Consider the following 72,089-nt stretch of genomic DNA (forward strand, 5'->3'; position numbering starts at 1 on the left):
CTCAGCGGTGTGTGTTGTCAGCCATGGTGTTCTGAAGGAGTGAATCCAGCCCCACTTGGAATCATTGCTCCTCTGTAGAGTAGATGGATGTAGAGAGCTGTCCGTGTCGTATATATTTAACAACCTCCTTTCCTAGAGGAGAAGCCAGAAAGTGAGAGACGATGCTTCCGTGGGGATCTTTGGAGTAGTTAAGAGCTTCAAACCTCCTTTTCCAGAGAGTGTTTTCCAAACCAAGTGGGAAATAAAACTTTCTTGAATCTCACTTTCTCTCCTTACCTCGTATATCCAGCCTTGGTGGAAATTCCAAAAGATAATGAAGTAAATAAAGCACAAAGAGACAGAAACAGATTTTGTGCCATGAATTCCTACATTAGTGAGAAGTGGGCAAACACTGTGCCTCATTCATTTGTAAAGACTTCACAGCCTGTTATGGGCTGAATGCTTTTGCTTCCTCTCCTCAATTCATAAGTTGAAGCCCTAACCCCCAGCGTGACTATATTTGGAGTGAGGAAGTAATTAAGGTTAAATGAGGTCATAAGTGTGGGCCGTGATCAAATAGAATTAGTGTCTTCATAAGAAGAGACATCAGAGAGCTCCCCCCGCCCACTTGCACAGAGGAAAGCCCACGTGAACACAAAGAGAGAGGGTAGCCATTTGCAAGCCAGAAAGAGGGGTCTCACCAGACACCAGATTGACTGGACTTGTAGCCTACAGAACTGTGAGAAACTAAATTCCTGTTGTTTAAGCCACCTAGTCTATGATATTTTGTTATGACAGCCCAAGCAGACTAAGACACAGCCCTTGGAATATGCTTTCTCCACAGTGAGTATTCAATAAGTATTTATCAAATGTGCACGTATATAATGATATACCTATAAAAAAGTTTAAAAATAGCTATCTGTGGGAATTCCCTGGCGGTCCAGTGGTTAGGACTTGTCACTTTCAATGCCAGGGCCCAGGTTCGATCCCTGGTCGGGGAACTAAGATCTTGCAAGCCGTGTGGTACGGCAAAAAAAAAAAAAAAAAAAGGTATCTGTGAAGATTGTGACTATGGGTGATTTTCATTTTTGTTATTTATATTTGTATAATTTGAACTCTTTATGGGGTAGGTATATTACACTGTAAAATTTCTTAAAAGCAATTTAAAAGTCATAGCTAGCTGGTTTGATATGCAGAACAGACTGGGATGTAATCATGGGTCTTGGAGACAATGTTCTGGACCTTGGAGCAGCAGACACTTCCTGTGTGGGCTGCACATGATGTCTCCCATCAAGGCAAAAGCATCTGCGGGGGTGAATTTCCCGAGAGTCTGCTTAGAGGTACTAGGAAGGAGAGGACAGGTGTGAGCTCTGCAAGGCTGGGGTCAGTGTATATTCCCAGCACCTAGGATAGTGGCACGTGGTAGCGAATATTTATTTGCTGAGTTAAAAAAAATGTCCATCGTTCTTCTGGTTAAATATGAAAAGAGTAATAAATATTTGCAGGACGATCAAATGAATGACTCAAAGGCATCTTAGGCTTAAAGTGATTATATTTCTTTTGAAATTTGAGAGTGACTATATCTAACGAAAAGAGTCAAGTTATAGGAGATCTTGATAGGGAAACGAAGGAGAGTGGGGTGTGGAGTGCACCGTTCAACCTAGCTTTCTGAATTACTGAGCTGCTGTCTCTTGTTCTCTTCAATAAGTTTTGTCAATGTCCAAAGGCCTGTTCTTATGAGGCCAGGACAATTGTTTGGAGGCTCTAAGACTGGAATTAATGAACCTGTTCACTCCAGAAGATGCTGACTTGTTGAAACTTGAGCCCAATAGACTTCAGATTTTGTTATAATATGTGTGCTAGGAGCCTCTTGTGGTAACTCTGTGTACTTCATCTCTCAACACCTAGAAAACACACACACACACACACACACTCAGAAGTGAAATGATTATTGTTATTTGGGGAATAAGCACAATTTTTTTTAAACATCTTTATTGGAGTATAATTGTTTTACAACGGTGCGTTAGTTTCTGCTTTATAACAAAGTGAATCAGCTATACATATACATATATCCCCATATCTCTTCCCTCTTGCATCTCCCTCCCTCCCACCCTCCTTATCCCACCCCTCTAGGTGGTCACAAAGCACGGAGCTGATCTCCCTGTAAGCGCAAATGTTACATGTTAAAACTGTAGAAGTACAGATGGTCAGTAAACATCTAAATTTTTTTCAATATCTTTATTAATTAAAGAAATGTAAAGGGTGTGTACATGGGCATGGGCATGTGCATGTGTGGGTGTGGGTGGGTGTGTATTTAGTACTGAGTTTTCAAGAGAGTTATACCCAGTACTGGGATGAGGAAAATGGGCATTAGGCGTTCCTATAGGCTTGGTGGGAGTGTACACTGACATAACAATTAGTAAATTAGGTCTTAAAATTGCTTTAAAATGTTCACATTCCTAACCCAGTAGGTCTACTTCTAGAAAATTTTCCAGTGGAAATGATTGAGGGAGTCCCCTGGCAGTCCAGTGCTTAGGGCTCCGAGCTTTCACCATGGCCCTGGATTCAATCCCTGGTCAGGGAACTAAGTTCCTGCAAGCCAAGCAGTGCAGCCAAAAAAAAAAAAAAAATGTTGAAGACACAAGTAAGTTTTTCATATTTTCACACTGTATGGCAGAAAGAGGGAAATGTGCAAAAATAGGAATATGGTTAAATAAATGATATTTCCACATAAAGGAATATTACTTAACATTTAAAATTGTGTTTCCAAGTAATATTTATTGACATGGAAGCATATAATATAATGCTTATAATGCTAAGAGAAAATTCTAATTCGAAAAGATACATGCACTCCAATGTTCAAAGCAGCACGATTCACACTAGCCAAGACATGGAAGCAGTCTAAATGTCCATCAACAGATGAATGGATAAAGAAGATGTAATATATATATATATATATATATATATATATATATATATACACACACATACACACACAATAGAATATTAGTCATGAAAAGAATGAAATTATGCCACTTGCAGCATGGATGTACCTAGAGATAAGTGGAGTAAGTCAGACAGAGAAAGACAAATATTATATGATATCACTTATACGTGGAATCTAAAAAATGATACAAATGAAGTTATTTACAAACAGAAACAGACACACAGACATAGAAAACAAACTTATGGTTACCAAAGGGGAAAGGGGTGGGGGGAGGGATGAATTAGGAGTTTGGGATTAGCAGATACAAACTACTATATGTAAAAGAGATAAATAACAAGGTCCTACTGTATAGCACAGGGAGCTATACTCAATATCTTGCATTAAACTATAATTGAAGAGAATATGAAAAAGAACACACACATATATAACTGAATCACCTTGCTGTACACCAGAAACTAACACAACACTATAAATTTTTTTACTTCAATAAAAAATACAATGCTATAAGTGTAAAGCAGAATTACAACTGTAATACATATATCTCTATACATACACACATATGATGCAGACAGATGAAAGAGAGAAAGAGAGACAGAAATAGAGAGACAGAGAAGCTGGAAGGAAATCCACCAATATGTTAATAGGAATTATTTCTGTTGGGAAGTGTTATGATTCATTTTCAATTTCCCTTCCTAAACCTTTCTGTATTTACCAAAATCTAGACAGTGAACATTATATTAAAGGATTATGCAAGTCATACACATACATTCTTATTACAAAACATTAGTTTGGACTTTAATTTTTTTTTTAACTTATAGCGGTACTATATATATTGTTCTAAAACCAGTTTTTTCATTGTATGCTTTGGAGCTATTTCTATGCTAGTACTAATAGTTCAAACTCACTTTAATGAATATAAATTTTTATTTATAGAAAAAGATATAATTTAAAACTGCAACTGTATTCATTGCTATCAGTTCAGTTTCAGATACATCCTTGGGGGTGGAATATCTAGTTCCACCAAAGAGGATGTGAGAGGTTTGATGAGGTCATCCATTTCCTCTCTAATGAGAATCTAAGATTCTATCTTAGAAAGAGCTGCACTGCCTAGTGAGTAGATAAAGTACTTAAAAGCAGGCATCTCTGCTGTGACTTGGATAAGCCCTCAGCACGTTGTTTAGGCTCCTTTGTGAAGCTGGAAGGTTAGAGTTTGCAGTTACATGAGTTCCTTAAAGGAGAAGGTTGTATGAACCTAAAGCAGTTTGGTTGCAACTTGCAACAAAAGGTATATTATTTAATGTAGCGGAAACTAGAAGTAAGAGCCCCTCTCAAAAAACATAGGTAGATTTTTAAAATTAAACACACACACACAGAGTAAAATATTCAAGCAATATAAAAACATCCTCCTACCTCAGATCCCCAGTCCACTGTTCTCTTTCTCCAAGAGGAACTGTTAGCAGTTATCAGTGTATTATTCTAGAAGTCTTTTATTTTATATCAAAGTAGTGAATACAAACATATATCTCTCCCTCTTTACTAAAACACAAGTGGAAGCATACTGTATAAATACTCTTTGGCATCATGCAATTTAAAAAAAATCTAACAGTATATCTGGTAAATATTTTATACGTGTGTGTGTGTGTGTGTGTGTGTGTGTGTGTGTGTGTGTGTGTTTTAAAAACATAATGGGACTTCAGTAGAATTTTAAAAGATAAGTTGGGGAAATTTACCTTTCTGGCAATACAATAGATATCCTGGAAAATGCTTCTGCTATGGAATACCTATGAATGCTAAATAAAATGCAATATATATATATATATATATATGGATCCAGAGAGATGAGTGAGTGCTGAAGGGTGCTGTCCTAAGGCATCTGTTCACCCTGTATGCCACCTAACCCCTGTTTTGTTTGGTTTGGCTTTTAATTGTGGTAAAATATACATCATATGAAGTTTACCACTTTACCATTTTACCTTTTTTTTTTGCTGCACCACACGGCTTGTGGGATCTTAGTTTCCCTACCAGGGATCAAACCCAGGCCCTCAGCAGTGAAAGCTCAGAGTTCTAACCACTGGACTGCCAGGGGATTCCCTCATTTCACCCGTTTTAAGTGTACAATTCAGTGGCATTAAGTACATTCACAATGTTGTGTAACTATCAACACTACCACCCAAACTTTATCACCTAAAATATAAACTTTAACACGCAAACATAAACTCTAATCATAAGCAATAGATGCTCATTCCTCTTTCCCCCCAGACCCTGGTAACCACCATTCTACTTTCTGTCCCTATGGATTTGCCCATTCTAGATACCTCATATAAGTGGAATCATATAACCTTTGTCCTTTTGTGTCCAGCTTTTTAACTTAGCATGGATGTTTACCCTTATCGTAGCATATATAATTCACGTATTCATCCATGATGAAGCAAGTAAGGTTCATCCGTGTTGTAGCATGTATCAGAACTTCAATCCTTTCTATGGCTAAGTAAAATTCCATTGTTTGTATATACCACATTTTGTTTATCCATTCATCTGTTGACGGACACTTCAGTTGTTTCCATATTTTGGCTATTGTGAATGATGCTGCTATAAACACTGACATACAAGTATCTGTTTGAATCCCCGTTTTCAGATCTTTCGGGTATGTACCTGGGAGTGAAATTGCTGAGTCATATGAAAATTCTGTTTAACTTTTTGAGGAACCGCTAAACTTTGTGAGTGACTGCACCATTTTACATTCCAACCAGCAATGCACAAGGGTTTTAATTCCTCCACATCTGCCAATATTTGCTGTGTTCTGTTTTATTTTTCTTTTTGTTAAGTAATAGCCATCCTAGTGGGTGTTAAGTGATATAGTGGTTTTGATTTGCATTTCCCCAATGATTAATGATGCTAAGTATCTTATTGGCCATTTGTATTATATTTTCTTCAGAGAAATTCAAATCCTTTGACCATCTTTTGGTTTTTGTTTGTTTGTTGTTTGGCTGTACCACATGGCTTGCAGGATTTTAGCTCCCTGACCAGGGATCGAACTTGTGACCCCTGCAGTGGAAACGTGGAGTTCTAACCACTGGACCACCAGGGAATTCCTTCCTTTGATGATTTTTTAATTAGGTTGTTTTTTGTTGTTGTTGAGTTTTAGGAGGTCTTTATATGTTCTAGATATTAACCTCTTACCAGATATATGATTTGCAAATATCTTTCTCCCATTCTATGGGTTGTTTTTTCACTCTCTTGATAGTGTCCTTTGATGCACAAAAGTTTAAAATTTTGATATAGTCTAAATTATCTATTTTTTCTTTTGTTGCCTGTGCTTTTTGTGTCATATCCAAGAAACCATTGCCAAATCCAATGTCACAAAGGTTTTCCCCTGTGTTTTCTTCTAAGAGTTTTATAGTTTTATGTCTTATGTCTTTGATTTATTTTCAGTTAATTTTTTGTATGTAGTATAAAGGTCCAACTTCATTCCTTTTTTTTTTTTTAATTTAAAAATTTTTTGGCTGCGTTGGGTCTTCATTGCTGCGTGCAGGCTTTCTCTAGTTGAGGCAAGCGGGGACTACTCTTCGTTGTAGTGTGTGGGCTTCTCATTGTGGTGACTTCTCTTGTTGTGGAGCATGGGCCCTAGGCTCATGGGCTTCAGCAGTTGCAGCATGCAGGCTCAGCAGTTGTAGCACGTGGGCCCTAGAGCACATGGGCTTCAGTAGTTGTGGCACTCGGGCTTAGTTGCTCTGCAGCATGTGGGATCTTCCCAGACCAGGGATCGAACCTGTGTTCCTTGCATTGGCAGGTGGATTCTTAACCACTGCACCACCAGGCAAGTCCCAACTTCATTCTTTTGCATGTCAATATCCAGTTTTCCCAGCACCATTTGTTGAAAAGACTGTCCATTCCTCATTGAATGCTTTTGGCATCCTTGTTGAAAATCAATTGCCCATACAGGTGAGTGTTTATTTCTGGGCTCTCGATTCTAGTCCATTGGTCTATGCATCTGTCTATATGCCGGTACCACACTGTTTTGATTACTGTAGCTTTGTAGTAAGTTTTGCAATCAAGAAGTGTGAGCCCTCCAACTTTGTTCTTGAGCTCCTGTTTTAATCACTGTGTAGGTGACAGGACACAAAGTCTAGTATCCTCAGGGCATATATGATTCAGGGAACAGGAGGCAGCATTCTTAGTGAAAGGGCAAACTAGGACAACACCTGTCCCCCCCCCAACACACATGCACACACAACAGTAAGAAAACTCATATTTGTGGAGGAGGAAAGTCCCCCATGAAACTGGTCATAACCATTTTTAAAGAATCATTGCCATAAATAATGTTCCTGTCAACTTAAATGCAAAAGCCTCCACCCTCTCTTCATCATATTCAGTCTTTCCCAAACAACCATCACAACTAGACCTGAGTACATGCCCTTCAGATGGTCTGTCTTTTGGGTCAATGTAAAGATGTTTTGAAGGTTCCTTAGATGCTTTAAGAAAACTCATTGACATAAAGCAGAATCTCTGGCTCAAAACACTTGAAGATCTCTCCTGCCAGGCAGTGCTAGATGCCACCAGGTTTGACGTAAATGAAAAGTGTGCTTATTGTCGGCCATGATCCAAGAAAGCTGAGATGAGGAACAGAACTAGTGCTGTGGGTGTGGGTGTTGGTGAACCTAACAACATGATTCTGGATTCGTATACACCTAGTAATATGACTTAAAATATACATAAAGCTAAAATTAACATCAGTACACGGATCAATTGAAAAACTCATAGTGGAAGGTTTTTCTTTTTTAAAGAAAAATATTGAACTTTATTTTGCACTTGAGGTTCCATTGTGTCTTTAATGAATTTCTAAAGTTATAATACCTAAATAGAATTCCATGAGGCACTGGGATATTTAATATAAAACTAAATTTACTTTCTTCTTTCTTACAGTGGAGAATTTTAATATACCTCTCAATAATTCTATTTTTAAAAAATAAATCTATTTATTTATTTATGGCTGTGTTGGGTCTTTGTTGCTGCACGCAGGCTTTCTCTAGTTGCAGTGAGCGGGGGCTACTCTTTGTTGTGGTGCATGGGCTTCTCATTGCAGTGGTTTCTCCTGTTGTGGAGCATGGGCTCTAGGTGCACGGGCTTCAGTAGTTGTGGCACGTGGGCTCCATAGTTGCGGCTCACAGACTCTAGAGCGCAGGCTCAGTAGTTGTGGCACACGGGCTTAGTTGCTCCACGGCATGGGATCTTCCCAGACCAGGGCTCGAACCCCTGTCGCCTGCATTGGCAGGCGGATTCTTAACCACTGTGCCACCAGGGAAGTCCCTCTCAATAATTCTTAAATCAAGTAGACAAAAAATATCAATGAATGTATAGAAGAAGATCTGAAGAACACAAATAAGGAAGTCAATATAAATATAAACTCAGTGCCCGTGATTTGGAGAATATGCTTTTTTTATTTTAAACGTCTTTATTGGAGTATAATTGCTTTACAATGGTGTGTTAGTTTCTGCTTTATAACAAAGTGAATCAGTTATACGTATACATATGTCCCCATATTTCTTCCCTCTTGCGTCTCCCTCCCTCTCACCCTCCCTATCCCACCCCTCTACGTGGTCACAAAGCACCGAGCTGATCTCCCTGTGCTATGCAGCTGCTTCCCACTAGCTATCTATTTTACGTTTGGTAGTGTATATATGTCCATGCCACTCTCTCACTTTGTCCCAGCTTACCCTTCCCCCTCCCCGTATCCTCAATTCCAGAGAATATGCATTTTTAACACAAATGAAGCAGTTATGTTCTAGACCAGGGTTTGGTAAACCTTTTCTGTAAAGAGACAGATAATAAATATTTTGGCTTGGAATACCATATGGTCCCTCTCTCAACTACTCAATTCTTGCTTTTGTGGACATGTACAATATGTAAACAAATGAGTGTGGCTGTATACCAATAAAACTTTATTTATGAAAACAAGCAGCAGGACTACCCTGGTGGCTCAGTGGTTAAGAATCCACCTGCCAATGCAGGGGACATGGGTTTGATCCCTGGTCTGGGAAGATCCCACATGCCACAGAACAACTAAACCCGTGTGCCACAACTACTGAAGCCCATGTGCTGCAACTACTGAGACCTGTGCTGCAACCACTGAAGCCCTTGTCCCTAGAGCCCGTGCTCTGCAACAAGAGAAGCCACTGCAATGAGAAGCCCACACACCGCAACAAAGAGTAGCCCCCGCTTGCTGCAACTAGAGAAAGCCCACACACAGCAACGAAGACCCAATGCCGCCAAAAACAGAAAAAAAAAAGCAGAAACAAAAAAACAAGCAGCAAGGGACTTCCCCAGCAGTCCAGTGGTTAGGACTTCTACTGCAGGGGCACAGGTTCAATCCCTGGTCCGGGGACTAAGATCCTGCAAGACGAGCAGTGCAGTCAAAACAAACAAACAAACAAAAAACAAGCAGCAAGCCACATTTGGCCCATAAGTTGCAGTTTGACAACTCCCATTCTAGAACATAAAGCAAGTGTCAATCTATTCCAAAGACTCAGTCTCATGAAAACTATGTTATTTGACTATAATAAAATCAAAATTTAAATCAATAACAGGGACTTCCCTGGTGGTCCAGTGGTTAAGAATCTGCCTTCCAGTACAGGGGATGTGGGTTCGATCCCTGGTCAGGGAACTAAGATCCCACATGCTGTGGAGCAACTAAGCCCGTGTGCCACAACTACTGAGCCTGCGCTCTAGAGCTTGCGAGCCACAACTACTGAGCCCATGTGCCACAACTACTGAAGCCTGCGCACCTAGAGCCCATGCTCCGCAACAAGAGAAGCCACCGCAATGAGAAGCCCGTGCACCGCAACGAAGAGCAGCCCCCGCTCGCCACAACTAGAGAAAGCCCACGCACAGCAACGAAGACCCAATGCAGCCAAAAATAAATAAATTAAATAAATAAAGTTTTTAAAAAAGTAATTCTTCACTATATCTTAAGAAGAATAGGTGAAAACGACAATAGTGGGCTTTTAATGAAGCCTCTTTGAAACTCTTAGGATAGTTCAGTGAAATGTAAGCATTTTCAAGAGTTCAAATATTTTCCTAGACTTTCCCGGGGCTGTCACTGGAGCTGACTTTTAAAAAAAGGCCAATACCACCCCTAGAGAAGAGGGGTAAATTGGTTATGGTTAAAGAGGGGGAGGTGGGAGGGAGGGTATCAAAAGAGTTAAGTGTTGGCTAGAATTGGGTCATAAATAGAATAAGACAACTCTTATGACATCTATTTTTGGATCAACAGTATTAAAAAAACTTTGCTTTTCAGTTGTACAACATAAGGAAATCAGCCTAAAACAATAAAATTATGTTAGACGTTTTCAAAATTCTCTTTCTGTAGCCAAAAAAAAAACCTTACAAAGGGATTATAGCTAGTCCATACAAATGGGTGATCTATTTCATTGTATCAATACAAATGATCATCTTGTTTGTGCAGAAATATATATTTTTAATAGTAGGATTCAAGTACAAAATAACTTGGAGAATGCACATATGGGTTTTTATAAAAATCGTACAAAGTCTTTACCTACAATGAAGGTACTTGTTCAGATTAGACAAAGATGTTCAAACACACATACACAAGGATGTCCAAAACTTACACCCTTCAGTTCTTTCAGGATGAGCCAAAAGGAGGCTTTCAGGTTTAAAAGAAAAAAAAAAAAAAAAAGTTTATTTTGACTGAATGTCACATATGAAAGTAAGTGACTAATAATAACAGAAGCATGAAAATCTAAGCACCATGAAGACCACTGTTAGAAAAATCCTTCTATTCAGAAGTTCCTTTTGATGATGTGCTAGCCATTGTTGTTGCCAGTGAGCACCAATCTCCCCCCACCTCTCCCTAATAGACATAAAACAGACCTCAAACGACCAAGGCAGGGTACTACTGTCTTTCTACTCTGGTAAGGTACGTGTGCAATTACATTTTTCATCTCTAGATGGTGCAAGCTGAAAGTAATTTCTCTTTTTCAGGGTTTAGCTACATGAGATGATTTGTAATATCTTCAGGTTTACTTTTTCTGCATAACCATGGAAAAGGCATTTCTGACCTTATTTATTACAGTTTGCTTAGTCTATTTCTTATATATATATGTTTTCATATTCTTTTTTCATTATGGTTTATTACAGGATATTGAATAGAGTTCCCTCTGCTATACAATAGGACCTTGTTGTTTATCTGCTTAGTCTATTTCTTAACACACTTATCTATGATCTACAGAGGTCAATAAATACAGAAAAGAAACTTTACTAAATGTGTCCTAACAGCCATTTCCTATCAGATTCTATTGAGTTAAATTTCCAATGTACAATAATTACAATAATTATTTTAAATGGTCTAAAATATTCTGGGGAAAAAAATTTTTTTTTTACTCAAAATAATTTGACATTAAAATCTAGTAGAATCTTCTTAGAACATAATTCAACACAACAGATTCAGATCTGCTAAAGGTCAAAATATTACCACAGCTGGCAAACTTTTTCTGTAAAGGGCAAGATAGTAAATATTCGAAGCTCCGTTGTAGCCTAAAAGCAGCACTGACAAGATGCAAACAAGTGGGTGTGGCTGTGTCCTGGGATTCCTCTGGGCTGTAGTTTGCTGATTCCTGTTATTTACAGCAAAAGCCTGATTTCTTATGATAAGTCACCGTCGTTTTTAAGCCCCCCCCCAAAACTGGATGCCTGTGCTCTCTTCAGCAGCACATATAATAAAATTGGAACGATACAGAGAAATTAGCATGGCCCCTGTGCAAGGATGACACGCAAATTCGTGAAGCATTCCATATTTTTGTAAAGCAATTATACTCCAATAAAGATGAAACAAATTAATTAATTAATCAATTTTAAAAAAGCAACTGGATGCCTGAGTCTGTTACAGATTATAGACATATTTAGTTTGGGTCATGATATGAAAAATAGTTGAGTTCACATAAAAATCCAGATTTCCATCTCTTGGGAAAAAAAACCCTGAGGATCTAGAAACACTGAGCCCAGAAAATGAGCTGAGGTTAAATATTCTGTCCTCTCCTTGGAGGGATCAGGTGCTCTCCAGCTGCTGCTGTTCCCACAGGCTGGCTTGTTCACTCACCTCTCCACAGCGCTGGGCACTGGGACTGAGACCTCTTAGAACTGGAAAACCTCCACCAACTCTGTCCCCTAACGCTCTTCCTTATGCCCTTTCACTGACTACCCATTTATCTCCTCCTATTCTGGCCTACATTCTTCTATATTCCAGCTCTCATTGTTTTCATTTAAATACATCAAAACACCTAGTAATAATAACATGATAGCAATGAACGATTATTTACGACACACTTTTGCTGCAAATATGAAAACAAGAGTTCGTATTAGTAAAAAATCTTCATTTTGATTAACTCTCCTCATATACATCATAAGAATGAAATAATATTACTATGTCTCAGATACAAACCAGGAAACATTCCAATTTTTTAAAATCTTTATATAAAAAAAATAATCATTTTTCAATTTAAAAAGTAATCTTTTTATAGTAGTCTACATTTTTTTCAAAAAAAGCTTTTCTACACATTAATTAACTTTAACATCCATGGATTTCAGGAATTGGAATTGAATAATAAGTCTGAATAACTTATTGAATTACTCAGATTGTATTATTACCCCATTCACAGATTTTTGCTTTATATTCATCAAGACATGTCTGAATCAATGTGAGAAACGATTTCCAGATCAGTGCCCTCATGAGAAAGACACTCAGCCCTGCAATGTGTGGACTTCTCATATTTTTACCATATTTATTCCTGTATTTCCCTCTTTCTGTATTTCTTTCCTCTTTCAATGTTGAGGAGAAAATGCATATATTTTCCTTTCTTCACAGCATTTTCCTAGGTTTATGCTTAGGTTTAAGGTTCCCGTGTGCCTGACATCATTTGTCCTTCTTTACTTTCAAAATGAGATGCAGTTTAAAAAGTCCTTTGATTTTTAAACCCTTTGGTTTTGTTGTAGGTGGATTATTCCTGAGCCTTTGTTAGACACAGCTAACATGGCTTGGTCTCACTGGTGCCCAGTTCCCATCCTGAAGCTAGCCAGGAACCCAACAAGAGTCGCCTTATTAGAACAAAAGACACTCCTATCACCCAGGAAATTGCAAGGGATTTAGGAGCTCTGTATCAGGGACCAGAGTCAAAGACCAAATATTAGAACAAAAGATGCTCCTAGCACGTTTATCACATAGGAAATTACAAAGGCTTTAGGAGCTCTGGCCAGGAGCCAGGGACAAAGACCAAAATATGTATTAATATTTCTTATTACATCAAAATATCATACTACCTTAACAATTTTATCATATGTATGTACCATCTGAACCACTATTTAAATTTTAATTGATTTATCTTTTATATACATTATTTTAAAAAGAAAAATTGCTATTTAAAAAGGAAACATTTGATAGGAAACAAAAACCAGGATTGCTGACTATGACTAGAAAATAACCATAGGAATAAGTATGAGACTATAAAAATTAAGCTATTCTTTAAATATACCACCTATATATTTCATCAAATATACCACTAATATATTTGAGAAATGCTCTTAGGGTTCACCAGCTTCTAGACCTAGTGTGAGAAGACTTCCAAGTGCTACTTGGGCACAGGTAGTTTGATGGAACTGTTTCCATTAACCCTTTGCTACAATGCATCTGCCTGAGAATGTGCCCCTGAGAGGGTCAGGGTCTCCTTTCCCTCCTCCTTGTTCAAAATCTCACTTCTCCTAATTCATAAAAGACAGAGAATTGTTCTATGGTTCTTCACCTGGGAGACACGGGTGTTATTGGGCTAGAAAACAAAATGGCAGTTTGAAATATTTGTGTCAGTTTTTTAAAAAAAAATTTATTTGGCTGTATAGGGTCTTAGTTGCAGCATGAGGGATCCTCGTTGCAGCACACAGGATCTTTCATTGACGCATGTGGGCTTCTCTCTAGTTGCGGCGCATGGGCTCCAGAGCACGCAGGCTCAGTAATTGTGGCATGCAGGCTCTCTAGTTGTATGCGTGGGCTTAGTTGCCCCACGGCATGTGGGATCTTAGTTCCCTGACCAGGGATAGAACCTGAGTCCCCTGCATTGGAAGGCAGACTCTTAACCACTGGACCCCCAGGGAAGTCCCTTGTGTCAGTTCTGAAAAAAATAAATGAGTCCAAGACCAGATTTTAAAATCCTTTTGTCAGTCCGGTGGTTTCTCGTTTTTTACTTTCAACAAAATAGATGGATATAATTTACAACAACTTTCAATGATAGCTTACTATATACATTTTGGCATAAAACTCAGGAGTTCACAGAGTTGAGTGATATTGTTCTAAAATAAATCTCTTCATCATTTTAAACACATTTGTGTGAATAAGGTTTCTCCTTGCTTACATCTATAAAAACAAAATATAGGAATAGAATTGAACACTATCTTATTCTAGTAATAAGTAACATTCCTCCACAAAATCATGAATTGGGGGAATAAAAAGTAACCACATCCATTTCTTCAAGAGATGCACTTCCAATATCATTTTACTCTTTATCAAAATTTTATTAAAACTTGTAATATATTTGTTTTAGTCAATTGTCAATTAATAAAATCCAACTGATATCCATATTTTCATTGCAGAGTAAAATAAAATGACCAATAAAAGATTTTCAAGCACTAGATTTTTTTAGGATCAAATTCTGTGTGAGAATGGAAGTATGAATTCAAAGACAAAAAGAGCGATATAAAGTTTCTGATTGTCAAAGAGTTTGCTCATATATTTTTAAAATGGATAATGGTGGATATCATTTTGCTATGATATTCAGATTCCATTGGCTACTTTAAAAACTGTAAAGGGATAGTTTTATTTTAAAAACTCAGTATATACCATGTTGGAAAATACATCTTTTGTAGCTACTTAAACTTAAGATATAAACTTTCATATGTCAATTTAAAAATGTGTGACAGGGACAGTGTTTTACAAAATTCTTTTTGAGATTATGGAAGCAAAATAATTTGAAAACCAGGAAATCTTAAATATGTCAGAGATTTTTAAATCTACTAATTGTGAAATAAAGAATGTTGCCCACCATCCAGTTCTACAAGAATCAAGTCACTAGCCACTACAGTTGCTGACCTACAATTCACCCTGAAAGGAATTCAGGGTGAAGATCAGGATGAGGTACTCTGTGCTCTGGGGAAACAGGCAAAACAGGCCCTTAGTTAGAAATGTTTCAGGAGGAATTTTTTATGAACCTGGATTCTTGCATCTTCCACACTTAGAAAAGCACTGAAATCATTAACTGAAATGTCTGTTCCTTGTGACTAGAAGCAACCTTCTACCAAGATGTGTGCTTGAGCGCATGTACCCCTTTGCCCAAATCACATATATACTGACCTACCTCTTCAGAGCAGTTCCTCAGAGCTGAGAGGCTGTCTCCCAGGCTATAGTCCTTAGTAAGCCCCCAAATTAAACTGAAACTCATAGCTCTCACGTTGTGTATTTTTATTTCAGTCCACATATTCATGAATCTTTACTGAAAACATTACTCAAATACAAATTCCAACCGCCAGAGTAATACTCAAAATCAAGAACTCAAGACTGGAAAAGTCAGAGTAAGAAGAAAGAAGTGGAACATCGAAAACAATTCACCTCGCAAAATTGAGTATAGATATAATTATATATTTTTATATATATATAATTATATATATATATATAATTATATATAATTTGTTTTCAAATTTTTAAATTTGAAAACAAATTATAATATATATAATTTGTTATATATATATTTATATTTATATATATATATAATTATATATATTATAATTTGTTTTCAAATTTTAAAATTTTCAAAAGTGAGCTCCAAATGAATGCAAACGTTAAAGCCATTCTTGGCAGGCAGGACCAGGAGAAGCCTGATGGATGGCAGGTACGGGAGGTGGGCCAGAAGCCGGTTGGAGCCTGAGACATTTTGTAGTTGTCTGAAGAGTCTTCAATCACTGTGTCAAGCGATACAGATGTTTCTCCTTCTTCATATGATGAAGATCAGGGACCTAAACTTATTAGAAAACCTAGAGAGGCACCATTTGTCCCCCTTGGAATGGCACGTTTTGCAGCAATCATTGTGTAGGGATTATATATTTAAATTGAAGAGCAGGGGAAATACTAAAATGTCTGTTCACCTGATCCACATGCACATGGCAGCCTAAGGCTTTGCTGCGGGAACAATGATTCTTGGTATGGGCTATTCCATGTATCAAGAATTCTGGGTAAAACCTAAACCTTAGAAGAGGAGATGCTGTCTTGGTCTTGTTAGTGGTGCTTGCTTTAGTTAGACATCTCATATTGAGGTTATATGTTTATGTTGAAAATAAATTGTTTGGTCAGACAATAACATGGTAATTTGAATACTGGCTTCCTTTCTGGCAGGCTTGATTTGCCTGGTGACCAAGTTACTGGTGACTAGTTCACTAGCTAGGTCATTCAGGGGAGTCAAATTAGCACAAAAGGAACATGTCACTTTTAAATGCACTTGATAGTGGTACAATGTCCACCTGCTTAAACTCTTCTGATGAAATTACTTCTAAAGAGGACAACATGCCAATCCTGAAATGCTCCCAGTTGCTGCAGAATATCCTATACTTTTGATGTAATGTAGGAATCCTATTTACCCCAGTTAATTTAACTCTTTCTGACTGCCTTGTGGAATGAGTACTGTTTTAAGGGCTGGTTAGCTCTTGAGGAACCCTTTCAGAACAGCACATGGAATACAACATTATAAACCTCCTGGCAAGTATGTGTGTGTGTTTTAAACCAAACCTAAAAAGCTGATAACAGAGCTGCTTAGACGTAAATTTATTTCAGAATCATAGTTGTAAACGTGAGAATAACTCAATTGTAGATCCCCTTTTAGCTCTTTTGAAATTGCAGAATTATATTTTGCTGCTGTTATACTAGAAAAATTTGTCAATGCCATTTTGAAGTAGAAATGTGTATTTTAAGTGCTAATGCAAAGGGAAATGAAAAACAATTTTTATTTATTTTTAAAAATTTATTCTACTTATTCATTTTTGGCTGCGTTGGGTCTTTGTTGCAGTGCGCGGGCTTCTCATTGCGGTGGCTTCTCTTGTTGCGTGCAGAGCACAGGCTCTAGGTGCGCAGCCTTCAGTAGCTGTGGCACATGGGCTCAGTAGTTGTGGCGCACGGGCTTAGTTGCTCCGGCATGTGGGATCTTCCCGGACCAGGGATCGAACCCGTGTCCCCTGCACTGGCAGGCGGATTCTCAACCACTGCGTCACCAGAGAAGCCCCAAAAAACACTTTTTAAATGTCTGCCGTATGTTTATTATCTCTATAAGAATCATAAATGTTAAACTAAGTAAATTACCTATAATGGAAGTGGTTTATGAGCAAGCTGGATTGGTCAGACTTTATACAAACTTTGGTATGCTACAGAATGCTTTATTGTACTTGTGAAATTTGCTTGTCTAACTTGAATTTACATTCCATGGTGATAACATGGTAACGTAGTGATATTAAAGAAAGTGAACACACACACACACACAGAGCAATTCTTGAAAAAGATTTAGATGGTGAAAAGAAAATACCGTGGGCATACAACCCCAGGTTAAATTAACAACAACTGGAGTAAGGCAAAGTAAATGACTGACAGCTCTTGAATGCATTCATTTGCTGACAGAATACTTGAGTGTTGAGTGCCAGCAGTGTGCCAAACACTCTTGGAGGTGCCCAGACTATATCACTAAACAAAATAGTCAAAGATCCCTACCCTTGCAGAATTTAGAATTTTCTTCTTGTAGATGTAATGTATGGCTTGGGGAAAGGGAAGTAAAGAAAAGTTATTTTGTTTTTGACTATCCTAATTCGAGATACTGAGTTTTAAGTTGGTACTTAATAAATGAACTTGACTTTCAGCTGAAGAAGTACATAATCTAAAAAGGAACACCATATGAAAGGAGTGATTTCAGTGAACCCAGGAAAGCGCTAAATTCCTTAACTTGAGATGTCTAGTTTCCTTTAATGAACAATAATCTTTTGATGTTCAGACTACTTTTCCTTTGTTGCAAAATTCCTGTATATCCTAGCTCCCCCTGTGCCTCCTTGGAGCAGTTCTCTCAGAGTTACTTGAGATGCTGCCTCCCAGGCTTGAAGTCCTAAAAATTTCTGCCGAATAAAACATAATTCTCAACTTAAAAAGAAAAACCATTAAGCAAACAAACAAAAAGAAACACCAAGTAATGCAGGGAAAAGGAAATGCTAAAAAAAAAACCCCCAAAACTCAACTATATGAGTATATAAATATTACTCTGTGAAATGCAGGGTATCTGAATGCTTGGAGAATATTCCTCCTTACCCACCAGATACTCTCTTTTTTCCGCTCTAGTTTTATTGATATATAATTGACACACAGCACTGTGTAAGTTTAAGGTGTACAGCATCATGATTGGACCTACACACATCATGAAATGATGACCACAATAAGTTTAGTGAGCATCCATCATCTCATATAGATACAAGATTAGAGACATAGAAAAAAAATTTTGTCCTTGTGATGAGAATTCTTAGGGTTTACTCTTTTAACAATTTTGATATATAACATAGTGTTAATTATATTTATCATGTTGTACATTACAGCCCTAGTACTTATTTATCCTATAACTGGAAGTTTGTACCTTTTGACAACCTTCATTGAATTCCCCATCCCCCTACCTCTGCCTCTGGTGGGGTGTGTGTTTGTTTTTGAATACCTACAACACTATGTTAGTTCCTGTTACACAACACGGTGATTCAATACATAAACAAAAAATGTTGCCTGCCATTCCAGTTCTACAAAGATCAAGTCATTAACTGCTGCCATTACAGACCTACAGTACAACCTGAAAGGAATTCAGGGTGAAGCTTTCTGTGTTGTGGCTACATGAGCCCCTAGATAGTTAAGATGCATATCTAAGGAAGAATTTCAATGACCCAAGATTGTTGCATCTTCCCATCCATAGAGAAGCACTAAAATTATTAACTTGTGATATGTTTTTTGTGATTGCCTGTAATCTTCTAGCAAGATGTATGCTCGATTACATGTATTTCTCAGCAAAACATTCATCTATATCCTGGCCCCTCCCCTACCTCTTTGGAGCAGTTCTTTGGAGCTATCTGAGAGGCTGTCTCCTGGGCTCTAGTCCTCAGTAAGATATGGAATAAAACTCAACTCAAAGCCCTTACGGTGTGCGTTCATTTATCCAGTCAACAACTTCTCTACATTTCAAAACGATCACCATAAGTCTAGTTACCATCCACCAGCTGCTCTCTGAATCCAGTCATTTAGGGTTTTTATGAAGGTTCTACCATGCGGGCATGTTTGATTAAATCATTAGCCATTGGTGATTAACTCAATCCTCAGCCCCTCTCCCCTCCCTGGAGGTCAGGGAGTAGGGCTAAAAGTTCCAACATTTCAACCTCTGTGGTTGGTTCCTCTGGCAACCAGCCCCCATCCTCCAAGAGTCACCTCATTAGCATAAACTCAGGTATGGGCTTATTATGAATAATGAAAGACGCTCCACTCAGCCCTGCCACTCAGGGATTTAGAAGGGTTTTAGACGCTTTGTGCCAGGAACCGGAATGAAGACCAAATATCTATTTCTTATGATATCGTAAGATCACAGTGTGTGTGTGTGTGTGTGTGTGTGTGTGTGTGTGTGTGTGTAGAGGGGAAGATAAGGAGGAGAAAGAGAGAGAGAGACAAAGGGGGAAGAGGGAGGAAATTGTTCCCTTTCTCTTACTCCATCTGAGGAGGTGGCATGGGGCCCAGGGGAAAGGCAAGGTCCCCTGAAGGCCAGAAACCTTCTCTACTTGAGGGCTCTGGCCGATGGGATCAGGAGGTCAAGAGGACCTAAGAGTTAGCTGTCCTGAAGGGGGTGGATGTATACCACCCAGGTGGGGCTAGGAGGAAGGAGATTCCTGTCCTAGAAGGCATCCCTCCCTCTCCAACAGCCTTCCTTCCTCTGGTAACAAAGAAGCAACCCAGTGAGGTACTGGAAAGCACGCTCATAATGAACAGATGGGTTCTGGTGTTCTGGAAGCCCTGCTGGGCTCAAACAGAGCTGCGAGTGGTTGCATCTTGTTTTTGTGAAGCCTCACCTGTGATCAGAGCTGTCCTGGGCAGCCCCAAACTAGGAAAAGCAGCAGGGGGTTTGTTTTTCTCTTTTGCAAAGGGAGGAAGCCATCAAGTCATGTATATGCACCAGTTCTGAGCTTATGCTGAGGAAACAGAGGAAATCCTCCGGTTTATATTGACACGACTTTATGAGGAAGGCAGACACTGCATTCCCACTCACCGACACAGACTTGCATGTGGGAAACTCTAACTCTTGGAAATGAGTGCTCTGCCTGTCGTGCCTGACTGTGAGGCTTGAAGTCTTCATAATCAGAATATAACGGCATCTTCCTGGACCATACTAACCGAGTTGCTTTACTGTACATACAAATTCATGAGGAATTAGATGAAATAGAGTGTAGGCGCTGCTAGAGCGTGCTTCTATTTAAGGAAACAAAACTCTTCTGGGTTTCAAATAAGTAGACTTACAACTTCCAAGGTTGATTGTTATTATTGGTTCCATAGCAATTGTATTCTTTCCTTGGAATGAAAGTGTGGAAGATGAGAAAGCGCATTTTAAGCCAATGGCTTAAATGGTGGATGTTTTCTAGTCAAATCACATTTTTCCTTTTCTGGCTTGATGCCATTGTTGGTGATGTATGAACTCTGTCTGTAGTTATCAAAGGTTTAGTACACTCTCCTCCCACCCGAGCTCACCAATCACATTCCTGCTGAACAACAATGGTGGCTGGTTCTCAGAACCAGGTGGTTTTCCAAAAGTGATGCCAGGAGCATTTGTCTGGCACGTGGCATAGAGTCAAGTGAGAGCTATTTCCTCACCCATCTTCTTCTATTGTTGTTTGTTGTCTTTCTTTTCTGTACATCCTTTTTCCCTTTGACCATGTCTCTGTTTCACATAGCATCCCTTCGGCTATACTGTTAGGAGACCTCCAGAGCTCTGATGTCTTCTTGATGTTGAGTTTGTGGTTGTTTGCTTGTTTTTTGTTTGTTTCCAGCTCTAGACATTCAACATTATGTGACTCTCTTGCCTATCGGTTGAGGATGATGGGTTCATTGCCCAAGAAACTGACACGTACAAACTCAAATCACAAGAAACCAGCATGATTTTTTATTATTTCTACTCCTTGAGTTTTCATCTTTGGGATTTAAGGCACCATGGTCCTACAGGAGTCAGAGCTTATCCTAAATCCCTCACTTTCTTTATTAAAAACGTATGGAATTTAAAGATAAAAGTTGAACTAGTATGCCATTATGGAGAAAAGATTGAACAAAAACAGCTTTTCCATGTCCATTTGATGCTGGTCAAAACACATCATTGGCCATTTACTTAAAAAGAAAAGAAAAAATTAAAAAACCCCAAACAAATGCAATATTCTTATACACAGACACATAAAAAAATGGGAAAAGAGAAAATAAAAGATTAGAGAAAATGACACTCTAGTTGCTAGGAAGTGATGGGACCAAATTATAGCTTTCTAACTGAGAATGTATCCTTGTTTGTAGAACCGAGTTCTGGGGTCAAGTAGCAGGTATTCTTTTCAGTAGACACCTCATTTTTGCTGCCCAGCACATCAACTGTATCTTCTTCCTCCATTTTCAATTGTTTTGGTATCTGTTTCACTGATTGGCTGCTCATCAAATGGGGGTCTGATCTGCCGAACTGACAAAATCTATCATTCACAACAGGCTCCAGCATTTGAAGGCTTGACTGGGGCTAGGATTCACTTCCAAAGTGACTCACACATAAGCCTGCCAAGTCAGTGCTGGTTGTTGGTGGGAGACCTCAGTTCCTCAACCACAGGGCTGCTTGAGAGTCTTATGACTGGCAGCTGGCTTCCCCCTGAGCAAGTGATCCAGGCCTCAGGTTTTGATGCAGAGAAAGGAATTCCTGCCAGAGTAATTCTTCTGGCCTATTTCATTACCTCTCACCTATTCTTGCCCATGGGAGGAGGTGGGACTTCTGACTGGTGAATTTGGTGGATGGAACTAAGCATGGTCCATCAGCTTCTCTGGGGTTATTTTATTTTGGAGCAAGCATGTCTCCAGGACGCAGGCATTCTAATCTGTTTTTGGCCAGACCAGAGTCAAGGGCCAGTACTTTGGGGTGTCCCTGACTTGTCCAGCTATGCCAGGGTCTGGGTAAGTAAGTTCATCTCATTGGGGTGAATTGATGGTAAACCCACACGGTTGTAGATCTAAATTCATGATCTTGCATCAGCATTGCCAGTGATATTTTGAGTTCTCTTTGTATGACTCGTATCAACTAGTTCTGAATACTGGAGGGGAAGATGGAGCCTCTTCAAAACCTCAAAATTTGTGGGAAGAGAATACAATTAGAGTAACTCAGCCAGGAATCTGAAGAACTAAATTGCTTCCCTGTTGGCTTAATTTTAGCATCTTCAAGACTGAGGGTGTTGGGACTTCCCTGGTGCTCCAGTGGTTAGGACTCTGCGCTCCCAATGCAGGGGGCCCGGGTTTGATCCCTGGTCGGGGAACTAGATCCCACATGCATGCCACAACTAAGAGTTTGCATGCCGCAACTAAGAGCTCCCATGCCACAACTAAAGATCCCAAATGCTGTAACTAAGACCCAGCGCAGCCAAAATGAATAAATAAATAAATATTAAAAAAAAAAAAAAAGACTGAGGGTGTTACTGTGTTCAGGTTTTTTTCCTTAGAGTCTAAGAAGGTTCTCGCAAGACTTCTTCTAGACAGGTGTCTGGGAACAGGGAGTGGGAAAGAGAGAGTCATTTTTGTACATCATTCTTGCCCTCAAATTCTCTCCCCTGGTTGGGTCAAATGTCTAGTGGTTGTAACAGTGTGAGAACTTTTCCTGGAAGACTTGACTCCAATTTTCATTTCCTTTTCTAATGATAATAATAATAATAATAGCAATAATGGCACTGACTATTTTGAGCACCAGCCACGAGCCAACCAGTATACTGTAAGCTTTACGTATATTGTGTCTAGTCTTTACATCAACCCTGAGGCAGATATTTTCATTTTACAGAAAGATTAATCAATATGCTCCAAGTTGCACAGAGTGGAGGCTGGAACCCCATTCTGTCTGACTCCCAAGCCCAGGCTCCTTCAGTTTTCCCACATTTCTCTGAGCCCCTGCTCCATCTCAGCTTTTCAGGGTCAAGAGGGCAGTTAAGAAAGAGGATGTTCTTATTTTTCAAGGCTGGCTGACTTCTCCCCAGGGGGGTTTTCCAAATAACCTAGAAACTCAGGAGACAGTAAGGCGGAGCATTCTACTCAGAGGTTATTTTACCTTTCAAACACCCCCTTCCTACCCTGCACTCCCAACACGCCCTCCCTCCCCCAGCTTCCCAGCCATGAAACTGTTATTGCACCTATCTCAGAGCTGTGCTCAGAGGCCATCTGTTCAACCAGGGGGTGCCATTATCTTTAGGGTCCTTTAACATGGCCATTTCCTGAAATTGCATCTGATAATGGAAAATGGGTTTCTGTGTCTCTGAGGGACCATATCTACGTTGCTATTTTGTCCTCTCATGGCAAAGGAATTTGAAACAGCTCTAATATTGAGAGAGAAAAGCAGCAATTCCCTTAATAGGTGTGGTAGGCAGAGTAATGCTTCCCCAAAGATGTCCACATCCTTTTCCCTGGAACCTGCAAATATGTTACTTTACATGGCAATGAGAACTTGCAGATATGCTTAAATTAAGAATCTTGCAATGTGGGAGATTATCGTGCATTATTTCGTGGGTGTAATGTAATCACAAGGGTCCTTTTAAGGAAAAGAAGGCAGAAGAGTCAGAGAAGGAGATACGACAACATGAGAAGCTGGAGCGATGGGATTGCTAGCTGGAGGCCATGAGCCAAAGAATGCAAGCAGCCTCTAGAAGCTCGAAAAAGCAAGGAAACAGGTACTTCCCTAGAGTCCCCAGAAGAAACAAAACCCTGCCAACACCTTGATTTTAGCTCCATAAGACCCATTTCAGTCTTCTGACCTCCAGAACTGTAAGATAATGTTACCGAGCTGAACTTGCGTCTGCTCACCCACCACACAGCAAAGACAATTTACTGACAGCAGTTTGTGGTGAAGGAAAGTAGAGCAGTTATTGCAGGCATCAAGCAAGAACAGGCAGCTCATGCTCAAAAGACCCAAGCTTCCTGGTGGCTTTCAGGGAAGGGTTTTTAAAGGCAACATTTGGGGTGAAGGTTGCAGCTTGTGGACTTTCTTCTGATTGGTTGGTGGTGTGGTCACAGGGTGATGTTTTGGGAACCTTAATCATCCACCGTCTGGTTCCAACGAGTCTGGGGTCTAGTGCTTGTGGTCAGCATACAGCCACTATCCTCCATCTGGGTGAGGACCTTAGTCTCTGCAGAATAACTCAAAGATATGCATCAGGTTGTTATGTATATCCCTTGAGGAGGAACTAGGACTCTTGTTTTATTGCTGAACTCTTATTTCTTTACTGCTTTTCCTTTGTTTCTGCATTCTCTCACTTCTCTAATTATTAACTGCTTGGGACTTCCCTGGTGGCGCAGTGGTTAAGAATCCGCCTGCCAATGCAGGAGACACGGGTTCGAGCCCTGGTCTGGGAAGATCCCACATGCCGCGGAGCAACTAAACCCGTGCACTACAACTACTGAGTCTGGGTGCCACAACTACTGAAGCCCGCGCACCTAGAACTCGTGCTCCACAACAAGAGAAGCCACTGCAATGAGAAGCCCGCGCACCACAATGAAGAGTAGCCCCCGCTGGCCGCAACTAGAGAAAGCTCGCACGCAGCAATGAAGACCCAATGCAGCCAAAAATAAATAAATAAATAAATAAATAATTTTTAAAAAATTATTAACTGCTTGAGTCTGCTCTTTGGAGCTCAGAAAAGGTATAGGAGACTAAAGCCCTTTTTTTCTACAAACAAGAAACAGGGGACACGGAGGAGCTTTTGTACCCAGGAAGGCCCCAAAGGGTCCTGCTCAGTTTCAATCACCCATTTTCTTTTTTACTCCTCCATCCTGAGGGGAACAGGGGGCGGAACAAGAAAGAGAATAAAGTTTTGGATAGAGAGGTAAATCATAAACTCAGGCAGGGAAACTCAGTTTTCCGGGGACTCGGTTTCAATAATAAATTTATGTTGCTTTAAGGCACTAAGTTTGTGGTAATTTGTTACAGTAGCAACAGGAAGCTAAGACAATACAATACACTCCACCTTTCTCTGCTTAATCATTTATGCAGTTGGCCACTAAACATCCTGGTCAGAAACTCCATGTCAACTAATGACCCTGCCATTTAAATTTTTCTCACAAAACAAGAGACACCATGGAATAGTATGCCTGGTGTACCCTTTCATTATTGCCTTTTTTCATAACAGCCTTTTGGAAAAATGAGTTTACACAATCCTTTTTCATGGTGATAAGACAAGAAATCTTTATAGATCAAGACCATATTGGTGGAGACTACCACCAGAGGCCCCTGCATATCCTCTTACTTACTCTGAGGTATAATAGATACAAATTAGCAACAATGTAGCTAACAGATGTCACATGCCCATTTATTGCTTGTGCTCCTGGAAAACAAGGCATGCCTTATCACCACTGGAAAATGCCACTGGGTTTCCGCATTTAGGTTTTAACAGAGCTCTTTAGGTGCTATAGGAACTGACATGAAAGAGCCAATGACTCCTAATCAGGCTCCGAAGGAAATTGTGCAGCTAATGCAAGTTCCATGGAAGCTGAGCCAGTCTGTCAGTGTGGAAGGTTAATGGCCCTGATTTGGGTCACCATTAGAGACCAGGACAAGGAGGGTCTTAACTCTGTTTTCAGCTGAGCACTTTTGAAACTGCCTTGCTGATTCAAGGCATCCACTGTTTCAGTGCCAGTCAGCAGGATAATGATTTAATTAACCTTCCTGCTGAAGCTGGTGGGAACCCAAAGCCGTCATTCCCCAGCGGAAACTTTCACCACAAAACAAATTCAATTGATTTCTGCCTGCTCTTCCCATTCTCTGTGGAGATCTGAAAGAGCAAACCAGTTCTAGCTGGTTAAACCAATGATCCCTCCAGGAGGGCTTCAATTGGCCAATACTTCTGGGGTCCAGAAGGTGCTCGGTCCCAATAAATTCCGTGTGGCTATGGTGCCAGTTGTCAGGTCACTTCTGGATTCTTGTACCCTCTGTGCTCTGGGCTGTCTCCTCTATTCACACTAGGGGGAAGGCTCCCATTCCTTGATTAAAGGCTGCATCTTTCCTTAATTGGTGTTTCCGCAATGACCACAGCGTGAGGAGGACCATACAGCCTTAATAATTTGTACATGGGAGGATAGCCATATAAGACCAAGCCTGGTATACTCCTATGGAACTTTCTATCCCTGCCACATTACACTAACAGCTCATAAGTGTGGTCAACTCAGATTCCAAGATCTTCTTCAGATAAGCTGAATACTGAGAGAATAGAAATGGGACAGATAAACATACATGAAAGAGGGAAGTAGCTCTGAAAGCTTGAGAACTAGAGGAGAGAAAAATACATAAAAAGAGGCCTAGGAAACGGCATGACGTTGCTGAGTGCTTAGCCACAGAAATGAATGGTGCCAAAGGGGAGAGGTTCTAATAAGAAAGTGGATAATTCAATTTAAAAATTCTACTTAGGGAGACCTTCATTTACATTCTGCTTCCATCACTAAACGTAGTTTAAAAAACCAAATCTAGTTTATTATTTTGTTTAATATTTCAATTGGTAAATTCTGAGGTTGGCAAAGATGGAACATAAGATGATTTTGATTGGTTGCCTCCCTGAAGGCTCAATGAACTGCCTTTGCAACCAGGACTTGAGTATAGGGAGCTTCAAAGGGTTGAAAGGTAGCAAGAATGTACTCAATAGGAAAAGGGAGTGAATGAAGGAAGATGTGAAGCACCAGCTCTGAAAGGTGACCACCCTGTACTACCTATTCCTTTCTTTCCTTGCTCCCCTAGGAGGTTTCCTAGGCTGGGTCAGAGATGACATAAAGTGGATATATTTGCAGGTTGGCAATTTAACTTGATCCAATAACACTCCAGAGATTGTAGTTCATGCCTTTATTTTAACAGAGGCCCTGAGTGAGTGTAACTTCCTCAAACCATAAAGGAGTACATATATAAGGGCCAACTGTTATCTACAAATTGAAGTAAGTTACAGTTAAGTGGAACACAAAGTCCATAGATTGTACCCAATGAAAAAATATTACTGCTAATGTCCAACTAATCATCAGCAAATTAGTCTGGATCTGATAAAGATTAAACACAAATACAATTGATTACTTTTGAGGTTTGACAATGCTCCTGAATTATGAATCCTCAGGGAAGACAGAATGATCTGTTACCTAACATAAGACTTAGGAGCAATAGTTTCCTATGATTTGTCAGCCAGCTGAAGAACCGATTTTTGAAGACTGACACTAGCAAACTGATAAAAGATACATAAATATTTTAGGAGAATTGAAAAACACATATGAGAATAGAAGAAAATTATGGAAAAAGAAACAAACACTACGAAACACTGATATCTTTCAAAGGCTGTTGATTGGGCTTTATTTGCAACCTTCTTTTTGAATGACTTAAGAAAGTAAAAAATTAAAAAGATCATAAGAAGAATTTACCAACATTTTCAAAAGCTCTAGTAGCTAAACTTTTAATTAGATATAGCAATGATCACTGTAAAAACTTGCATTATTTTTATACAAATAATATATAGTTATTAGATATTTTAAAAATTACTTATAATCTCACCATCCAGAGAAAATCTGTTAACATTTTGGTGTCTGTCTTTTCAGACTGTTTCCTATATAGTAATGGCTTTGGGGCAGAGAAAAGAAATGAAGTAGCAGAGATGAAGTAAAGTATTGAGATGTTTTGAGGATCTGTTGAGGAATTTTTAAAGGTGTATAAATACTGACAAGCTAAATTATTTTCAAATAATTGACAAATGTGCAAATTTGCACAAGAAATAGTAAAACCTAGAAGACAATGAGAACGTCCCAGAGAATGAGTGGAAGTAGATAGTCCAAGTGTGCATGTGATTAGTGCTTTTCAAGACGTGATTGGTGATCCATTTGTAAGTTACAAAATTAATAGAGTAGTCTTGACCAGTATTAAAATGAAAAAGGAGCAGGAGGAAGAAAAATCGAATAAAATTGGAAGTATCCCTATGCAGTTTTGAAGCTTTTGCTTCAAAGTGTGTCTCTGTGCGTGTGGCATGCGCACGCGCTGAGTTTCTACAAATAATGCACTTTCTACCCTGAGTTGAGGTAAAACAACGTATGAATGCCACAGCAGTAGACTGAAATCTTACCAACTGAGTCCTCAGAGAGTAGAACAAAGAGCGAGTGGAGAAAGGATTCCATCTCCAGGTGATAATACTGTCCGGCCCAAAAGGATATAAGAAAGGAGAAAATCACTGCACCCAATGAGAACCTCATGCTCTGATGCCAAGCTTATCCTGCCCGGCTAATGGAGACAGATTGACCTGTTGACCTGCTGGATACACCATTAACACTTTAGAGGTTCATCACTGTCCCCATCATAAAAGAACTGCACTCCTTCAGACTGCTTCTGACGCTTCAGTCCCTGCTCCAGTAGCTGTTGGAAGATTACGCTTCTTCTGCCTGGTGTGCCTATGTCTTGCAGCCCTGACTAAAAACCCCCTCAGGCTTAAGGGATTGGATGGGCCACCGCCCTGGGCCAAGCTTGGAGCTGGCGGTTCTCAATTAAGTTAAATCACAGCGAGAACTACAATGCTGTGGAGGGAGAAGACTGCCAGGGGTTTGGAACATAACCCACTGTGCTGTTAAAATGCCCAGGGCAGCAGTATGATGTGCTGTCTAGATGAGTTGTAGAAATACTGCCATCAAACAGAAAAACAGGCTTGCTAGAGGGCTGAGGTCAGAGTGAGCATAAGTCATTGACTCCTGGACACCTCAGGCCATTAGCTGTAGTCAAATGTCAGCCCTGCCAATTACTCCTAACTGATGACCCAGGACACTGCGCGGAGTCCTCTAGTGAAGGCTAGCCATGTGTCAGCCATCACACTGTCTGAGAGCATCATTTGGTGACCATATTGAGAGGACCGGGTGTCAGGGCTCATGTGAGAAGTAAAAGATGGCAGAGTTCACGCACACAATTATGAAATTCATCACTGCACTGTAGGGGAGCTCAAGTTCGGTCTGTATTTTAAGTCATTTTTTGAAAAAGAAATGGCAAATACAGAATCGCTGTCTTTGTAAATTTTCCTCTTCACATGAGATCACAGTGAGGGAAAACAAGCCTCAGCAAGTGCCCATGATTGTTATCAGTCTTTAGGGGTTACAAAAGAATAGAAAAATGCATCCAGCTGGAGACATCATACGTGATTTCAAACATCTGCAGCCCAAGTCATGCAACGTGGACTTTGTTCACATGGCTATTTTCCACCCACATCTTCTTTCTATTGGTTGATGGTTGCCACAAAGGAGGCTAGGACAACTGCCTCTTACTCCCCAAGTGCTCTGTTTCTCCTCAACTCTTATCTATGTCCCAATCCTCCCCTGTACCTCCAATTCTGCAATCTGGAATCGTAGAAGCATCCAGTTCTTTCTTTCTTTTTTCTTTTTGGATCAAAGACACTCAAGAGAATCTGAGTACGGAGAGGCAAGGGAATCCTAAACATAAACGATTCCTTCAAATCCTCTACACGTTGTCTTTCTTTCCCTTCCTCCTTCTCTCTCCCATCTATTTACAGGTTCTGAACTCCTTTCTTGGAAACACTGTCAGAAAAAAGAGCTTTGTTGTTGACTATGTTCTAATCCTGGCTGGATCCCTATTTGGCACTTAATGGGTTGGAGAACTTGAAAGATCAGGGAAAATCCTAAACTGGACAGAACCTAGATGCTTACAAGACCTCCTCCCTTGTTCTTAGAGTGACAATGACATTATTCAATAAATATTGATTGAATCCCTATGGTATTGCAAGGCTTTGCATGTAGGGAACACAAACATCTTCTGTTTCAGTGATGATGTTAGTCATATGATAATCAAACCCCCATACCTTCTTTTTTTTTTAATTATTAAAAAATTTTTTATTTTTATTTTTGGCTGCGTTGGGTCTTCGTTGCTGCACGCAGGCTTTCTCTAGTTGCGGCGAGCGGGGGCTACTTTTCGTTGCGGTGCACGAGCTTCTCATTGCGGTGGCTTCTCTTGCTGCGGAGCATGGGCTCTAGGCACGCGGGCTTCAGCAGTTGTGGCACACGGGCTCTAGAGCGCAGGCTCAGTAGTTGTGGTGCACGGGCTTAGTTGCTCCGCAGCATGTGGGATCTTCCTGGACCAGGGCTCGAACCCACGTCCCCTGCACTGGCAGGTGGATTCTTAACACTGCGCCACCAGGGAAGTCCCCCCCATACCTTCTGAGACTATATTTCTTCTGCCCCGATTCTTGATGAAATGGTCTATTCTTGGCTTCATGTGAGCCCCTTCTCCAAAGCTGGGCTGGCAAACTTCAGTGACCACCCATTGCCGTACCTCTCACTTATCACTCTAACATGAGAGCATGGAATGAGAGCCCTGGGGCTCCCAGCCCCCATGAAGGTGAATGCTGGGCCCTGAGAGAGCCTGCAGGCAGCTAAACTGCACACACAGCATCGTGCCTGCAACAGCTTCTGAGTGCTGTGAACACACTTGGGTCTTATGACGCCTCTATTCTGTAAAAGGATCACTGCTGAGGTCAAATGACTTGCCCCAGTATCACTTGGCAACTCAGCAGCTGCACCAGAAATAGAATCCTGCCCAGCCTTCCTGAGTGCCTGGCAGGAGCTTAAAACACCGCTAACCTTTGGGGCAGGAGAAAGAAGTCACCCATGGAGTCCCTGTCCCCGAAAAAATACGGAAGCTCACCTGGTCTCTGAGGTCATAATGGCCCTTGAAACTTGGAGTGTGCTAGCATCCCCCCCAAACCCAGCTCAGTTCTGAAAGTAACCCAAGGAAGGTGGTGCCCGCTGAGCAACTGGCAGCGCAGGCTGGTGCATCTGCTCTGCTGGAGCACGGAGCGGTGTTCCCAGAGGGAACTGAAACTGCTGGTGGGGGCAGGGCTCCCCAGACATGCACTCAGGCTGCGGGAAGAAGGTGAGAGATGCTACCTTGCGGTTCTGTCCACTCACTGAATGACTCGCGGTGCAGAGGTGCTGGCTTCAGAGAGTGGCTGCCCAGCCGTTGGCCGGAGCAGAGGTACAAAGCAGCTGGGTATGGTAAAGGCTAAGATGCTGCAGTAAGAGTTCAAATCCCAGCTCTCAGGCTTGCTCCCACTTATTACCAGTGGGACAGTGGGCAATTTACTACTACTTTCTGCCAGAGTTTCTTCATCTGCAAAATGTGGATGATAATAGCACCTACCTGATAGGTTCTGCTGCTAGGATTAAATGGCTAAATGAATAAGGTGCTCAGTACCTGCTATGTAATAAGTATCATATAACTGTTTACTATCATGTATTTATTCAAAGAGCTATTCGGTGACCATTGAAAATAATGGTTATAAACTGTGATATGCTGGTAAATCTTTACTGGCTCCCTTGGAGGAAAAAAAGCTCTGATTTGTATTGTTTGCTGACTTCCATGGTTTAAATATTTCCATCAGGAATGATTTCAAGAACACGGAATTAGGAAGAAGTGCTCATGGTCAGCTCTCAGGAGCTGGCATGTCACTGGTTATAAAGCCCAAGTAATAACATGAAAGATGCTATGATATATTATGTGAAAAATAAGAATAAAAATTGAAATACAAAATGATTATTAACTATGTAAAAATCTAGTGTGTTCAAAGAAAAAAAATGCAAGGAAATATAATGAAAACTGACCATGTTAAGAGTGGTGGGAATGTAGTTAACTCTTTTGTATATATTTTTTCATTTTCCTTAAAGTGCTTATGTTAATTTTAGAGTGGAAAAGCAAGTGGAGTTCTAGGGAGATTGGCCAAGATGGTGATGTTGAAAGATCCTGAGCTCACCTTCTTTCATGGGCACACCAAAATTACAGAACACCTACCAATGAAAAAGACCAGAACCTACCAGAATAGATCTTCTACAACTAAAGATAGAAAGAAGAAGGCACAACAAGACAGGTAGGAAGGGTGGAGTTGTAGGATAGTCAAGACCCATAAGCCCATGTGGGTGACCCACAAACAAAAGAATAATTACAATTGCAGCGGTTCTCCCTAAGGAGCGAGGAGTCTGAGTCCCACATCAGGCTCCCCAGCCTAGGACTCCTGTGCCAGGAAGATGAGCTCCCAGAACATTTGGCTTTGAAGGCCAGCAGGGCTTACTATTGGGAGTGCCAGAGGGCTGTGGGAAACAGAGACTCTACTCGTAAGTGGTGCACACAAAATCTCAGATGCTTTGGGACCCAGCACAGAAGCAGTAATTTGAAAGGAGTCTGGGTCAGACCCACTTGCTGATCCTGGAGAGCCTTCCAAAGAGGCAGGAGGCCACTGAAGCTCACCCTGGGGACACAGACACTGGCGACAGCTGTTATGGGGAACTCATTCTACCACATGAACAATGGTGCTGGCAAAGTGCCATTCTGTAATCCTCCCTCTACCTTACCAGCCTCAGGACCCAGCTCCAACCACCAGTCTGCTGGTCCCAGGACTGGGACACAGCCAGAGTCCCTGGGACCCAGCTCCACTCAACAGTGGGAAGGCACCAGCCCAGGAATCCCCAGTCCTGCTCACCAGCAAGCCTGGTCTAGCCTTGGGACCAGCCTCACCCACCAGTGGGCGGACACCAGCCCCAGGAAAACCTCAGCCCCATAGCCTATGGACCGAGCCCACCCACCAGCAGGCCAGCACCAGCTCTGAGACCAGCTGGGCCCTAGCAGGCCAACACAAACTTTGGGACACCCCAGACCCCACAGCCAGCTGTGTCAGGAAGCAGCCACATCCACCAGTGGCCCAACACTAGGTCTGGGACCCATGGGCCTGCAGCCAGACCCTAGGACCTGGCTCTGCCTGCCAGTGGGCTGGCAAGAGCCCCAGGACCTGGCTTCACCCACCAGTAAGCCAGCACTAGGCCCGGGCCCCCCACAAAGCTACAGTTATCAAAGTGGTATGGTACTGGCACAAAAACAGACATACAGGTTAATGGAACAGAGTAGAGAACCCAGAAATTAGCACATACACTTTTGGTCAATTAATCTACAAAGGAGGCAAGAACATACAATACAGAAAAGATAGTCTCTTTAACAAGTGGTGCTGGGAAAACTGGACAGCTACATGCAAAAGAATGAAATTAGAACATTTTCTCACACCACATCAAAAATCAACTCAAAATGGATTAAAGACCTAAATGTGAGACTGGAAACCATAAAACTCGCAGAAGAAAACATAGGCAGAACACTCTTTGACATAAATCGTAGCAATATTTTTTTGGATCTGTCTCCTAAGGCAAAGGAAACAAAAGAAAAAATAAATAAATGGGACCTACTTAAACTGAAAAGCTTTTTCACAGCAAGGGAAACCATCAACAAAATGAAAAGACAATCTACTAAATGGGAGAAAATATTTGCAAATGATAAGACTGATAAAGGGTTAATATCCAAAATATATAAACATCTCATACAACTTAATATCAAAAAACACAAACAACCTGATTGAGAAATGGGCAGAAGACCCAGATGGATGATTTTCCAATGAGGACATACAGATGGCCAACAGGCATATGAAAAGATGTTTAACATTGTTAACTGAAATACAGAAATACAAATCACAACCACAATGAGATATCACCTCACACCTGTCAAGATGGTTATCATCAAAAAGAACACAAATAACAAATATTGGTGAGGATGTGGAAAAATGGGAACCCTCGTACACTGTTGGGGGAATGTAAATTGGTGCAGCCACTGTGGAAAACAGTATGGAGTTTCCTCAAAATATTAAAAATAGAACTACCATATGATCCAGCAATTCCATAACTGGTATATATCCAAAGAAAATGAAAACACTAATTCAAAAAAGATACATGTACCCCAATGTTCATAGCAGCATTATTTACAAGAGCCAAGATGTGGAAACAACCTAAGTGTCCATCAGCAGAAGAATGGATAAAGAAGTTGTGGTATATATATATATATATATATATATATATATATATATACACACACACACACACACACACACATACATACATACATATATATATACACATATATATATAAAATGGAATAGTACTCAGCCATAAAAAAGAATGAAATTTTGTCATTTATCACAACATGGATGAACCTGGAGGGTATCATGCTTAATGTAATAAGTCAGAGAAAGACAAATACTGTATGTCATCACTTATATGTGGAATCTAAAAAATAAAACAAACTAGTCAATATAACAAAAATAAACAGACTCATAGAGAACAAATTAGTGGTTACCAGTGGGGAGGGGGACAGGGGAAGGGGCAAGATGGGGTAGGGGACTAAGAGGTACAAACTACTATATACAAAATAAATAAGCTACAAGGATATATTATAAAGCACAGTGAATATAACCAATATTTTATAATAACTAAAAATGTAGTATAATTTATAAAAATTTTGAGTCACTATGTGGTACACCTGAAACCAATATAATATTATAAATCGACTGTCTCAGTTTTTAAAAATCTAAAAAAAAAAGCAAGCAGAGTTAACTAAAACACACACAGCCTTTTTATTATGGAAAATTGCAAATATGCAAAACGATAGTATAATTTACTTTAGGTGCTCATTAACCAACAACTATCAACACTTTGCCAATCTTCTTTCATTTTAATCAAATGCAATTTCTTTCATTTCATTTATCCCAGAGATCATGTTATTTTACTTGAAACACTCCAATATAATACATAGGACATTTTAAAATAAACATCACACCATTAAGCACATCTAACCAAAGTAATAATTCCTCAATATCATTCCCAACTGGGAACGATGTCTTTTACAGTTTGTTTCTTTGAATCATGGTTCAGACATGGCATTGGGTTGTTATTCTTTTAAGTCTCTTTAATTCCATAATAATTATCCTTTCTTTTTATCTTTTATGCCACCAATTTATTGAAGAAGCTGATAATTTGTCCTGTAGAATGTCCCACATTATAGATTTGGCCAAATATTTCCTTATGGTTGCTTGTACCTCTGGTCCCCATATTTACCATAAGCTGGTGGTTACATCTAGAGAGCGATTCAGACAAGAAACCTTCATGGGTGGTGCCGTGGACTTCCTATTGCATCACATTGAGACATACATGATGTTTGCTTGTGCCACTTTTAGCGATGTTAAGATTGATCCATGGATTTAGAAGTGTAACATTTAAAAACAAAATTAAATAGGAGAAAACAATTGGAAGATTTCACTTAGGCAGGTAATAAGTAAGTACACAGTCTGGATTAGGCAAGAGAAGGCACCATGCTATTTGTGTGTCAAGATTTGCAGAAAGACTCAATCCAGGAGTTCTCAGCCTCCTATACTTTTGTGGTAGCACAGCCCACCTGAATGAGTTTGGTGCCTCCTTTTTTTAAAAAAATTAATTAATTAATTAATTAATTTTATTTATTTTGGCTGCGTTGGATCTTCGTTGCTGCGCGTGGGCTTTCTCTAGTTGCAGCAAGCGGGGGCTACTCTTCGTTGCAGTGTGCAGGCTTCTCATTGCGGTGGCTTCTCTTGTTGTGGAGCACGAGCTCTAGGCGTGCGGGCTTCAGTAGTTGTGGCTCGCGGGCTCTAGAGCGCAGGCTCAGTAGTTGTGGTGCACGGGCTTAGTTGCTCCGCGGCATGTGGGATCTTCCCAGCCCAAGGCTCAAACCTGTGTCCCCTGCATTGGCAGGCGGATTCTTAACCACTGCACCACCAGGGAAGCCCTTGGCGACTCCTTTTGATGACACACGTTCTCATAATATTTGGGAGGATATGACAATTTAATATCGGTTCAGTTAATTCTTTGCAAAACCATTCTCTGGTTTGAGTCCACAACAGAAATGCCAGACACAGAATAAATCGATTTCACCAAAACATTAGGCAAGGTCCCTAAACTCCTTCAGCCTTACTGAGAGCCCCTTGCTCCCTGTGACAGCCAGAATGGCCTCCCTACCCAGAATCCCACCTCCAAGTCATCCTTCGGACACCACCTGCCAGAGTTCTAAAGTGCAAATCAGACCATCTCCCTGTGCTGGTTAGACTTTTCCAATAGCTTTCCGTGGCCTGCTGGAAAAACTTATAATTCTTTAGTTTGTCACTTAAGGACCTTTCCCACCTCTTGCCCATGCTTCCTTTTCTTCTCTCTTTCTGTAGGTCATGCTTTCATCCAGTGCTCTAACTTCATCCAGCTCCATGTTGTTCTCTGGATACAATGCTCCTTCACAACTCTGGGTCTTGATGTGCTTATCCCCTTGCCTAGAATGCCTTTCCTCTGGTCAGCTTGGCAGTTTCCCACCCACCCCTGAGACTCCTGTACCAAGCTGCCTTCACCTCCCCAGTGTGGTTTGAAAGCCCCTCTCTGTTTCTCTCTTGCCTCAGGGCTCATATCGTCATTCTGGCCCAGCAGACTCTCCTGGGCCTGGCATATTGCAGGCACTCAGGAAACATTTGTTGAATGCATTAATGTAAAAGGAAGCCCAGTAGGAAGAATGAAGAAAGTGCTGGGTGAATCTGCCATTGGTTGAACAAGCACACTCAAGATTAACTAAGTGCTAAAAAAAAAAAAAAAAAAAAGATTAAGTGCTAACTGACCACATCTGCACAGGAGCACCCCTGGCTTTGTCCTTATTTCTGTCTGCTCAACATTTTTATCCCTTTAAGAACTTGGGTTCAAATACAGACTATACCCGTTTCTAGCTGTGTAGTCGTAGGCTCTTATCAGTTTCATCATTCATAAACTGGAGATGATAGAATCCACCATAAAGCTTGTTCTGAGGATTAAATGAGTTAATATACATAAGGTGCTTAGAGTGGTGCCTGGAACATAGGAGTTCTATTGGAATGGTTGTTATTAATATTTCTGCATAGGTCTTAACATCTCTACTTGATAGTTGGTTCTTCAAACGCATAATTTGTGTCAGATTGAGTTGTATTTTCTCCATAGCATTTGGCATAAACTGTTGGAGGATGAATGAATATTACAGAAGCAACTGGGGAGATTGTTCAGGGTGGTAGTAAAGAGGGTGGACTTTGAGGCCAGACTGCCTGGGTGTCCATCCTGGCTCCTCCACTGACCACTGTATGATCTTTAGCACACAGACTTAGGCCGTTGGTGCCTCTATCTCCTCGTCTGTAAAATGATGATAGTCATGGGTCTGTTGTGAAGGCTATGTGAGATCATTTGTGTAAAGCTCTTAGCACATGTGCCTGGCACATGGGAACTGCTCAATAAATGTAAGTTAATATTATTATTTATTTTCCTTTTTGGGAATATTTACATTTTTGCATGAACCTAATAGGGGACCTATTTTGGGGCAAGTTAGCATTTTGGACCTATCCCAATAATCCATCCTCCTTGGTTATTTTTTTCATTCTAGAGTCTTTGAATATCATGCCAATTCTGCTTATACTTGCACAAACAAGGTAGTTGGAATCCTGTCTGTCCATTTGAATGACTTCCATGTCTGTCATTGGCTGTGTTCAGCACAGCCCCTCCCAGTAACTCAAAGTAAAAAAAAATGAGCAACCAGACCATTCAGGTCTAAGGATGGGACCAATCCAGGGAACTCAGGACAAATGTGGTTCTTCAGCAGTCCACGTATCAGTCAGGAGTGGGTGAGAATTCCCAAAGCCATGACTTCATGGCTACGATACCTTGGGCTAAAACAGGCCCAAATGGAGATTAAATCATAATTCAGGGATTGCTCCAACATCTCAGCACTGGGCTTGAGCTGAACTGACCATCCTTCTGGGAGTGTTCCTTAATGGGGAACAAGACCCATTTAGCAGGCAAGATGGTGGACAGTGGCCTGGATCCCAGCTTCCTCACAGGCTAAGAGCCCCAGGGAAATGGACAGAGGAAGGAATTGACTAGCGGTCACCTCACAATGGCTTTTGTATTCTAGATATGCCACATTTTTCTCCTGAAAGTTTATCTGGAGATGTTGTGAACATAACTTCTTTGTTTTTTAACCCAAGTTCAAATGTCCTTTACCTGTGACTACAGGTTAAAAATACCTTTCTTTCTTAAATCTCACTCCTCACTAAATCCTATAGATTACTAATGCCAAAAAATCCTTATGATAAGCTATCAGATGATTCTAAAATATCTTCAGGCTGCGAGGTGAAGTGATCTACACAATTTACAGTGATCAAGGAGGAAGAGGGTTTTGAGGATCTGGGGTCTTTCCTATAATAATAACAGCAGCTAACATTTATTGAGCATTTACCATGTGCCATACATGTTCCTGCATTATCTCATGTAGCCTCATCAGCGATAGGATTAGGTACCAGCATCAACCCCATTTTACATATCAGAAAACTAAGGAAGCAGAGTTGAAGTAGCTTGCCCAGGGTTGTATAGTTAGCAAGTGACAAAACTACATTTCAGACCAGGAGTGCCTGACCTGGGGGCGGAGCTTCTAACATGTAGTGTATGTATACCTCTCCTCTTTTTCCACCACTTCCATAGTTAGTACAAATCTTCCTTGACTTAACGATGGGTACATCCTGATGAATTCATCATAAGTTGAAAATATTTAAGTTGAAAACGCGTCTAATTCACCTAACCTACTGAACATCGTAGTGTTCTCAGAACACTTAACATTAGCTTATAGTTGGGCAAAATCATCTATCATAAATCCTATTTTATAATAAAGCATTGAATAACCCATGTAATTTATTGAATGCCATAATACAGGGAAAAAACAGAATGATTGTATGTGTACAGAATGGTTTTAAGTGTATCAGTTATTTACTGGTCATGAGAGAGTATCATAACACATATCACTAGCCCAAGAAAAGATCAAGATTCAAAATTCGAAGTACAGTTTCTACTGAAGGCATATCACCTTCACAATATCAAAAAGTTGAAAAATCAGGAATTCCCCGGTGGTCCAGTGGTTAGGACTTTGCACTTTCACTGCCAAGGGCCTGGGTTCAATCCCTGGTCAAGGAACTAAGATCCCACGAGCCACATGGCATGGCCAAAAAAAAAAAAAAAAAAGTTGAAAAATCATAAGTCAAACCATAGTAGAGACTGTCTGTATACTCTATGGTCCAAATGGTCACATCCCTCTAAATTCATATGCTGAAATTGTAAGTCCCAAGGTGATGGTATTAGGAAGTTGTGCATTTGAGAGGTGATTAGGTGGTGAGGGTGGAGCCCTCATAATTGGGATTAGTGACCTTATAAAAGAGACCCCAAAGAGCTCCCTAGTCCCTTCTGCCATGTGAGGACACAATCAGAAGTTGGCAGTCTGCAACCAGGAAGAGGGTGCTCACTGGAACCTGACCGTGCTGTCACCCTGACCTCCGATTTCCAGCCTCCAGAACTGTAATATATTTCTGCTGTTTATGGTATTTTGTTATAGCAGCCTGAACAGACTAAGACAGTATATATGCATAGGGCAAAATCACAGGGTTTGGAGCTCATGGTGATCATACCCTTCCTTAGTTCCATGAGGTCACAACTTTCTCCCCACTTTCCATTTATCCTTTCAATATGCATTCAGTGAATGTTTGAAATTGAACACCGACAACATGCCACACCGAGAACGAGCTCTGGGGATACAGAGGTGATCAGTACCTGATGTGGCCCGGCTCTCATGAAGCCTACAGTTTACACGGGACACCAACACAGATGGATGGAGTAATTACACACACATGTGAAATTGCGGCTGGGACAAGAGCTATAAGACAAAGGAATGAGATGCTATGAGAATGTGTTAAGGGGAAAGTGCACTGGTTTGGGAGGTCAGGGAAGGCTTCTGTGACTCAGTGACAAAAGAGGTTATAGCTAAAGAAAGAGGAGAGGGGAAAGTACACCAGTGGGAAGAACAGCATGGGAGGAGGCCCTGTGACAGGAAGGGAGTGTTACACATCCTGGGACTGAAAGTTGACCAGTGGCTGGAGGACGCCCTGCTGTGCTAAGGACTTGGTCTTGATCATAAGGGCAATGGGAGTCCCTTGAATCCCAACTTTAGACCCTGTTCTTAAAAAGTTGCTCAGAGCCCACAGTGCCTCTACAGCCAGCATCCGCGTCTGTCTGGTACACATGGAGCATCAAGGAGGCAGGTCTCTGTAGCATCAGCATCCTTAAAATACACCTTAAATCATGGTGATGGCCAACTTGGGAATAAGAGAACTAGGCTTTGGCAGCTTCCTGCCCTGCCTGTAAATCCGTGTCCCTTGGCCTGGTAGGGAATGACAATTCCAGGAAAATGAAGTGTCATAAGGTAGAGACAGTAATTATGGAATTTGTTCAGGACAAAGTTTACCCGTACTTCTTTGCAAGCAAATTGCCCATAATAAGGAGTAATTTTAGTGTACTCAGTGAACAGAATTCCACAGATTGTACCCTCTATCTCTGACTTTTCTGCCAGATAACTCTAAAAATTGTCTCCTTGAGAAATATGATGATATGTAGTTTTCTGGTACAAAGTTCCTTGCTAGTATTCCATGAGTATAAAAGAGTAATGATTATGGTGACTCATTTGTTACTCTTGTTACTTAAACATTATTCACTAAACTTTGTTAACAATAAAGAGTTACTATAAAACAACTTCTCTTCCTCACCAGATACAATTTTCCCTTTACCTTCAGATGCTATTTCCAATGCCATCTAAGAAAACTCACTTTTCTGAAAGGTCTCTTTGGGGGAGGGGGTGTTATATACTTATTTATTACCTATCTTTCAAGTTACCCCAAGTGAATGGTTCTGATATGAGCATACACAATCCCCTTCTACAGACTCAAAGCTCATTAGGATGATGCAGAGTTGAGCCTCATCAAAATAATTTCCAAAAGACTGACACTTTTTTCCAGAATCATACATTTTTAGATTTCAAAGCTGGACGTGTCACCTAGAGGTCTTTTACATAATCCCTTTAACTCTAAAGAAGCAAAACCCAAACCATCCTTGATTGAGGGGTCTGCATTTGTTGACTGAAAGCTTATTTGGATCTGCATTTGCACCGGTGGGTTGGGGGGGAAGCCCAATTTGTGGCCTGTGTCAAGTGAGGTCTGCTCCAGGTAAAATCTTCCAGCTTAGCCCATGCCCAGGGACAGGAGATGTCAGTTGGAGAGATCCTCTGGAGAAAATGGGGGAGATGGTGAATTTTATGTGTCAATTTGGCTGGGTCAGTGGGTTCCCAGATATTAAGTGAAACATTATTCTGGGTGTTTCTTTTTGGATAAGTTTAACATTTAAATCAGAAGACTGAGTAAAGCAGATTGCCCTCCCTAATGTGGATGGGAACAATCCAATCTGTTGAAGGCTTGAATAGAATAGAAAATTGACCTTCCTCTAAATAAGAGAGAATTTCTCCTGTCTGATTGTCTTTGAGTTGGGACGTTGGGTATTTTCTTGCCCTCGGACTCAAACTGAAACACTGATTCTTCATGGGTCTCGAGGCTGCCGGCCTTCAGACTAGAACCACACCATTGACTCTCCATCTTGCCGACTGCAGATCTTGAGATTCGTAGCCTCCATACTGATGGGAGTCAATTTATTATAATAAATCTCTCTCTATAAATATGCACATTCTATTGGTTCTGTTTCTCTGGAGAACTCTGACTAATACAGTGGGAGAGTTGGCTCATACCCCCCAAAGAATGGGTTAGAGTTACTGGAAGGCTTGGCAAATGAACCACCTCCATTCTCTCCTTCTAAGTTCCAGATTTCTCTGTGAGAGTTCATCATTTTCTGTATTTCAGTATCAGAGGATGGGGCAGGAGACAAAGTAAGAGAAACAGAGGTTTTGGCTTAGAAAGTTCAGATTCTTGGTTAGGTGGGAAGGAGGTGGGAGGCTGGAGGTCATCTAATCCAACCTCCTGCTGAAGGGCTTTCCACATGGTGCTGGGCATGCTTAAGCATGCAGTCCTATGGTTTAGGCCTGAACACCCTCAGAGAGACATTGCTGTGTGTTGTTTAAGAGCAGGGCTCTGGAATCTGACGCCTTGGGTTCTACCTGGCCTCCACCTCTCAGTAGCTGTCTGACCCTGGGCACCCACTAGGCCTTACTTGACTCATTTCTAAAATTGGGATAATAATAACACACATCTCATGGGTTGTTAGAATATGTTAGAAGTGTAGAACTCAGGCTCTGAGCAAAACACAGGCACCTTAAGGTTTGGTCTAAGGCTCTGACCAAAATGATGAGGAGCATAGGGCTTAGTGCTAGAGTCCTATGATAGTGCCCTAGAGGCCCTCTGCAATTTAATCCTGTTAACATTCAACTCTGGCCAACATAATAAAGTCAGATTTATAGGAAGGATTCTGAATAGTAGAAAGAGCAGAACTAGGGGAGGGCAGGACCAGGGCAGCAGTAGGAGCTCCTGTATTCTTTTATGGCACTGGCATTAGATGCCTCAACTCCACTTGCCTGTGTATTCAAGGCAAATTCTCTTTCATTGGCCAAGTCTGAGTCAGTGTCTTCTACTATTGGATCAATCGGCCCTGCCCAGGTTGAGGGGGTGACTGGGAAGGTGCTGAGCCAGGAGCCACCCCAGTTTGTCTCCACTACAAAGACCATCTTCCAGAAAGATAGATGAGTCCAGATATTTGCTCCAAACAGCCTTCACAGATGTCCGTTTAAATGAGCTATATCAGTTGACAATGGATTCCAGACACAGTTAATATAATGTGAGGCATCTCAAACTTGCCTCAAGGAAGAAACGGTGAAGGGAACCTGACTCAGAAAAAAAGTTATTTTTGGAGAATAGCAGTATATTTACCCAATTAAATTACTGAAAACAACTGCTAGCACATTTGGTGTGTGTTCTTAGTAGAGATTTCATTTGGGGAGTTTAATCAGACAGAGGATTCTTTGGGGATTGTAGCTTCCTCTGAAAGCACCATTGCCACCAATGGCTGCTGAATCTGGAAAATAGAGTCTGAATTTCCCAGAGGGCACTGACGTTAGAACTGGGCTACGGTAATCTGAGGGAGAAGATAAGAATTATTTCCACACCTTTATCTGAACCAATGTTTAATCTCTGACAAAAATATGCATGTTGATAAAATCCCAACCATCTGGAACTCAGGTCAGGAAAAGAACAGGCACATTTGTGTTCCCAGTCAGCTAATGCATTAAAGGTGTATTATGGCCACATCTTCAAAAGGAATAAACCCGCTGTTCTTTTTTTTTAGAATAAATTTATTTATTTTATTTTTGGCTGAGTTGGGTCTTTGTTGTTGTGCGCAGGCTTTTCTCTAGTTGCAGCGAGCAGGGGCTACTCTTCATTGCGGTTCGTGGACTTCTCATTGCTGTGGCTTCTCTCGTGGCAGAGCACGGGCTCTAGGTAAGCGAGCTTCAGTAGTTGTGGCACGCGGGCTCAGTAGTTGTGGTGCATGGGCTTAGTTGCTCCGTGGCATGTGGGATCTTCCCAGACCAGGGCTCGAACCCGTGTCCCCTGCATTGGCAGGTGGATTCCTAACCACTGCACCACCAGGCAAATCCATAAATCTATTGTTCTTTGAATCAGTTTAAGCCATACCTGGGGCATTTTCAAGTATTTGTGCTACATTCTAAGAAGGGCGTTGGAAGCCAGAGGATTCCAGGTAAAGAGCATCAGAAAAATGGAGAAAAGTTCTGGATATCAAATTACACAAAGAACCATATAATATAGAACCAGGAATTGGGAACCATGGAATTTAGGCAGAAGCAGCATCTTCAGCCAGGGTGGCCATGTGGATGAGACAGACCACAGACATGTTTTCCTCTCCTCCTAAGGGGCAAACCGAGATCATCGAGTGGCAGTTATGGAGAAAGGGATTTTCAATGAATACAAACATATTTCTTTATTTCTGGCACAGAATTTCTCTCATGGAGAAGATTGTCTATGATTGGGGGAAATGCCTTGATACGATGTCTAATTTGTGTTGGAGAGATTTCTGGAGCTGAAATGTTGTCAGATTTTAAAGGATTAGAGGAGTTGAGGGAGACTCCTATCAAGAGGCAAGGAGAGGGGAATGTTGATAATGGGGGAGACTATGCAGGGGGTGTAGGGGAAACCTCTGAAACTTTAGCTCAATTTTGCTGTGAAGATAAAACTGCTCTAAGAAATAAAGTCTGCTTTAAAAAGAGAGAGAAGGAAGAAGAGGAGTCTGTGTGCTCCTGAGAGGGAGGAGTAAGTAGAAAAGGGAGCGGGGGAGAGAGTAAAGCCCGCAAGAAGTGGGAAGCTAGGAGAATGGCACAGAGGCAGACCTGGGGAAGACAGAATGGATTTGGGAGAACCGAAACATCTCTTCCTTCCTTCCTTCCCTCCCTCATCAATCTATATCTATATATCTGTATCTATATACTTTAAAAATTGTATTGAAGTATAGTTGATTTACAATATCATGTAAGTTTCAGGTGTACAGCACAGCAATCCAGAGAAAACCATAATTCGAAAGGATACACGTACCCCAAATGTTCATAGCAGCACTATTCACAATAGCCAAGACATGGAAGCAACCTAAATGTCCATCGATGGATGAATGGATAAAGAAGATGTGGTGTATGTGTGTATATGCATATATACACACACACACACATATATATACACATATATACACACACACACATACATGCACAATGGGATATTACTTAGCCACAAAAAAGTGAAATAATGCCATTTGCAGCAACATGGATGGACCTAGAGATTATTATACTCAGTGAAGTAAGCCAGACAGAGAAAGACTAATATCAATATATATTTTTGAGTGCTCAAACCTCTGTGCTAGGTGCTGTCATAGCCACTGGGAACAGGGCGGTGAATACAGCAGACACACGGAGTGCCTACTCCCAGCGCACGTTCTAGTGGGGAGACAACAATAGACCAACACACAAATAAACACACAGTACATCAGCCCATGGGAAGTGCCACGAGGAAAAACAAAGCCAAGGAAAGCAACTGGGTGGACAGAGTGGTCGGGGAAGGCCTTTCTGAGAAGATGACATTTAAGCAGGAAACTGAATGAGGTGAGGAGTGGAGCCTCAGGAGTATCTGTGGGGAAAACTTAGGGGGAAAAGACTGTAAAGTCTACAGGACTGGAGTAGATGGTGGGATGGAGGGGAAGTTGTTGGTTGTTTTTCAGTTGTTGGCTGTCTTGTGAATGCCCACCAATGCCCCATCCCCCAAACCCAATGCTTGCAGAAGTAGAGGTTGTACAGGACTGAGGCAGTATGTGAAGACACAGGAGCCTAGAGCCTGAGATGGAGGTCCAACCCCCATCACAATACAAGGCACCTGCACCCTCTCTGAAACTTGCAGATGTCTTGGGGAAGACTTTGAACTTGAACATGCTATAAAATTGTTAGGGTTGGAACCAATTTTACCCAGACTTTGCAGGGGCAAGGAAGTCCCACCTACACCTGATCAATGAAACATGGAATCTTCTCTCTAGAAGTTTCTCACAGGTGTAATAAATGTTCGTCTCTGAAGTAACCTACATCAAGGTTTCCAGAGGAGGGTTACTGCATTGGGTAGGAGGTTGAAATAAATAGTTCTTATGTCTGGCTTAGTAGCAGAGTCACCTGGAGATTGTTTTAAAAATAGGTTTAAAAATAGGTTTCTCAGCCTCACCCCCAAAATTCTGAATCATAGTCTCTGGAAAATGGGGACCAGGAATCTGTCCCCATTAAAAAAAAGTTTCTTACAAAAAAGTTTCCCTGGTGCTTCTGATACAATTAGAATACAGCTTGCATTTGGAAACCACAAAATTAGATGACTTTTAGGGTTTTCTTCAGCTCAGAGTCTTTGATGGCACGAAATGTCAGCTCTTCCAAGAGGTCAACCCTAAACTTTCCAACTGGAGTTTTTTTTTTTTCTTTTTATATCTATTTATTTATTTATTTGGCTGTGCCGGGTCTTAGTTGCAGCACGCAGATCTTTGTTGCAGCATGCAAGATCTTTTTTTTAGTTGCGGCATGCCGGATCTTTCAGTTGCGGCATGAGAACTCTTAGTTGTAGCATGTGGGATCTAGTTCCCTGACCAGGGATAAATCCCGGGCCCCCTGCATTGGGAGCGCAGATCCTTGGCCACTGGACCACCAGGGAAGTCCCCAACTGGAGTTCTAAAAACATCTTTTTATGGTTTTAAAGGAATACAAGTTTGTTGTAAAAAAATTTGAATGATATAGGATTATAGGCTGTACATCCTCAGAAATAACCATATTAATGTTTGGTGTCTATTATACCAGATTTTTCCATATACACGTGTGTATACACATACATATATGTGTATATATACATATACATACATATAATAAAATCATTAACCCTTTGGTTCATAAAAACATGACCATAATTTACTACAATTTGCTTTGTATACTTGATATATCTTAAAGATCTGTCTGTTGTTCCATTGTATGGCTGTGTCATAATACATTGGATATTTGGGCTGTTTTCATTTTTGCTATTACAAACATTGCTGCAATAAACACCATTGCAGTATACTTCTTGGTTTTCACTGTAAGTGTATTTGGCATAAATTCCTAGATTTGGAATTTTGAAGATATTTCTACAAGGCTCTACTAATTTATACTCATACCAACAGTTGTATTAAAAAGTTCCTGTTTCCCCATCTTCTCACCCTTCACTGATATCATCAATCTTTTAAATTTAAGATAATCAGGTTCATGAAAAATATCTTATTGTTTTAATTTGAATTTTTTTGTTTCTGCTGAGAATGGTATCATTATGTATGTTTATTGTTGTTTGTTTGTCTTCTATAAATTACGTGTTCATGTCTGTGATATTGTGATTTATAATAAGAAATTTGATGTTTGTCCATTTCTGGTACAGAGCTCCTAAAACCTTTGGTATTCCCTAAGTGATAAGAGCAATAAAGGTGCCTTTTGTTATTCATAACAAGCCCCTTTCAACCACCCCTGAGTTTATGTTAATGAGGTGACTTTTGGAAAGCCCATAAGGATGGGGGCTGGTTGCCAGGGGAAACAACCTTATAATTAGAGGGCTGGAGATTGACTTAATCACCAACTTGTGAATGGCATCTGAAGTGTGTGTGTGGGGGGGAGGGGTGGGGTGCAGTACTGTGGAACTGAACACTTACCCTATGGGATCTGATGCTATCTTCAGGTAGACAGTGTCAGGATTGAGTTTATTGTATGACATCCAGCTGGTGTTGTAGGATTTCTTAGTGTAGAAAAAACTACTACACATTTGGTGATCAGAAATGCCAGAAGTATAATACTGAGAGTAGAGGAGACAAACAGAAGTGTATTTTTCTATGAGTCTCCTTTGGTAATTTTTCTATTAGATTGAAATTGCTTATTGATTTGCATTAACATTTTATTTATCATGGCAACTCTTAGTCAGTTTGAGCTGCTATAAGATGGGGTGGCTTAAACAACAAGTATTCTCTTCCTACAGTTTTGGAGGCCAGGAAGTCCAAGATCAAGGTGCTGGCAAATCTGGTGTCTGGTGAGGTCTGCTTCCTGGTTTGCAGATGGCTGCCTTCTCATTGTGTCCTCTTATGGCAGAGACAGAGAGAGAACACAGCTCTAGTGTCTCTTCTTATAAGGGCACTAATCCCATCATGAGGGTTCCACCCTCATGACCTAATTACCTCCCAAAGGCCCTACTTCCTAATGCAAGCACATTGAGGGTTAGGATTTCAACATATGAATCTTGGGAGGACAAAAACATATAATCCACAACATTCCAGGACACAAATATTCAGTCCATAACATGGCTATTAATCTTTTATGTAGGGACTTCCCTGGTGGCACAGTGGCTAAGAATCTGCCTGCCAATGCAGGGGACACAGGTTCGAGCCCTAGTCCGGGAAGATCCCACATGCTGTGGAGCAACTAAGCCCGTACACCGCAGCTACTGAGCCTGCACTCTAGGGCCCATGAGCCACAACTACTGAGCCCATGTGCCACAACTATTGAGTCTGTGTCCCACAACTACTGAAACCCGCTCATCTAGAGCCCATGCTCTGCAACAAGAGAAGCCATGACAATGAGAAGCCCACGCACTGCAACAAAGAGTAGCCCCTGCTCAACGCAGCTAGAGAAAGCCTGCATGCAGCAACAAAGACCCAATGCAGCGAAAAATAAATAAATTTATATTAAAAAAAAAACCCTTTATGTACTTCCCCTAGAATGTCATTTTTCTTTCTAATTTAATTTAAAATTTTAATAGATACTATATTTTATAAGATTCACAAGTCAAAACTATACAGAAAGGTAAACACAGAAAAGTCTCATCTCTACCTCTATTCCTCCATTTTGTTTCTCCCCATCCCCTATAGGAAACCATTTTTCCTGTCCTTCACTTTGTAAACATAAGCAAAAATGTCTCTATAGTCTATTCTCTCCTTTTCTTACATAAAATGTAGCAAGCAATAAAAAAATGTTCTGACCTTAGTTTTTTTCACTTACTATTTCACTTAATATACACTGTAGATCTTCAGGTGATCACGCCATATCAATACATAGGGGTCTTCATCATTCTGTTTTCCAGTCGCCCAGTACTCTATTGTGTGGATGTTCCACAGTTCATGCTGGACAATTGAGTGGTTTCCAATTATTTTATAATTATAAACAACACTTAAGTGAATAACGTTTTACATATATCTGTGAAGTGTATTTATAGGATAGATTCTTAGAAACAAAATTGCTGGGTCAAAGAATTGTCATTTATCTCTGAACTTTATGATGTCTTTCATTGTAAAGAAATTTTAAGTTCTTATGTTAATTTTTTTTCTATTTAATACGTTTGGATTTTGTTATGCCTTCCTTGGGAAGACCTACTCTGACCCTAAATTATAAAGGCATTTTATCTTCTCCCAAGGTGTGCATGGACACATTTAAAAACACACACATATCTTTATTATATGTGGATTTCATGTTGCCTGTGATGTAGGGATCTAATTATTTTCTTCCATAAGGATATCCTGTGACACTTTATGCCTCATTCATGGAACTAACCTCCTTTCTCCTTCCTGAAAAGATAAATTTTTGTCAAATATTAACTTCCTACTGGACTATGAGTTCCTGGATAGTAAATATTGTTCCTTATTCATCTTTATATACCTGATAGCTCCTACCACAGTCTTGGCTTGTGATAGGTGTCACATACTTCCTTGATGAATTCAATACAAACCATAGAATGGTGGCCAGGTTTTCAGTTTCAGGCATGATAGAGTGAGAGAGAAAAAACTTACGCTGCCGTTAGAGACAGTGGAATTTGTGTTGGGATAAACTTCTAAAACTCTAGCAATATGAGACACTGGTGTAAATGGTAAACAAGAAAGGAATTCTCAGAGGTCTCTTACAGTCTATGAAAATTCTGCATGAAACAAGTCAGAAATGGTAGGAACAATTTTACAATATTTGGAGTGTGTTTCCATGACTTCTTTAGAAATCAATACCTCATGGGGAGAAATCTCATCTGTTCAACAAGTATTAGACTGAACCAGATGAAACTGCTAATATTCAACTATTTTTACCTATGAAAGCTGCAGTTTCATATGGTACCACCCAATATTTATTGAACTCCAATTGTGCCTCAGGTAGTATGTAAATATAGTAAGCGATGGATGATATTTCAGTGAAAAAAAACAACTCTGGCCCCCGTCCTTACAGAGCTGAAAATTTAGTGAGCAAGACAGACAATAAATAAGAAAGTAAGAGGGGGCTTCCCTGGTGGTGCAGTGGTTGAGAATCTGCCTGCTAATGCAGGGGACGCGGGTTTGAGCCCTGGTCCAGGAAGATCCCACATGCCGCGGAGCAACTGGGCCCGTGAGCCACAACTACTGAGCCTGCGCGTCTGGAGCCTGTGCTCCGCAACAAGAGAGGCCGCGACAGTGAGAGGCCTGCGCACCACGATGAAGAGTGGCCCCCGCTCGCCGCAACTAGAGAAAGCCCTCGCACAGAAACGAAGACCCAACACAGCCAAAAATAAATAAATAAAATAAATACATTAAAAAAAAAAAGTTCAAAAAAAAAGAATAAATTACTGGAGAAATATTGCAGTCATCATTTAAAAAAAAAATAAGAAAGTAAGAAAAGAAGTATAAGTAATTATAAATCTCTAGATTAGTATATCTTTCTGATACTTTTTCAATCATTCAAAATATGTTGAAGTTGCTACACACAGTTTAAAAGAAAATATAACTTTTTTATTACTCTTTGCTTCACTCCTAACCTTCTTTATATCCTTTCTCTGTACTTTCTAATCTTATACGTATTCGATTAAATTGTTTAATTAATGTATGATTTTAAAGTCAGTTTTATTGAGGTACAATTTATACTCACAAGAAAATTTACTTTTTTTTTTTTTTTTTTTACCTTTTCAGCCACACGGCATGCGGGATCTTAGTTCCCTGACCCAGGGATTGGACCTGCACAGCCTGCAGTGGAAGCGTGGAGTCTTAACCGCTGGACCAGCAGGGAAGTCCCCAAATTTACTCTTTTTAAGTGTATGGTTCCATCAATTTTGACAAATGGATCTGGCTGTGTAACCACCACCTCAATCAAGATACAGAATATTTCTACCACCTCCAAATGCCCCCTCATGCCCTTTGTAGTCTATTGTTGAGTTGATTAACTTAACTATCTGTTGGCAGATGGGGGCCCTCTGGATACCTAGTCTTATTTCAGACAGCCTAGTCTTCTAGGTGTGAGGAGAGAGGTCTGGCATTGAGAGACGAAGTTTCAGGGACCTTCGTCATGCCCAGGAGACCTAGCGTTTATCTGAAGCACCTAACTGGTCATTCAGTTTGGCTGGGATCAACCAGCCTACATCCACAACCCACGACGCGCCAAACATGTATGGGGACATTTGCTCTCAACCAGAGAGCTCAGCCTATCGGTGTGTCTCCCTGTTAGCGCACCCATTCTCTTTCGTTTGCCCACATATTGCTTAAAATTTATTTATTTTAATTAATTTATTATTTTTGGCTGTGTTGGATCTTCTTTGCAGTACGTGGGCTTCTCATTCTGGTGGCTTCTGTTGCTGCGGAGCACAGGCTCTAGAGCGCTGGGGTTTCAGTGATGCGGCACATGGGCTCAGTAGTTGTGGCTTGTGGGCTCTCTTAGAGCTCAGGCTCAGTAGCTGTGGCACACGGGCCCAGTTGCTCCACAGCATGTGGGATCTTCCCGGACCAGGGCTCGAACCCATGTCCCCTGCATTGGCAGGCGGACTCCTAACCACTGCGCCACCAGGGAAGCCCCCACATATTGCTTATCTCAGCCTCTCTGAACCCTTGAATTTCCTCTGAAGCCTTGAACTTTTTAGGTGTGGAATTCATGGTCTGTGGAGGTCTGTGGAGGATAGGTGTACATGCTATAAGCTTGTCCTTTGTTTGAAGGGTCTGAACATTGTAGAAAGGGAAAGGTGATTCTAGCTATGAAGACCTCTGAGGAAAGAGGTTCGGGGACTTTGGCTCTGATTCACAGGGAATTGTAATAAGTGACAAAGCTCATGATTCATATGTGGATTCAGCAGCTCTGCAGAGGTGGCGATGAAACATTAGTCGTTGCTTTATCCCTTTGCTAAGTATAACTGGATGAAGAATAAATATTGCCAAGCAGTCACGACCATGTACTAACTTTTCAAACAAAGGAACACCAGCCACTGGAGTCCTATTCTGGTCTTCAGGATTTGCAGTCACATGCAGGCTATTTATTTTGACAAACAATGCTTACAATAAATCAAAGTAGCAATGATGTCTAAACAAATTCTTACTAATATATGCAGTATTAGATAAACAATAAATTGATAAGAACCTATGAATGGTTTTTAATCAACTTATTGGTTATCTAACGCTACATATATTACTCTAGTGAAGTAATTCCAAATACGACGGATCCTTGGAATTATCTTTAGAACTTGTTGAAAATACAGATTCCCTGGAGATTCTGACTGAGTCATCTGGGGAAGAGTCCTAGAAATCTGCATGTTCATCAAACTCCCTAGTTGGTTCTGATGCCACTTATCCAGGGTCTATCCTTTTAGGGCATCACATTTAAAACGAGCAGGCCTGGGCTTCCCTGGTGGCGCAGTGGTTGAGAGTCTGCCTGCTGGTGCAGGGGACACGGGTTCGAGCCCTGGCCTGGGAGGATCCCACATGCCGCGGAGCGGCTGGGCCCGTGAGCCACAACTACTGAGCCTGCGCGTCTGGAGCCTGTGCTCCGCAACAAGAGAGGCCGTGATAGTGAGAGGCCCGCGCACCACGATGAGGAGTGGCCCCCGCTTGCCGCAACTAGAGAAAGCCCTCCCACAGAAACGAAGACCCAACACAGCCGTAAATAAATAAATTAATTAATTTAAAAAAACAAAAAACAAAAAACGAGCAGGCCTGGGTTCTGGAGTTCCAGGATTCCAGGGTTCCATCCACCAGCTGTGTAGCCTTGGTTTCAACGTGTCATGCTCTGGGCCTCAGGAGTCTCACTTGGGGAATGGATCACAAGCAGTTTCTGAGCAGGGCAGAAACACGGTAAGAGGTAGGCCTTGCAGAGGTTAAGCTGGTGGCTCTTTGGGGATGCGCTGAGGCCGGAGACATGGGAGCAGGAGGCGAGTTAGGAGGTAGCTGCCGCAGTGTAGGCAGAGCTGTGACCAGGGATGATGGCAGGAAAGGCAAAGGGAGTCAGAGAGGAGAGCTGGTGCAGAGCATGAGTCAGAGGACTCAGTGACTGATCCGCTACGGAGGGTGAGGAAAAGGGGCCCAGGGTTGGGTAAACCCCATCAGTAGTAGTCATGGCCCAGCTTGGACTCAGGAAGAATTTTTAAATTTTCACTATTTTTAGTATATTAAGATAAATAAGTACAGCATTTTCACATATTCTGACATTTTACTTATAAACAAACCCCAAAAAACCAACTTTGCAGAGAAAAAAGTCAGTTATTATCATTACAACCCTAAAGAGGTGGGTAGAGTATAACACAAGGGCTTCTTCCTATAGTAGAAGCATACAGTTTGATTCTTGTATGTTGGTGTTATCTATTCTTTCTGAATCTACAGGTAAAATCTCCAGAGATAAAATGTAAGGTGTCACCATTGGGGCCCCTGAAACCCATACCCTACTCAGAGGAACAGTGTGAAAAAGATCTGTTAATGAGATTTAGGATATCTGTTCTTTTGCTTATCTTAGAGCACAGACCTACTTTGAAATTATGTTAAGTGAAATCAATGAAAATAAAGTTTACTGTAAATTAAAAAAAAAAAAAGTCACCTGGGTGACTAGGTCAATGGAGGCTTCCTTTACAGAAATAAGGGAGTCAGTTGTAAACGAATCAACGGACAAAGGATTAATCTCCAAAATATATAAACAGCTCATGCAGCTCAATATTAAAGAAACAAACAACCCAATCCAAAAATGGGCAGAAGACCTAAATAGACATTTCTCCAAAGGAGACATACAGATGGCCAAGAAGCACATGAAAAGCTGCTCAACATCACTAATTATTAGAGAAATGCAAATCAAAACTACAATGAGGTATCACCTCACACCAGTTAGAATAGGCATCATCAGAAAATCTATAAACAACAAATGCTGGAGAGGGTGTGGAGAAAAGGGAACCCTCTTGCACTGTTGGTGGGAATGTAAATTGATACAGCCACTATGGAGAACAGTATGGAGGTTCCTTAAAAAACTAAAATTAGAATTACCATATGATTCAGCAATCCCACTACTGGGCATATACCCAGAGAAAACCATAATTCAAAAAGACACATGCACCCCAATGTTCATTGCAGCACTGTTTACAATAGCCAGGTCTTGGAAGCAACCTAAATGCCCATCGACAGACGAATGGATAAAGAAGATGGGGTACATATATACAATGGAATATTACTCAGCCATAAAAAGGAACAAAATTGAGTTATTTGTAGTGAGGTGGATGGACCTAGAGTCTGTCATACAGAGTGAAGTAAGTCAGAAAGAGAAAAACAAATATCGTATATTAACGCATGTATGTGGAACCTAGAAAAATGGTACAGATGAACCGGTTTGCAGGGCAGAAGTTGAGACACAGATGTAGAGAACAAACGTATGGACACCAAGGGGGGAAAACCGCGGTGGGATGGGGATGGTGGTGTGCTGAATTGGGTGATTGGGATTGACATGTATACACTGATGTGTATAAAATTGATGACTAATAAGAACCTGCAGTATAAAAAAACAAACAAAAAAAACAACTAATACTAAACTTTCTTTGGGTTATTTGTATGGAAATATGTTAATATAAATGTCTCAGACATTACATAAAATTTCTAAAAATCTTATATGTTCTGGTATAATGTTATAAGTCATAATTCTAGTTATTACTTTAAAATGTATATCTCAGAAATAACTAAATTTCCTTGTCAATTGCATTATTATGAACTTTCATCAAATCTTTAACCGTGGTCATTTTTAAGTCTTTTGTCATTTACAGACAGCTCTGGGTGTACTCTGATGTTTTCGCAAAAATGTTCCTATAAAAGGGTTTCATCTTCAAGGAATTCATGGAAAAGACACTGACAAGTACAGGTTTCTGGTAACTGACTATACTGCTGAACTGAATGAATAAGCATTTTCAGAATTCTAATGGAAAACTGATGAATTCATAAAAGTGCTAGCAAAAGATCAAGAAGAAAAATAAATTAATTACATGGGACTGAGTGAACTGATGAGGATGATTATAATTTTTGTGACTTTCTGTTTGAATAAAAAAAAAAAAAATCCCACAGGGACTCAGAGGCAAAAAATAAACAAATCAATTTTCACTGCAAAGTAAAGGAGCTGTTACAGTGGAGGATTACTGGACTGAATGTCAATATCATGACGTAGTATGAGTGTGTTTCCTGTTTGGTAATTGCAATCATTGCTGCTTTTGTTGTGGTCATCCATTTACAATGCTTGGTGTCAGTTTATTTATCTCTTGTAAAAATAAAATACAGTGTGTGTGAAAAAAAAAAAAAAGAAAGAAGGGAGTCAGGAAGAAGAGATATATAAAACACCTCGCAGCCCCTTTAGAGGACGCTCACAGTGGCACTGTATTCCCTTCTGGGATTTGCCCGCCTTTGTGGTTGAAGGATTGGTGAATGTGCTGCAGGAGAAGCAGACAGCAGCTCTCCCATCACGGACTCCTTCCATCACCTCTGGCAAATCCTCTCACCTCCTGGAACTTAGTTTCCTCATTTGTAAATTAAAGAGGAAGGACTAGAATCCAGGGATTCTTGTATGTGGTATGCAAGATATTCATGAATGGCCTATCTCAATTTTCTATGGAAAGGGCTCTGAACTTCCATCAAATTCTCAAAGGAGTGAGTGGCCCAAGAGGAGCTAATAACTTTTATAACAGACAACTTGTTTTAAAAAAAATCTATCATGGAAAATTTCAAACACATAAAAGAGGATAAATGAGAGTTATGCCCTTATTACTCACTTGACTTTAATAATTGAAATGATCTCTTAAGTCCTTTTTGAAGTGTTAATATTTCATTGTATGGAGGTACCATTACTTTAAGTTTGACTTTTTTTTTTTTTTCATGTATTACCTCTAAGTGGGCTTGCCTCTAAAAAGGGAGTGTTGCCTGTCAGAATGGCTATCATGAGAAAGAACACAAATAACAAATGTTGGTGAGGATGTGGAGAAAAGGGAACCCTCATACACTGCTGGTAAGAATGTAAATTGGTGTAACCACTGTGGAAAACAGTATGGAGGTCCCTCAAAAAACTAAAAATAAAACGACCATATGACCCAGCAATTCCACTCCTGGGTATATATCTGAAAAAAACCCAACACTAATTCAAAAAGATACATGCACCCCAATGTTCAAAGCAGCATGATTTACAATAGGCAAGATATGGTAGCAACCTAAGGGTCTGTCAACGGATGAATGGGTAAAGAAGATGTGGTATATATATATATGTGATATAAGTATATATATGTAAATGTTACTCAGCCATAAAAAATAATGAAATTTTGCCATTTGCAGCAACATGGGTGGACTTGGAGGGCATTATGCTAAGTGAAATAAGTCAGAGAATGACAAATACTATATGATAGCCTTATTTGTGGAATCTAAAAAATACAAATTAGTGAGTATAATAAAACGAAGCAGAGTCACAGATATAGAGAACAAACTAGTGGTTACCAGTCGGGAGAGGGACGTGGGGAGGAGCAATACAGTGGTAAGGGATTAAGAGGTGCAAACTATTGGGTATAAACTACTCTACAAGGAAATATTGTACAACATAGAGAATATAGCCAATATTTTATAATAACTATAAATGGAGTATAACCTTTAAAAATTGTGAATCACTTTATTTTACACCTGTAACTTAATAATATTGTATAGCAACCGTACTTCAATTAAGAAAGAGAAGAGGGCTTCCCTGGTGGCGCAGTGGTTGAGAATCTGCCTGCCAATGCAGGGGACACGGGTTCGAGCCCTGGTCTGGGAAGATCCCACATGCCGTGGAGCAACTGGGCCCGTGAGCCACAATTACTGAGCCTGCGCGTCTGGAGCCTGTGCTCCGCAACAAGAGAGGCCGTGATAGTGAGAGGCCCGCGCACCGCGATGAAGAGTGGCCCCCGCTTGCCGCAACTAGAGAAAGCCCTCACACAGAAACGAAGACCCAACACAGCCAAAAATAAATAAATAAATAAATAAATAATAAAAATAAAGGAATTCCTTTAAAAAAAAAGAAGAAAAAGCAGGTGTTCAAAAGAAGGGATGGTAAAGTTCACACCCTCCACATAAGCCACTCACCACTCAGGATTTCCTCTGTAAAACAATTCCTTCTGAATATCCTGGCCTCTTCTCCACAGTTCTTGAGGTCTTCCCCTGCCACTAATTTAATTGTATGCTTACCAACAGTCAGTTGTAACTGTTTCCAAAACCGCTTGTGCCTGTTGCACTAAGTATTAAAATTATGTAACTTCATTAAATATGTACCCAATGTACTGAATAAGAATTCAGAGTGTGCAAACTGAAGAAAAAAACCCCAAAAAACCAACTTTTTCTTTCTCAAATATGCAGTATTGAATTTTTTTCCCTGCCATTGGATGGTCTCTCCAACAGATCCCATAACATTTCTACTCACTTTCAGACCTTAATAAATAATCTGACTTTTTATACAAAAGTGCAGGCTAGTTTAATATCAAAGCTTCACCTCGTCCTCCAGTGTGGGCCTGACTGAGGCTCAGAATCCCATCAGGGGCATGGCCGGCTTCTTACTATTCCGCCATCTACTTTTCCGTGCCTCCTTCCCCACTCACTGTGCTGTATCTGGATATACAGGGCTAAAACTAGGCAGAGAAAGAGAAAGGAATGTGTGTGACCAGTGACTATAATCTGGTACCAGTGCCCCTGAGTAGCAGATGCCCAGCGGTTTGCTCTTTCTCTCTGGGGCACTTCTGTGGGTTCCACCATCACCAGCACGGCCTAGACCTCCCACTTCCCCATCCCTTGGCACAGGCAAATGCTTCCCTAGTTGGCCATTTATGACTCTCCACTCAGCTCCTAACTTCTGATGAGTACATTGCTCTGGTGGGCAGATGTCTTGGGTGAGGCCCTTTCAAGGTGGTCGAGTTCAGGGTCCTTCGGTGATGTCCACTCTGGCCACTGGGAAACATACTTGCCTGATGCTGGTGGAAGCACAGGATGTTGGAAGTACAGCTGTGCTCACTGTACCACTACCTCCCCCTTCTGCAGCCAAGGGCAGCTTCTTGCCTTTAAACATTTCCAGGCACGATGCCATCTTCCCGTCTTGGTGACCTTCAGCTCCAAGGAGCCACATCATGCTCTTCTAGAAGTTCACTTTGAAGATGTCCCCAATCCCAACTTAAAAGAAATTCCTTCTATCAACCTTCTTCAATAGCTCTACCTTTCTCTTGTGTAGCCTGGAAGTTGGGGTTGAGCTAAGTTATGGTGGAAACGTTTGGCCACAGCTTGGCATATCCTGCAAGAATGATCTGGGTCCTCTCTTTAAAATGTGTGGATACTTAATACCTTTTGTTCTCAGTTTCAGGGCCTCAGCCAAAGGTAAGAAAATGGAAATGTTCCATTTTGACATTGTCCTTAGACAACACTTAAATGGGGAAAATGTGAGCGTAAAAGGGAATTGTTTCTGTGAAAGCTAATTTAAGTAGTTAGGAAAGACAAAAAACAAAGCCAAACCCCCAAACCCCAAATCCAAAACCCAAATCATTTAAAAAGATCCTGTAGAATTAGGTGTGGATGAGACAACTATAGATTGGGGGTATTATAGAAATGTATAGGATCATGTCCTTAGAGTGTTCAAGATCTTTAAGTTCCTGCTTCTCTCTCTTTCTCTTTTCTTCCCCCAAAGAGAAGAATTTGTTATTTGCTGCCACAGTAAGTACAATATATTACTTAAACATGCTTTGTACCCATGGAGATGAAGGCAAACCAGACAGTTACAACTTTGAAAGCAAAGAAACAAGAGAATACCCCTGTACTTTCACTTTTTAGCTTATAAGCATTTAACTCTATTATCTAAAAGAGTCATATATTCCTTAATCTGTATTTCTCAATCTTCATACACTTGTTTAATTCATAATTCTTATGTAATTCACACATACATAATTTCACAGATTATGGATGAAAAATCCATGTAACAGATCCAAAAATTCAGATATTTGGATGGAGGGTTCATTCACAACTAAGGTGCGTCACTAGTAGATTTCAGAATCAGCTTGTCGCCCTTCTTTCAACCTCAAAACGCATTTTATTAAAAGTAGGCAGATGCTTCTGGCTATTGTCTCCTGTAAGGTTTCTGATGCCATGTACCACCCACTGGGTCAGAAAGGGGTTACTGTCACTGACGCTGCAGCTGTTCAAGGAACTGTCGTCCAGCGCATTTACCTTGTCTTAGCTATCTTTATTCTTACAGCACAGTTTTCCAATCAGACAAATGAAATGAGACTTAAACCCCTCAGCCATATTTGCGATGTCATCTTCTGCTCTTATGCAACCAGAGGTACTGAAGATGTTTGTGGTGTTTTTTCCAGCTACATGCATCAATTATAAAAGACTGGATGGCAGGTTTTTAATACAAGAATATAACTCAGGAACAGCCAGATGGAGGAGATGCACAGGACAAAGTACGGGGAAAGGGTATGGAGCTTCCATGTCCTCTCCAAGCTCGCCACTCTCCCTGAATCTCCACGTACTCACCAACCTGGAAGCTCTCTGCTTCTCTTTCAAGAAGCCAAAGTGATAGCTACTCAGAAAAATGCAAGACTGACTGTCATCAGCAGCCTCGTAGTTAAAGAAAGTGATGAATGGACATACTTGATATGGTAGAATTTGTAAGGAACATTTACAGTAAATATCATTAATGTGTAAGTCTCTTTTTTGTGAGTCCCTGCTTTAACTGACTTTTTCAATTACCAGAAAAAAACACCAGTTTTAATAGAGTTGGCCAAGAGGTTTGCAGAGAATACTGCTTCCCCCTTACTATTCATTCTTCCTTTCTTCCATATTAATAGAGTTCCCATTTTTAACTGCACTCTAGCCCCCCAGAATAAAAATATTTCTCTTAGTCCCTTGAAGCTCAGCATAACCATGTGACTAAAGCCTGGTCAACATATATTGAAATATCTTTTGGCAGCTTTTGGGAATGTTCTTTAAGCAAAAGCTACCATGTGCCCTTTGCTCCTCTCTTCTTTGCCTGTCTTCCATCCTGCTACCTGGAATGCAGATGTGATGGCTGGAGCTCTAGCCACCAACTTGGGTTATAAGGAAAAAATGGAAGGATCCTGGGTCTCTGAGGAATTTATGCAGTCTAGCTGCCAGAATAATATGGAAACTTTATGTCTGCCTTCTTTAAACTGTTGTTATTTTAGGTCTCTGTGATTCACAGTCAAGCTTAACTATAAATGATATAGAGAGTTTGGGCCTTATTATGTTTTCTGAACAGAGATACAACCTGCCCTATATATTCTGTTAAGAAATTTATAGGCAACCAATAGTTATGTAGACATTATTACAACACTCGGGGGCTTAATAGAAGCGATACTGGAATTAGGAAGAGAACCCTACTCAGGTCTTTTAGACTCAAAGATTCCACAGTGCTCCAATTTACTTGAAGACTATTTGTTTTTTAATTATCAGAAAGTGTATGCCTTGCTCTGAGATAATTTTGTTAAAATCAGTGATTTAGCTCAGTGGTTTTGGTAAATATTTCTATTTGCAAAATTTCCCCAGGCCATATTGATTTATTTTCCTTTGTCTAACTTGAGAAATGGCCACACATTTTTAGAGCCAGGACCAGTATGTTAATACATATTGATGACAGAAGTACCATGTTCCCTCAGTTCTGAGATGCGTCAATAGAAGATGCATCACTGGTTTCGTAATAGCTTTTGTGAAAAAAGAAAAACATATTAAATGAACTCCTTTTTTTTCTTAGTAAATGTTAATATATATATATATATATATATATATATATATATATATATATATATATATATATATATATATATTCACTACTTTTTTCTTTGGTACCATAATCAAAGTTTGAGTTTAAATGTTTTCCACGTCCAGTCTGAAAATTCTTTCGAATTACTTTTGTTTTACAGCACACTGACTCTCTGCTTTATTGAACCAGTTCTTGTGTTTTGGGGTGTTTTGCAACTTTGTTATTAGTACTGTGAATAGTTAATGCTATATGCTCCTATTTAATTGTCTTTAGGTAAAGTTCTTTTCATCCCTTTCTCCATTTTTTTTTTTTCTAATAGAATTGGTCTTTAGGCCTGATTAGTGTTTTGAAAGTTAATGAAATTCTAGAATCTGACTTTAAAATGCAACTCCTCATAATGAACAAAAACAGATTCAGAAAAAGATGGAGTTGTGTCTCCCCCCTGAAGCTTCAGAGGAAGAGGGGAGTCATTTTTGTCACAGATCAGTTTAACGAATCATACCGATAAGGTAATAGATAGAGAACCCCCACAAGAACATTTCTCTGGTTTTCCTGCACACAGAGGCTTATATGAAGATGTATAGTTGTAACCAATCATCCTTGGCGGTATAATTTGAATAAAAGAGTTTTGCAAGACGCTAAAGTCTTCAGAAAATTTTGCGTGTACTGTGGAAAATAATCTCCCAAAGAAACCTGCAATTCTGATTTGTTGTCTTACTTGGTCATTTGCTTCCTTGGTACTAGTGTTGTATTAACATCTCTGTGTCCTTAACTGTATAAATACTTGTAAGACTGTTCTGTCAGGTCAGAAAAGAATTATTAGCACTTTCTAATCGCATACATAATAGACATAATAAATGCTTACAACTCATTTTAACAATGAGATGGAGAGTCTTGACTCATTTAAATTTACATGATAATTTCAAGGTGCATTAAAAAAAAGTCAAGGTTCTAGGTATCCTGGTAAGATTTTTTTAAAACATCAATTGTGAGACTGTAGTCTGATTTCAGGAATGCAGATATTTGCAGAAATACAGATTTTTAAACAGAACTTAAAATCAAGAAATCTTGATATCTTTGTAATGTAATTCTTGTTGTTTTATTTCTGTGTGCCATTGGATATTTAATTGTCAGAATTTTCTTTCCGTATTTGTGAGGGCTTTTTTTTTCTTTTTTAACAGTGTATAAGGTTTAGAAGAAATCACAGTGGGTCTCCTCCCTATTTTGTGCTGGGGAAATCTGTTTAAAATAACTATCAAGAGCAACTTAAAAGGTAAAGTAAAGTACAGCACCCTTAAGAGGCCATGACTGGCATCTGAATGGTGTGTGGAAGGTGCTAGGAGTCTCAGTGCTTCCTGGCCATCAGTTAGGTGACCCATGAGGTGAGGGATATTTTGTGCTACCTTTATGTGGACACTTGGGCTTTTAGAACAACACCAGGCAGAGTCACATCTGCCTCTTTCTCTAGGCGGCTGCCTTCTCAAATCCTTGGCAAAGTACTGGGCATCTGGTCTCCTAAGCACATTGGGACGCAAACAGATTGTTCCATTTCGCTCTGCCTGAGGGCAGTGTTTCTCTAACTTTAGTCATTCAGGTACCAACTTTATGGTTTTAGTCATATCTATATTATTCACTCAATATTTTTATAAGGCCTTACTCTGTTTCCTTAAATACATTTACTTTAAAAGGAAACTTCACATTATCTTAAATGGAAAAACTAGTATCACACAAAAAATGGAAGGCAACTGTAGGCCAGAGACGGGCCCACATCAGAAAAACCAGAATATTCAACCATGTGCTTCTGCTTAAGACAGCCAGTGTCTTCTGAATGCCTGTCCCAGCTGACAAAGTTCCGCATGATCTGATCTCCCCCAAATCACCCTTCGCATCCTACAGTCCTGGTCCACTGATCTTCTGCCCAGACCCTTGACTCACCAAGCTCACTCTTCCTCTGCATTTGGCATGACCAGCTGTTTCTTATCACTCCAATGGCACCATAGGTCCCATTTGCTTATTTTTGCTTTTATTTCTATTGCCTTGGGAAACTGACCTAAGAAAACATTGGTACAATTTATGTCAGAGAATGTTTTGCCTATATTCTCTTCTAGGAGTTTTATGGTGTCATGTCTTATCTTTAAGTCTTTAAGCCATCTTGAGTTTATTTTTGTGTGTGGTGTGAGAGTGTGTTCTAACTTCATTGATTTACATGGGGCTGTCCAACTTTCCCAGCACCACTTGCTGAAGAGACTGTCTTTTCTCTATTGTATATTCTTGCCTCCTTTGTTGAAGATTAATCGATTGTAGGTGTGTAGGTTTATTTCTGGGCTCTCTATTCTGTTCCATTGATCCATATGTCTGTTTTTGTGCCAATACCATGCTGTTTTGATTACTGTAGCTTTGTAGTATTGTCTGAAGTCTGGGAGGGTTGTGCCTCCAGCTTTGTTCTTTTTCCTCAGGATTTCTTTGGCAATTCTGGGTCTTTTGTGGTTCCATATAAGTTTTAGGATTATTTATTCTAGTTCTTTGAAAAATGTCACGGGTAATTTCATAGGGATCACGTTAAATCTGTAGTTGCTTTGGGTAGTATGGCCACTCCAATGGCAGCTTAAATGTCACCTCCTAAAGTGGTCACTGTTGGTGTCCTGTCCAGAAACCCCTGGATATCTTTTACTAGCTCTGTTTACCACTCTCTTTTTTCCAAAATCCCCCAAGGCACCAACAGAATATTTTACATATATTTTATTGAGTAGAAGGGGAACATAGAGAAATGGATGGATGAATATATTTGAAGAATTAAAATTGAGTTAATAATTAATTCATTAATTGATAAGGCAGAAAACTTGTTAATTATTCTCCATTTGCAAGAATAGTTTTCAGAATAATAGAGATTTAGCTAAGGGAATGAAACTAAGGCAGGAAGATTTATTCTATTCTCCTGTGATTTGATGACTATCTTTAGTGTTGTGTCTGGATTCCTTTTTCTTTTTTGTGTGTATATCTATTATAGATTTTTAGTTTGTGATTACTGTGAGATTTTGTATAGCAGTCTATATATATATGATTGTTTTAAGTTGCTGATCTCTTAATTTCAAATGCTTTTAAAATACCCTGCATTTGTACTCTCCTCCCCACATGATTACTGTTTTTGATACCATATTTTACATCTAATTGTTTTGTGTATCCCTTAACTGAAAAAATATGGAACACTTCATGAATTTGCATATCATCCTTGTGCAGGGGCCATGCTAATCTTATCTGTATCGTTCCAATTTTAGTATATGTGCTGCCGAAGTGAGCACTAAGAGAGGAACATTTAAGGAGAAATTTCCAAGACTGGGCATGATAACCAGAGAGGGTTGTCCTGGGTGAGTTAACATAGAGGAGAAGGGAAGATCTGCTTATCTGGGGACTAGCACAAAAGGAACACAAAAGACAAGTTTATTTGCTCTTCATTTCCCTTAGGCAGACCCATAATATATCACAGTTTTGTGTGCAAGGCCGGCTGAGCCTTGAGAGGACAAAGCACAACACCAACATCTGGTTACCATATCTGCCAGGGTCAGAAAATGGCTGAGGTACCACCTGGAGGGCCAATGTGGCCGTTTTGGATGATAAAACTCTCATTGTCCCTGGCACCTCTGTGATTTGATTGGATTCCCTAGACTGATAAGAACCTCCCAAGGTGGAGGGGCTGTGAGTCATCTGGCTGCACGTCTTCCTGTCTACCCTCCTCCCAGCTCATTGACTGGGTTGAGTGCTTAACCGTCACAGTCCCGCTGAGAAAACTGCATGCTACTCTCTGCTCTCCTGCTCTTTCCAACACAAGCACACAGACCCACTCCTAATAGGAGATGAGCTCCAAGAGTTGCAGCAGTAATCTAATCAATTGATTGCACTTTTCCAGTGGTCTTTCCTGAGAAGACGCATTACTGGGATAACAAGGTGTGGAACTGCTGATGTTTGCAGGAAACAGAGTTTGGGACAAGGTATCAGCACAGACTGAAGGGCCATGTTGTGGAAGTCAGTGTCTCATGGGTGCCTACACCACTTCCCCAGGCCTCCCTGCCCATGAGGGCCCGTTGGTGAACTGCCCTTTGGGGGTTTTGACTGGTACCAAATGCGCATATGCTCACTGCATCATACTTAAAGCACTTGAAGCTTGGGCACTGTAAGTAACAAGGCAGAGGAGAGGGAAAGAGGCGGCATTGGGGGATTTTGCTCACTCACAGCCTCCACCAGCATCCTCCAAAGTTGCCTGAAATAAATGTTCAATCTATATAGTTGTTTCTGGCTATATAAATGCAGTTTCAAAATAAGCCCCTTAAAACTTCTTCCAACCATAAGGCTGACCCTGAACCCCTTCTGGAAAGAAATTCTAAACTGGGGGACGACTTGGCACAGAATTCTTCTCTAAGAGAAGTTTTACAAATTAGAGTAGTCTATTTGACATCACTCTATCTACCAATATCTGATTCCTTTTGTATTCCAGGCATACAAAAGACTGCACTTCTCAGTTTTTATATTCCTTGCAGTTGGACAGGGCCACATGACTAGTTGTGATGGCCAATGTAATGGTGCACATCATTTCCAGGTTGAGACAGTGAAACGCCCATGTGTGACCCTCCAGGCTCTTTCTTGCACCACTGAGGCAATCATGGAGAAGGCTGTAAGTTGAGATGGAAGGTCCAAAAAATTGAAACAGCCTGGACAACTCAGTCACCATGCAGAGGACAACCACCCTAGAGATCTGCCTGGGTCCACAAAGGTCTTTGCATGAGAGAGAAATAAACTTTTGTTGCATAAAGCCTTTGAGATTTTGGGGTTGTTTGTCATTGCAGCATAACTTAGCTCATCCTTACTAATATAAGAAGTAATGTTCAATGGAGAACCTGTTAATTCTCCTCTGATCCCATCTTTCCCCTCCTCCAGCCAGGTACTATCCTCCAAGTTGGACCTCTCTTCTCCAATCCTCTCCAAGCCAGATACCCATCCCAGGCCTTTCTTCCACAGACCCTGCTCAGTTGTAGAGTTTATGCTTAACCACCCAAATCTTAGGACACTGCAGACCCAAGAATCTTTCTCAGCCAGATTGGCCTAAGCAGGAAATTCTGCTGAAAACTCATGCAACTGTTTCATGAAACAAACAATTTTAAGCTCCATGGAGAATTAGTTTGGGTATCCAGGAAAGAGACACTATTTGACTCTCTTCACTTAATAAGTATCTTTACCTGACTCAGTTGGAAAGTAGGTCAAGTCTCTCTTTACTAGGTAAAGATAAGAACTACTTTCCCTATTTCCTGGCACCTATAAGTCAGTCTTCGGACTTAAAATGTTGGTGTAAAAATAATTGCTTTTTTGGGCTTCCCTGGTGGCACAGTGGTTAAGAATCCGCGTGCCAATGCAGGGGACATGGGTTCGAGCCCTGGTCCAGGAAGATCCCACATGTCACAGAGCAACTAAGCCCATGCACCACAACTACTGAGCCTGCACTCTAGAGCCCGTGCTCTGCAACAAGAGAAGCCACCACAGTGAGAAACCTGTGCACTGCAAAGAAGAGTAGCCCCCGCTCGCTGCAACTAGAGAAAGCCCACACACAGCAACAAAGACCCAACACAGCCATAAATAAATAAATTAATTAATTAATTAAAAAATAAGAATAATTGCTTTTTCTTTTTCTGTAAAGTTAACATCTAAGTGCCTGGAGGCTCTGCCAGTGACCCAAACATGAAAGCTCAAGCATTTGCACAGAAGGATGTCTCCTTGGCCAAATAAGATGCCTCCTTGGCCCAAAAGTCAGGCTTGCAGGCTTGTGAACTGCTTCATCAATTTGTCTGGAACTTGGCACTCCTGTGCCATGACTGCTGGGAAGAATGCTAGGAACTAACTGGCTCTCCATTCTCCCTGATCACCTCTGAGCCGAGCCAAACAGGATAAACAAAACAATGGACCCTCAGATGGGCTGTAAGAAATCTTCTGAGGTCGCCTTTGAAGTTAGTGAAGTAGGCATCACTTGGATGGTATGTCTACTTGCTATTTTAACTTATGTAGAAGCAAGTAACAGAAAATCTCACCACAGAGGCTTGAACAAGTAGCAGCTTAATTGATAATTTCTCTTTGGTTTGATGTTTTAGAGCTTCAAAGTCCTTCTTGAAGGTAAGAAGTAGCCCTCAGAGAGCACTAGAATGTTATCCCTGGTCCTCAGGACATAGGACCTTTTTATCAGCTATAGAGAGGTTGGAAAGCAGCTGTCAGAAAAGTCTGTGTGGATTATATGCAAGGCAATGATGCTGATTTTACTTTCTGTAAAAGACACTGGTAGTTGCCTCAGTGCCAGAACCTGCTAGTTATCTACCCAATATCCTATGTTCCTCTTTCCTTCCTTCTGCAATTCTTTTGAGGTGGCAATATGTCTAGTGATAAATCATACCTAGCTTAAGCCAATCATGACAACACTGTTTCCTGCTTTCTCAGACTCACAGATAAGGATGGTATCATTATGATCAATAAGGTATAAGGATAAGTTTGCTAGGGAACTTTTGGGAAAATATTTGTATTTGTAATGAAATGGACAAGCATGGCTGGCACTAAATCCTGCCTTAAATGCAAAGATAATGCTTAGTGATATAGTAGTCATTTTGTGATCATTAGGCTCCAAGCAGGAGGGAAGTTTCAAGAAAAAGATTAAGATGCTAGCTAGCTTTCCCCCCCGAAACTTCTGCTTCTGGCTAAGATGGAGTAACAAGGATCAGGTTTACCCTTCTACCTGAAATGAACATAGAAGAGGACAAAATATATGAAATGACAGATTTCAAGACACTGGGACATCAGGCAATGAAAAAGAGTGATACGTAAGAGACCGGGGGAAAAAATGTGAGCCCTATGATTGCCCCAGATTCCTGACTTGACAAGAGTTTCTAGGCTGTGGAACAGGGAGCAGGAATCCAGGCAAAGCCCAGTGGACTTCCTGAATTGAAATGATAGAGGAAGAATCTGAGGAATGGCAGCTAGGTTTGCAGGACAGGGTACCAGAGAAGAGAGAGCTATACAAAGAGAGAAATCCAGAGATCTGCAGAGGGTTCTCCTTGAGTTTCAGCCAAATACTGATCAACACGTACATGTAAGAAAATTACCTAAGGCTGGGCAGAAAAACCAAATGGATTATGGTATGTTGCCTGGCCACATGGAAGTAAATTAGAAATTAATATCAGAAAGATCTGTGGAAAATCCCTAAATATTTGGAAATTAAACACTTCTCAAAATAACTATTATCAAAGAAATCAAAAGGAAAATTAGAAAGTAGTTTGAATTGAAGAAAAAAAGAAAACAACACATCAAATTTTATGGGATGCCACTAAAACAGTACTTAGGGGGAAAGTCATATCACTAAGTATCTATATTAGCAAAGAAGAAAGATTTTTAAATAAATGATCTCAAATCAGTGGTCTAAGCTTCCATCTCAAAAAAAAAAAAAACCAGAAAAAGAGCCAGTGAGACCCAAAATAAGCAGCAGAAAGGAAATAATAAACATAAGAGCAGAAATCAATGAAATAGAACACAGAAAAAGATCAATGAAACCAAAAGCCAGTCTTCAGGGCAGATCAATATATGTAATTGATAAATGTTAATAGGAAAAATAGAAAGAAGACAAAAGTTACCAATTTCAGGAATAATAAAAGTAATATCACCACAGATTCTACAGATATTAAAAGGATAATAGTGGAATATTATGAATAATTTTATGGAGTAAGCTTGATAGCTTAGATGAAATGGAAAAATTCTTTGAAAGACCCACAGAAAAGCTCACTCAAAAAGAAATAGAGAGGCTTCCCTGGTGGCGCAGTGGTTAAGAATCTGCCTGCCAATGCAAGGGACACAGGTTCGAGCCCTGGTCCAGGAAGATCCCACATGCCGTGGAGCAGCTAAGCCCATGTGCCACAACTACTGAGCCTGTGCTCTAGAGCCCGCGAGCCACAACTACTGAAGCCTGCATGCATAAAGCTCATGCTCTGCAACAAGAGAAGCCACTGCAATGAGAAGCCCGTGCACTGCAACAAAGAGTAGCCCCTGCTCACCGCAACTAGAGAAAGCCCACACACAGTAGCAAAGACCCAACTCAGCCAAAAATAAATAAATTTATTTTTTAAAAAAAGAAACAGATAACCTGAATAGCTCTATATCAAGAAATTGAATTTATAGTTAAACATGGTCCACGTGGCATTGCTCATAAATTCTACCAAACATTTAAGGAATATTAATCCTAGATAATGTTACTATAACTCTAAGAAAACTAATCCTACAGAAACTCTCCCCCCAAAATTGAAGATGAGGAAAATACTTCCTAACTCCGTTTATGAGGCCGTATTACCCTGAGACTAAAACCAGATAAAGACATTACAAGAAAAGAAAACTAAAGTCTAATATCCTCCCTGAATATAGATGCAAAAATTCTAAACAGACATTAGAAATGCAAGATTGGTTTAACATTTGAAAAATCTGTCAATGTAATTCACCATATAAACAAACAAAAAACCAAACAACTTTATATGATCATCTCAATAAATGAAGAAAACATTTAACAAAATTCAGCATCCATTCCTGATATAAACTCTCAGCAAACTAGGAATAGAAGGAATTTTCCTTAACCTATAAAAGACATTTACAGAAATGTACAGCTAACATCATACTTGATGAAAGACTGAATGCTTTCTTCCTAAGATCAGGAACAGGACAAAGAAGATGACTCTCAACACTTCTATTCAACATTGCCCTTGAGGGCAGTGCAATCAGGCAAAAACAAACAAATCAAACAGAAAAGAAATAAAAAGCATCCCGATTGGAAAGAAAGAAATAAAACTCTCTGTTTACATATGACATGAACTGTAGAAAACCCAGTGTAATCTACAAAAAAGCTTCTAAAATGAGTGAGTTTGGCAAGGTTGCAAGATACATGCACAACCTATAAAAATTGACTGTATTTCTATATACTAGCAATGGACAACCAGATATCGAAAATTTAAAAAACAATACCAATTACAATAGCACAAAATATACAAAATACTTAAAGATTAATCTAACAAAAATGTTCAACATCTGTACACTGCAAACATTATTGAAAGAAAATTTAAGACACAAATATATGGACGGATCAACCGTGTTTATGGGTCTGTTACAATGCCATTCCTCCCCAATCTGTAGATTTCATGAATCTCAACCAAAATCCCAGGAAGCTTTTTTGTAGAAATTGACAAATTGATTCTAAAATTCATATTGTACTGCAAAGGACCAAAACTAGCCAACTGTCTTTGAAAAAAATTGTTGGAATTAAATTACCCTCTTTCAAGACATTACTAAGCTACAATAATCAAGACAGGGTGATACTGGACTTCCCTGGTGGTCCAGTGGTTAACACTCTGTGCTTCCACTGCAGGGGACGTGGGTTCGATCCCTGATTGGGGAACTAAGATCCCACATGCTGTGCAGTGTGGCCAAGAAAATCAATAAATTATAAAAAGACAGGATGATACTGACACAGTTAGATAAAGAGATGAATGAAATTGGATAGAGATACCAGAAATAAGTCCACACATATATTGACAACTTATTTTTCACAAAATTGCAAAAGCAGTTCACTATAGAAGGATAATCTTTTCAACAAATAATGCAGACTCCTAGGCATATACCTGCAGAAAACCATAATTCCAAAAGATACATGCACCCCAATGTTCATTGCAGCACTATTTACAATAACCAGGACATGGAAGAAACCTAAATGTCTATCAACAGAGGAATGGATAAAAAAGATGTGATACATATATACAATGGAATATTACTCAGCCATAAAAAGGAACAAAATTGTGCCATTTGCAGAGACGTGGATGGACCCAGAGACTGTCATACAGAGTGAAGCAAGTCAGAAAGAGCAAAACAAATATTGTATATTAACAAATATATGTGGAATCTAGAAAAACAGTACAGATGAACCTATTTGCAAAGCAGAAATAGAGACATAGATGTAGAACAAACATATGGACACCAAGGGGGGAAACGGGCGGTGGGATAAATTGGGAGATTGGCATTGACATATATACACTACTATGTATTAAATAGATAACTAATGAGAACCTACTGTATAGCACAGGGCAAAAAAAAAAAGAAGGTACAATCTGGTTGTAGGACATGTATTAAGTTAACCTTAAAAATGCATTCCAATATACAGTAGGTACAGACAAATACTGTTTGATTCCACTTATATGAGGTACATAGAATAGCCAAATTCATAGAGTCAGAAAGTACATTGGTAGATGCCGGGGGCCTGGTGGTGGAAGGAGGTAAGGAGGGGGAATGGGGAGTTAGTGTTTAATGGGGACAGAGTTTAAGTTTAGGAAGGTGAAAAATTCAGGAGATGGATGATGGTGAGAGTTGCATAACAATGTGAATGTACTTAGTACCACTGAACTGCACAGTTAAATATGGTTAAAATAGTATGTTCTATATTATGTGACTTTTACCACAATAAAAAACATTAAAACAAACAAACAAATTATGCTGGAATAATTGAATATCCATATACAAAAAGAAAAAAAAGTGGAGTCTGAGCCATACCTCATACAATATACAAAATTAACTCAAAATAGAACATAGATCTAAAGGTAAAATCCAAAGCTACATTAAAAAAAAAAAAACTTCTAGAAGAAAGTGTAGAAAATCTTTGTGACTTTGGGTTACACAAAGATTTCTAGATACGACACTAAAAGCGTAATTCATAAAAGAAATAATTTATAAATTGAATCTTATCAAAATAAAAAATGTCTGCTTTTTGAACAACACAGTCAAGAGAATGAATAGGTAAGCCACATACTGGGAGAAGATATTTGCAAATCACATATCTGATAAAAAACTTGTTTCCAGAATAGAGAAAGAACTTTCAAAACTTGATAAAAAGAAAACAAAAATCCAATAACGAAATGGGCAACATTTTGGACAGACACTTCACCAAGAAAATACACGGAAATAAACACATAAAGAGAACACTGTTAGGGAAATGCAAATTAAAACCACAGTGTGATACCACTATACAGCTATTAGGAAGGCTAAGATTAAAAAAAATAAGTAAATGACCATACCAAGTGTTGGCTAAAGGATGAAGAACTGGAACTCTCATACAGTGCTGGTGAGAAGGTAAACTGGTGGAACCATGTCGGAGACAGCTTGGCAACTTCCTTAAAAAAAAAAAATTTAAACATTTACTTACCATATGATCCAGCCATTCTATTTCTAGGTATTTACCCAAGAGAAAAAGAAATAAATGTCCACACAGAGATTTTTACACAAAGATTCATAGCAACTTTATTTGTAATAGTCAAAAACTGGCACCATACCAAATGCCCTTCAGTAAGTAAATGGATAAACAATCTGTGATGCATCCATACAATGGAATACTACTCAGAAATAAAAGGAATGAACTGTTGATATAATGCTACAACATGGATGGATCGCAA

This window comes from Balaenoptera borealis (genome assembly GCF_965194805.1).
Source record: "Balaenoptera borealis genome assembly, chromosome: 2".
NCBI lineage: Eukaryota > Metazoa > Chordata > Mammalia > Artiodactyla > Balaenopteridae > Balaenoptera > Balaenoptera borealis.